Source organism: Seriola dumerili, unplaced genomic scaffold (genome assembly GCF_002260705.1).
Source record: "Seriola dumerili isolate Sdu_G_001 unplaced genomic scaffold, Sdu_1.0 BDQW01000291.1, whole genome shotgun sequence".
In the NCBI taxonomy this organism is placed as follows: domain Eukaryota; kingdom Metazoa; phylum Chordata; class Actinopteri; order Carangiformes; family Carangidae; genus Seriola; species Seriola dumerili.
Window position 1 is genome coordinate 4236632 of NW_019174546.1, and position 72089 is coordinate 4308720.

The 72089-nt window shown below is 39.2% G+C and overlaps 4 protein-coding genes across 4 annotated transcripts; 2 read left to right on the plus strand and 2 right to left on the minus strand.

Annotated features, from left to right (window-relative positions):
* The first annotated feature begins 2926 nt into the window (after positions 1 to 2926).
* Positions 2927 to 4550, plus strand: neurod6 (neuronal differentiation 6). Its single transcript, XM_022758193.1, has 2 exons — positions 2927 to 2983; positions 3336 to 4550. Exon 2 carries the CDS (start codon positions 3341 to 3343, stop codon positions 4343 to 4345), a length of 1005 nt encoding a protein of 334 aa, XP_022613914.1. The 5' UTR covers positions 2927 to 2983; positions 3336 to 3340; the 3' UTR covers positions 4346 to 4550.
* An 18505-nt stretch (positions 4551 to 23055) lies between these two features.
* On the minus strand, positions 23056 to 24526 carry LOC111231238 (chemokine XC receptor 1-like). The gene is made up of 2 exons (XM_022758278.1): positions 24487 to 24526; positions 23056 to 24330 (listed from the first exon to the last, which is right to left on the minus strand). Exons 1-2 carry the CDS (start codon positions 24503 to 24505, stop codon positions 23294 to 23296), a joined length of 1056 nt encoding a protein of 351 aa, XP_022613999.1. The 5' UTR covers positions 24506 to 24526; the 3' UTR covers positions 23056 to 23293.
* A 203-nt stretch (positions 24527 to 24729) lies between these two features.
* Positions 24730 to 28215, minus strand: LOC111231070 (chemokine XC receptor 1-like). Its single transcript, XM_022758047.1, has 2 exons — positions 28153 to 28215; positions 24730 to 27176 (listed from the first exon to the last, which is right to left on the minus strand). The coding sequence occupies exons 1-2, from the start codon at positions 28164 to 28166 to the stop codon at positions 26123 to 26125; spliced, it is 1068 nt and encodes a 355-aa protein (XP_022613768.1). The 5' UTR covers positions 28167 to 28215; the 3' UTR covers positions 24730 to 26122.
* Positions 28216 to 28932: 717 nt separating this feature from the next.
* On the plus strand, positions 28933 to 48784 carry LOC111231173 (FYVE and coiled-coil domain-containing protein 1-like). Its single transcript, XM_022758196.1, has 18 exons — positions 28933 to 28996; positions 29698 to 29781; positions 30120 to 30226; positions 30975 to 31100; positions 33374 to 33480; positions 34749 to 34892; positions 36577 to 36673; positions 37022 to 39466; positions 40108 to 40200; positions 40561 to 40679; positions 40937 to 41104; positions 41364 to 41504; positions 42265 to 42473; positions 42635 to 42770; positions 43271 to 43375; positions 44548 to 44758; positions 45943 to 46052; positions 46156 to 48784. Exons 2-18 carry the CDS (start codon positions 29721 to 29723, stop codon positions 46229 to 46231), a joined length of 4455 nt encoding a protein of 1484 aa, XP_022613917.1. The 5' UTR covers positions 28933 to 28996; positions 29698 to 29720; the 3' UTR covers positions 46232 to 48784.
* The last annotated feature ends 23305 nt before the right edge of the window (positions 48785 to 72089 follow it).

Genomic DNA, 72089 nt, shown 5'->3' on the forward strand with positions numbered 1-72089 from the left:
TCTCAAATTACAATGCTTCCACCCTTGAAGTAGAACGCATAAAATATCAGTCGAAATAACTAACTAGGTTAGAATTGTTGTGAAAGAAAAAGAATTAAAGTTATGACATCTCAGTGGACGACCGTGTGATAAAATCTGTCCCGGAAACATCACAGGATCAGATTCAAACCTGAAACAAGGACTTCCAGCAGACAAAAGATCACTGCCATGTCTCTCTCTCTCTCTTTCTCTCTCAACCACACCATGATTTATTACCTGAAAAGACAAGAGAACTAATTAGTGGAGTAATTAATTAATATAAATTTGCATATTTGCATTTGCAATTAGTGCAGTCAACTGATTAGTCTGAGATGGGGAGTTTGACTCATCAGATGCTTGTGTGTGTGTGTGTGTGTGTGTGTGTGTGTGTGTGTGTGTGTGGTTCGTGTGTGTGTGTGTGTGTGAGAGTGTTGGACCAGAACGATCAGCAGACCAGCTGAGGCATTTTCAGGGGGAAGGCTGTGATGAAGGAACTGTGTGTGTGTGTGGTTTTTTTTTTTGGTTTGTTTGTGTGTGTGTATTTTTAGGTGTTCATGTACAGTATGTGTTCGTCCACATGAACACCCACTTACACTCGCCCTGTGTATCTGTGCGAACACGTGCTCGGTGCCCTGTCTCAAACACGTTAGGTTAAGTGTGTACACGCGCTGACCACTGCGTGTACATGCTGTCATCGCCTCTCGTAGAAGCCGCTCCTTTACCTTTGTGTGGTCTCTGACGCTCTGAACTCACACCGAGGTGTAATCAACACGCCGCGGCTCTCTGCAGCCGGGCTCATGCTGCTGATCGATGTCTTGTAATGTCCAATATAGAGAGAATGATAAGTCGCTTTAATTGATTCTCCTTGCAACAAGGTCATTCACAGGCATACGTTTGTGTGTGAGCGCTTGTGTGTGCGTTCCACATAACTGAGGAGTGCATATACCCATATCGAGTGCCAGCTGTGCCCCAGTGTGGATTTGGCAGCGTGCCACTGGGCCTTTTCCATGGGGTGTACTTAATGTCTATGGTCCTGAGGTACCAACACTGTGCACGCCCCTCTGGTATGCCCGTCCTCTGCATGCAAAAGGAGCCTGGTGGAATTTCTTCACCTATTTTATATAGAGCTGAAAGGATGAGTCAATTGATTAATTAGTTGATCAACAGAAAATCAATCAGCAACTATTTGATCATTAAGAAAAAAAAAAAACGCTGAGAGTTCTCAGGCTGCAGCTTCTCCAGTGTGAGGATTCGCTGCTTTTCCATTTTTTTTATCATTGTAAAGTCGGCATGCTGAGTTTCTGACTGTTTGTTGGACAAAATGAGACACTTTTCATTTACTGACATTTTATAGACCAAACGATTAATTGAGGAAATGGTCTGCAGATTAATCAATAATGAGCATAATCATCAGTAATCATAATCATTTTATATCATTTATCACACAATATCTATCAGCACTTGTGTAGTTTGAGGTCCCACAGACCCCACTCGTCTGTGTGGAGAAATAATGATAACTGCAAAATCAACCATCTTTCCCTTTTTAAATAAGGTTCTTTTTTCTTTTTTTCTGCCCTTATTAAAAACCAACAAGTTGCTCTAAAGAAAATGACAAAAGACATGGTTTGTAAATTCCCTCTTAGTCACACATGGAAGTGTTTTCTGATCTGACATCACTGTGGATGAGGTTTAGTTATAGGTTTAAGGAAAGATGCTCATTTGGTTCAAATAAGACACAGATGTGGTTTCTGGGAATTTGCTGAAATAACTCATACTGACATTTGACACTGACTTTCTGTAGTGGACTTCTGAAACTTCTGTCATTAAAATCATTCAAAATCATGTTTCTGAGCCATCCGCAAGAAATGAGTGAAAGTTGAGCTGATGAAATCATGTTAAGTATTATGATGTATGTTGAGCTGTTAAAAAAGGGCCCCAGGTGTGTCCAGGACCTTAAACAGAACATTAGGATTAACAGGATAAACTGCATCTCTGTAGAATTTAACACCCCCCCCCCCCCCCCGCCCGGTCTAGACCTGCCTTTTGTGTTCCTTATCTGCAGCTCCACATTTATAATTTCTTTAATTTAATGTCATTTGTAGAGGGCTTAAGTTCCCCACCCCCCACCCCCCGCGTATTACATCTTTTACATGGGTGTGCAAAGACTTAAATAATGTAGTTCAGAGTTCATTTTTACCACGAAAATTAAACTTGGGGCCAAAATATGAACCGAGTCAAGACCAAATGTGGAGAACCAGCATTCAGTTTTTCACTCTCAAACATCTCTCCTGTTCTTTTTTTTTTTTAACTTAAAACGTTCTCGTTTCCCATTATCTTCCATTAAATTGAACATTTTAATGGAACTATTTGTTCATATCTCGAGCTGCACTGTCATTTTTATTCTCCTCTTTAATTTATTTCTCTTTCATTTTAAATTCTATTTCACCTGTTGAGAGTGCATGCGTACTCTTCCGCGCATCTCTCTTCTTCTTCTTTTTTTCTTTCTCCCAGATAAAAAGACATGAATTCATCTTTCTTACACGGGGAGATGCAGATATTAGTTGTTATCCCTCTCCGGTCTGTGTTTTTGACGGTAAACGCGGGCCTCCCGGTGCCCATTACCGGAGCTGCCAGATGATCGGTACGGAATGGAGGTCCCATGGGACACTGAACACGTGGTCTCGGCTGCCACAAGACGTCAGCGGCAGATGGCATGGGTACCCGCTGTTGGCATGAGTGTCATTCCTCAAAGAGAGAGGGAAGAGGAAGAGACAGAGGGAGAGAGAGAGAGAGAGAGAAGGAGCGAGAGAGGGAGGAAAAGGAAGAGCAGAGCACAGCAAGGCAGAGGAAAGAGGGTGCGCAGGTTTCAGCTTTTTCCCTCTAATTTGTGGTTCGCAAGAGAAGAAGCTGCAGCGCAGATTCACTGGAGATATTTGGGATCATGCGAAGTGCACGCTGACCAGAGGTTAGTCTTATTTGTGTGTATTTATACTGTTTGTGCATTTGTTGACTTTTATTCAGTTAGAATGTGTGTTTTGGTTGAAAAACAAATACTAAACTTGACTATTATAATGTAACATCACAAAATAACGTGTAATAAAAAGCTTAAACCGAGGTTGTTTTTTCACAACAAGTCCAAAGACAATGAAGTTGAGTGTCTTTGAAAAGGCAGCAGGCTGTGACATTGGCCTTGCTTTGCCAGTTTGTTCCTCTTCCTCTTGGGAGGATTCATTCACAAGGTAATTAACTGACAACCTTCAAAAGACGTCGCTGTGTGCTCTCTACTCACGGTTTATGTTTTGGATTTGATCTCACAGGAAATATGTTGACACTGCCATTCGATGAACCTCATATGATGTGTGAACCGCGGCTTGGTGCCAATTATCCTCGTGAAAGCTTACCTGAGAGCCTGAAGCAGGATCGACAGCGCAACCCAGACAGGTCCAACTCAGACATGAGGGAGGCCGAGGACGACATGTCCGACAGGGAGGAGGACGAGAGGGAGGACGACCAGGACGAGGACGGGCTTCCTAAAAAGCGAGGCCCACGGAAAAAGAAGCCCGGCAAAGAGCAGATGGACAGGTCCAAACTACGGCGCCAGGAAGCCAACGCCCGAGAGCGCAGCAGGATGCACGGCTTAAACGCCGCGCTGGAGAGCCTGCGCAAAGTTGTTCCGTGCTACTCCAAAACTCAAAAACTCTCCAAGATTGAGACCCTCAGACTGGCTAAAAATTACATCTGGGCCCTGTCAGAGACTCTGAGCGCGGGGAAGAGACCGGACCTCCTCGCCTTCGTACAGACTTTGTGCAAAGGATTATCTCAGCCCACGACCAACTTGGTGGCCGGTTGTTTGCAGCTGAACGCGAGAAATTTCCTCACAGACCACAACGGGGAGGTCATGTTCTCTGGCAGATCGCCCTACGATGCCATGTACTCGTACCCCGGCTCAGACATGAACACGCCCCCCGGCCACAGCGGCAGCAGCTTGGACAGCAGCGCCAAACCGTTCCGACACTACAGCTACAGCGGCGCGTACGAGCCCTACTACGAGAACCCGTCCCCAGAGGGCGGGAGCCCGCATTTCGACGGCCAGCTGAGCCCCCCGATGAACTTTAACGGGATTTTCTCCCTAAAACACGACGACCCACCAGACTACGGCAAAAGCAGCCACTATGGCATGCGCTACTGCAGTGCGCCAGGGCGCACGGCTCTTGCGCACAACTCCATGTACCGAGTCTCCCCAGAGGCCCGTTTCCCTTACGACCTGCACGTCCGCAGCCAGTCCTTCCAAGCACAAGGGGAAGTTAATGGCTCTTTCCACAATTAATCAATTAGCTGGACAAAGTTCAAGTTTCAGAAGCGATGCAATTTCCCCCGCAGATGTCCAGAGTGGAAGGAAAAGGACTCCAGACACGCTGCGAAAATGCCCATTTTAACAAGTCACTTTGTTTCAAATGTTGAGTCTCATTTTTCTTTGAAACGCGGTAAAAGCCCGAACATTAGATCTGATGATTTCACTTGTTCTCAATTCTTGTTTCACTAAATGTGTGTCGATATGAGGCAGAAAAAAAAGACAACAAGAATCTCATCTCAGTCTGAAGGCAGATCTGTTTCGTTTAAAAGAAAATTCAGATTTAATGGCTCATTGCCACAGATTTGATTTCACTGGGAAAAAACACCCCCACAACGACTCAGATGTAGAATAATTTGTTAAAGAAGCAGGTTTTGAGCGAACTGTCTCCAGCCACAGTGCTTTAACATATTTATATTTGTTTGTTAATGCAGATGACGGTAACGATGTGGTTTAACTGATATATTGGAGAATTAATTTTCATTCATTAAATAGATTTCCGTCCGTTAAATAAAACAACCGGGGAAGAAGAATCTAAAGAGGCTTCACTTCATCGCTGAAGTTTGCTGAGACACGATTGGACTTCAGAGATTCAGTCTGTTAGCAATAAAGGTCAATTGAGCTATGCAAGGCAGCCAAATGCAATCTTTGCTTATGAAAAATGATATATGTCTATTTCCTCTCACAGGGCGTTTCTCATAATCTAATATCTAATTAAAATGATGACAAATTACACAAAATTAATTATAAGGAAGCAGCCAGTGTGGAGACGTGCATGTGTTTAGGAGACCTGATGATGATGTCACCTGAATTGATCCTGTTCATACAGGAAATGATGGGGAGAAAAAAAAAACCTTAAAAAATTAAATGCATTTGTATTTGGAGTAAATAGTGTGGTAACGAGGTGAATGTAAAATTATTATTGTATTTATTTATTTAAGCTTATTTATTATAAGTCCGTCAATTTGAATGTGGATAATATATTATAAAAAAAAAAGATATTGTAAAATTCAACAGTGTTACCTTTTTATGTGAATTTCCATACATTTAAAGTTTGTTTATGTTTCATTGTTGTATATTTCACTACAGCTGAAAGTCGAGAACTGGAAAAAGGAGGAAAAAAATCATTTTTGTGTGAGGTGCACAAAATGTTTCCCAAACCATATGAATCCGATGAACATGCCTTAAAAAAGAGAGAGAGACGAGGACCATCAATATGCAACGAAATGAAAGTTTTGGATAGTTTGACGTGAACTTTTTACACTTCCTTGTTCCTGCTGAGGAGCAGCTGTGATGCACTTCATGTATTTCTGCACAATGTTGGTGACTGTCCGCCCATAAATCCTGTTGATTTTGTAACTTTACCCGAATGATGAATGGTTATTGGATGATGTTTCTAATTTATTTCTGCAGTTACTGATCTGACATACACACACACACACGCACACACACACTTCATTTCACACACGCACTCCTGGAAAACCCGTTATGGATCGAAATATTCGTGAAGTAATGTGTTTATGTTTTGTGATGTGTTTGTCGCAATAAAATGAAGAGGCTGCTTCTCAGCTTTCTGTGGAAATGATCGACAGCAGACGGCAATTAAAAAAATAAATTGTTAGAAAAATAAATCACAGTAAAAAAAAAAAAAAAAAACGCCCCGGGCGTAATTTTATTCATTCATTTATTTATTTATTTATCGGGAAATTGAATCGTGTATAAAATCTTGCATCACCTCTGAGGTTGTGGTGACACAGTGACTCTGAGGCCTGCAGGAAACTAACACAATCTTTTACCACAGTATGTTCAGGTGCGAACCATAGAAATACATTTTAATCAAACCTAATTATTTTCTTAAAGTAAACAATCGTCTTAACTTCGCTTTAATTTGGGTTTTTTTTTTTATTCAACAGTTAGTGTTCAAATAGAAAGCTGTAAAAAGGTCGCGCGGCTCTTACGCAGAGCTTTGATATGCTTGATCTGAAAGCGGACTGTCGATGTAATTTGATTTCATTTCAGCTGATCAGGTGGCTGATTTGTGTCAGAAATGGCCACGAGCTGTTGGATGTCAGCCAGAGAGCTCAGACAGTTGATCCCAGTCCTCCCAGTTAGGAGAGAAGTGGTTGCTTGGTAATCCCAGGAGGTTCGCTGTTACTTGGAAGGAAAAGCTGATCACAGTGGAATCAGTTTCTTCTCTCTGTATTTTTAGTTACTGTTTACAAGGCTCGAGGTGGAGATTTAATGAAGGGTAAAACCACTTCTTCCTTTTTATTTCAGGAATGTTTTATTCGGTTTAGTAAAACTGAGAAGCAGTTTCAGAGGAGCAGTAAAAAAAAAAAATAAATAAAAAAAAAGGGACTATGAAATCATCTCATGTCATCAGTGCAGGCAGGAAACTGTGGGAAAAAAAGTTTTTTATTTGTGTTTAGATCGTAGTTTGTCCAATAATGATCAGTGGTTCAGATATACAGCTAATGCTGTGGTCATTTTTCATCCACTGTTAAAAATACACACACACACACACACACACACACTCATACTCACACTCACTCACTCACACTCACTTGTTCGTGCTCATGTTAGACTGATGCTGGTCATTTAAGCATCAGACTAAAATACCCACACTCCTCTAAGTCATAGATGAATCTCCAGTTCATCACTTCTTTTTTGTAAAAGCTGAAGTGCTGCAGTGACTTGTGACAGTAAGCTACAGCCACTTGTGTCCGGATACAACAGCAGCAACACACTCATCTGCAACACTTCTAACAGCATGAAAAAGTACTAATGCTCAGCAGCCGCCTGTAGTGACACTGACACTACAGGCCGTTTGTAATTTACACCGTTTGTAATTTTATAAAGATGAAGATGGATCCTGACCAGGCGGTAATTTGTTTAGAAAAGCAAGTTCACCTTTACAACAGTAACAAACGTGCTAATGAAATGACACTTGACACCTCGCAAACTTAAAAAAAACAACAAAAAAAAAAAGATTTTGCATGTGGGCAACAATCACTGTCTTGTCTCTGCTGCATCCAGAACAAACTCCTTTACTCAGCAAGAGACTAGTTCATTTCAAGTATTGATTAATATTGTTTTGTAATCAGTTAATGAGACAAAAATCACAACAGATTTGTTGTAAACCATCATCATCAGATTCTAAGGCTCTGTTTAGTTTATTGAGAAAGTGAATCAGGGCTCTCACACAGTAATTTAATGTTCCATTATCATCATCATATAAATGAAATCGAGATCAAACCCTGGCAAACGTATGGAATCAGACCAAATTTAATTTTGTAGCATCAAAAGAGTGACAAAGAATGAAAACCGGAGGCATCAGAGTCGACCGGATGGAAGCTTCTGGAAGGAAACACGGATCCGTATTTAACCGGTTATTCAGTGGAGATCAAACGAGCCAGAATACAACATCAATTACATGACATCTTGTTTTGTTTTTCTTTTGTTTTTGTTTTTTTTTCAATTCCAGACTGTGTTGGGCCTCATGTTGATTTAGATGATGAAATAAATTTAGGTGATTTGTCTTTCTAGCAGTCAAGACAGGAATATCTGGGATATTCAGCTGATTTGGATAATCATAATTCAACTCCTTCTTCTTTTGAGAAAACTGCAAACACTGGGATTTTTTCTTTTTCTTTTTTTAGACAAGGCTTGTTTTACTGTCTTCATTCCCTCAGTCATCCTTCTCGTCCTCTAATCATAAAACTGGAGGACCAGGTTGCGAGAGGTCCCTCTGGGGCCCTTAAAGCATCTCTTTACCCCCCCAAGCTTTATTTGTCCCATTCACTAAGATTCTCACCTTGTCAGTCTTACTGCTTCTTCTTCCAGGCTGTGTGCATGTGAATATATGTATGCATATGTGTGTGTTTTTTGGGTTCAAATCTCTCTCAGGGCCTCACGTGGAGGCTGACAAGGGTGAGGAGGAGGAGGAGGAGGAGGAGAGGAGGAGAGGAGGAGGGAGGGGGTTGCTTCACACCCACAAGGGTCCACAGGGCGGCGTGCGGCAGTTTAGCACAGGGTCAAACGTGTACACGCACCCCTACATTCATGCAGCTCATTAAACTGGGTGAAGAGAGAGCGTGCGAGAGAGAGGGGGAGAAAGAAGTATAGGGAGAGAGAGAGCTGGAGAGAGTGGGAGCATATGGCCCAGCTCTGTGTGGGAGGTGAAGGACAGGAATGGGGGGATATATATTGTATAGAGGTGCATTTGCAATCTGAGACGTGGTGTCATAATTAGTGCAAAACAGACACTGTGTTTCTGTGGGGATAAGTTTGCGGATGACAATAATCATCTCAGAAGTTGAGCAAAGTTTTTGTGCAATCACCTAACATAGACAAACAAACACAAATTCATCATTATATGTGTTTTATTTTGTAATATATTATGGTAATTTATTGTAATCAGGAGCCTTTTTCCTGCAATGTCTGAAAATCTGAGCACCAGTCAAGAAAAATGAAAATAATGTTCCCCGCCATGTCGGCAAGCATCCTCAAATTTTGTGCCATTCCCAAGCCCCAGATGGTGTGGGATGGGAAACGTTCCCCCATTAAATTCCTAATAATCATTTCTCCTGCGGAATCGGGGGTGGTGGCAGTGGGGATGGAGGAGGGAGGGTGGGGGTGCGAGTGTGTGTGTGTGTGTGTGTGTGTGTGTGTGTGTGTGTGTGTGGCTGGGAAGTGAGGATTGGGTTGGTGGGTGAGGGGAGTAGAGGGATTTGGTGTTTTAATTAGACAGATTTAAGGAGCTGAACCCCCCTCTCAAAGTGTGTGTGTGTGTGTGTGTGTGTGTGTGTGTGTGTGTGTGTGTGTGAGAGTGTGGAGACACTCAGCTTCATTTGTGCTTATATTTCTGTGGGTGCACGTGTGTAAAGAATTACACATATGAGTAGAGACGTGTACGTGCGTGTATGAGTGTGTACGCGTGTGTGTGTGTGTGTGTGTGTGTGTGTTGCAGGTCACGGCAGGGCTGATGCTGCAGTGGAGGAGGCCTGACACTCCAGTACTATGGGCCAGGATCTCATTAACGTGTCAGATTGGTGGATCAGTCTCTCTGGCAGCCGGCCCGGCCTCTCACAGGAAGTACTTTCTCTCTATCTGTGAACTTGGCACTGAAAGGTTAGAGAGGGTGGGAGGGAGGGATAGATGTGGGGAATATATTGGCCTGGAGGAGAGAGGAGAGGAGAGGAGAGACAGAGGCATTAATTATAATATTTGGTCAGATTAGATAAATATTGGGTGAAGGATTGTGGTGTAAGAGCTGCTTTTATCCGTCACATAAAGTGGAAATGAATGAGTTATGAATAGTAGCACGGATGGTCTCCGTGGAGCGAGAGAGGCAGAGCAACTCCTGCACTTGCACTATTTTGGAGGTGGAGATATGCTAAGTATGCGACAGGAGCATCTGTCACTACATCACCTTTGTGCTTTGTGCTCTTTGTCTATAGGGGTGCTCTGATGGAGTGTATGCGTGTGTGTGTGTGTGTGTGTGTGTGTGTGTGTGTGTGTGTGTGTGAGAGAGAGAGAAAGTATGTGTGGCTACAACATGTATAGGGTGGGTTTTGGAGCAGGTGGGAAGCATAAAAGGGTGTGATCCTCTGACACCCCAGCAACACCCTATTTCAGGGCAGACTGTGCTACTGGGTAAGGTGGTTTGAAATCCCTCGACTGTGAATGCGAGCATCTGGTAGTCATGACTCCACTGTGGCATGTGATAGATAGATAGATAGATAGATAGATAGATAGATAGATAGATAGATAGATAGATAGATAGATAGAAGTCCAGAGCTCCCTTTATATGAAATATTTTTAGATAATCCAGTGACGTGGTGTTTGTGGCTCTGTGGTCAAAATGGATTCAATTATACCTTTCCATTGAACTGTATTATTCTCAGATGTGTTCATCAGCATGTTAAATGTGCAAATCCTCATATGTAAAGATATTAAAGCCACCTGAACTGGTTCAGTACAGTCATCTGCTATTGACTAAAAAAAACACAATGTTATTCCTTCATGTTTGAATCCACTTGATGGGTTTTTGTTTTTTTTCTGCGCTTTTGACAATGTTTACTGACGTGTGCTGATTTTATTACCTGGGTATTTATTGAATTTATTCTGTACAGCACTTTGGTCATTTTACACCATTTTTAAATGTGCCCTGTAAATAAATGTGACTTGACTTGACAAAAAAAACAAAACCTCTGATGATTAATGATGTGTCAGTAAATTCAAGTCACGAGTCACATGTTCATGATCAAATCTTAGTGCAACTTACAGTAAAACTATTTCAAGCACATTCACAGGACATCTGATTGTTTCGACCTGAGCAATAACAAAGGGACGTTTCAGTAGTGATGGCCGTGATGTTGCTGTGTTGTGTTGATAAACATTTAGATGTAAGTCACAGGTTAAATGTTCTGAAACAATAAAAATAGTTAAATTAAATTAAATATTGTGCTGCACAGTGTAAAATTGTCATTCCACAATTTCATAGAACACACTTAATTAAAAAAGCTTGTTATGTCTATAGATAGATAGATAGATAGATAGATAGACATCAGTACCTTTCTGTAGCCCCACAGAGACTAATGGTATACCACCATCACCCCCATTCCCATTTGGAAATGAGAAATCACCAACATTAAACATGTAAGAACAAGTAGGAACTTTCTCGGCTCATCTAGACTAATTATATAGCGCTTTGTGAGGAGTCATTAGGTACATAATTAACTATCTATTAGTATGAAGAAAGAATCCATTCATAATATCGATACTAAAAGGTCTTACTGCTCTTTCTTAACTTGTTTCATAATTACTCCTCCTTATGATTAATAAGAATCTTGATCGACCATCAAATATCACTTGTGTGGATCAATTCAGATGAGGTAATCTCTACGGTGGCACCTTTCACTGTATGCAATGCATGCAAAATTTGATAAAAAAATCTCATTCTGAACTAGTTCTCCTCCCCGAGCAGGAGCTGTTTGGAAAATAAAATTTGGTACACAAGCATCAGCTGGCAAAGACCATCAACAAACAACAATGTGCATCAGCAAGATCCAATTAAATTTTTCTATGAAAGCGAATACTTCTGTGCACTTGTAAGACATGCAGAATGCACAATGGAAGATTTTTTTTTTTTTTTTTTTGGAGGTTAGGACTGTAACAAATGTCCAGACCTGGCAGGAGGCTTATCTTTATCGATGTATGATCTGTCTGCTGTAGAATATCTTTGCGTTTTCTTTTTAGTATTCTAGTCCATTCTGCGCCATCACCAATCTGGCCCATACTGCCTTTCAAGCATTTCCTGTGGGACACATACTGTGTTCGCAAGGCCTCTCTCTCTCACACACTCTCCCTCTGTCTCTCTCTCTCCCTCTCTCTCTCTCTCACTCACTCACTCACTCACACACATACACACACATACACACACACACACACACACACACACACACACATTACACACATGCACATGCTGTGGTGACTGCAGAGGGAAGTGAGCTGTCTGCGGAGGGTTGGATTCTTGGTGCCGGTCCAAAAATGTGTCACTCGGGACACGCATGGCCTGCTGGAGGCAGGAATTCTGTCGCTAATGGGCCCCGCAGCCGTCGACACCACCTGGGGATATGGGAGACGGGATGGATGGATGGGGGAGGATCGAGGAGGGGGTGGGGGGGTGAGGGGAAGGAGGGAGAGAAGAGGGAGTGTATGCAGCATAATGTGTTGGTAACAAACAGGAGGATGTGGTGTGATATGGAAATTCAGTGAACTATCTATCTATCTATCTATCTATCTATCTATCTATCTATCTATCTGTAAGATGTCACACTTTTATTGCTCACTAAACTGTGAAAGCAGATTCTATCTTCTTTTTTTTTCTTTCTCTTTTTTTAATCTTTAGTTATAAAAAGAGAGTTTCCAGATTCTATTAGACATAAACCAAGTTGTTTGTGTTCAATATGTTCTTTGAACTTGTGGAATTAATGTATTTAGAAGGAAAAGTCAACATTTTTCCCTACCATGAAAGGCAGCTTATAAAAAATGTGAAGGCATAAACAGGCAGGGCAGGTGTTGACGATGCAAATGAAACGGATGACAGATGGTGAGCCTTGCGATTGCTCACTGTGCAGATAATGGATGGAGGTAATCAAATTCCTCTGAGGCTTTGGGACTTTCTTCAGAACTTTCCCATCAATTGCACCATCAAACGGTGCCATCGTCAAATACAGCCCCCCACCCTCTGTACCTCAAAAGAAGAGATACAAAGAAGTTACAAGATTTTATTTTCTGATAGACTTGGCCAAGTTGTGTAGCTAATGTGCAAAATACACTTTTCTGAGTCCACAGAGAGAGAGAGAGACACAGGATCTGCCTGGAAGGCACGATACGCATCCCTTCATGGCAAATCCAGGGGTTGTTAAAACAGGAGAGTGTGTGTGTGTGTGTGTGTGTGTGTGTGTGTGTGTGTGTGTGTGTGTGTGTATGTGTGTGTGTGTGTTTGTGTAGCTTAGCCAGGGATCAGACAACAAGTTTTAACTATAATGCGCCACAGCTATTATAGAGAGACAACAATCACATCAGCATGCCACCAAAACAAGTCTGCAGGGGAGAGAGTGCTGTTTCCATCCGTGCTGCAAACCCTCCTTTCATGTTCTATGATCGAAGCTTTTATAGATTTATTCACTTGAGCTGCGAGAGTTGCTGTTACTTCAAAAAGGAGGATCATGAAAACGAGCATCTGATGTGTATTTTTTCACTGGGGGGGTGGGAGTGTGGGGGGGGTGGTTGTGAAAATTTACCCATCAGTGTGGTGACAGCCATTTGATTTTCATAGGGCCCAGTTTGAAGGTCAGTTTAATGGTCCGTTTGTGTTTTGTATTCGTCTTGCTTCAGTGGAAGCTTCAAAACAAAAGACGGTCAGACAACACGATAAATGAGATTTTTTTTTTTTTTTTATGAGTAAAACATGCAATTAAAAGTGCAATAAGTCTCCCAGTAAACATGGGATTTATTTTATCGCACGACTTATTCTCTGAAGAATCTATCTATCTAAAGCATTTCTGGAGTAAATAATGTGCAAACTTGGCTTCAGTGTTATCTGTATGGAAGACAAACACTGTTGTGTCAGACAAGACTTAAAAATGCCAATTCTATGTTTGAAAAGCATTTTCCTGTCACAACACTCAAGAGTGGCATATTACTGCAACAATTCTCTTTCACACTTCCAGCTATGATAACAGCTTCAAGTGTCACACATATGTCTGCATAAAAAGCGTAGGAGAAAGTATCACAGAAGCAAAGGGAAGAAAGTATGCTGAATATCACAAGTTTTTATGTCAGGTGATGCTTTTTTTTTCAGTTTTTTTTTCCCTTGAATAAATGTGATAATTGCTCCTGCAAATTCTCAGGACAGTGCAACATATTGCTTATGTTAAGGGTGCAAAAGCATTTGCTTTGCATTCCTTTTTATGCTGGTAGGATAATATTACTGGTGCAGCAGTTTTTCTGACAGGTTGGTAAGTAACCTGCTGGGAAGTGTCTGTTTCTAACAGTGTTCAGTGGCGCCTAAAATGAAGGAAAAAAATCCATGACAAGAATGAGAAACACATTGTCAGAGAAATATCCTGCACAAGCTTCCATAAAATAAGTTTTCCCGCCGTTCCCTGCCCAACCAGATCAAGGGCACAGACAGCCAAGTGAGTGCAATTAACTTTTCCGAACTCATTTGGATAATCTCTCCCTCAGTTACCTCAGCTTGTGTGAAATTCCCAATTAACTATATCCCAGAAAAATCTCAAAACAACACCATGTGAAATTTCTTAATGAATTCCTTTGTCTCTGAATGCACAGATGAGGCATGAGAGAGGCACATGTACGGCGAGTGTATTAGTTAGGCGAGCCCATGTGATGGTGCCCGTTCACGGCTGACGGAGTGTTGGTATCCTCGGGCATGGCTGCCAAGCTGCCAGTCTGTGCCGTCACACCTTGCTGCCTTTAAAGATTGCCCTGCAGAGACGGGGAGGGGGTATGGAGGGCCTCACGTTTTTTAACAACGCACAGTCTGGCAACCCAGGAGGGTTTACGACTCAGGATCGGTGCCAAGAACTGCCCACCAGAGAGATGGGGGAAGAGGGGAGAGGGGGATGCGAGGAGATATGGGTGTAGATCACAACACACACACACACACACACACACACACACACACACACACACACACACACACACACAAACACACTAAGTCAGGTCTCTATCAGTCACATTCACACACGGTATGTGTGTATGAATATGTGCATTATGAATGTTTCCTGTATATTAGTGTGTGTGTGTGTGTGTGTGTGTGTGTGTGTGTGTGTGTGTGTGTGTGTGTGTGTGTGTTTGTGTGTGTGTGTAAGGAGAGGTAGCTGGGTCTAATATTGGAGTGTATATGCAACAAAACAGTATGTCAGATCAATTCATCAAGCTTTCTCTGTGACATGTTAAGGGAAAGAGGATAGTGTGTGCACATACGATGTACCCCGAGCATCATCCACACACACACACACACATTGCCTTTTCTCAGTAATCCACACAAATGGCAGTGGATGGCAGAATGTAAATGAGCTGGTTATTACACAGCAACGTTCATCAAGCTGAGCTGGAAAGACTTCAATGGCCCTGATGAATATGCATGCAAATTTGTTAATTAAGTTAATTATTCTGCTGAAAATTCATTTGTCTTCCCAAGGACATTTCTGCGATGATTTTAACATGTTTCCACCATTAGTCATGCACGGTGCTATTGAAAATCACTTCTGTTCACCTTTTGGAAAGTTGCGGCCAAAAAGGGGGATAGAACACCTACAAATGAGGAGGAGGAGGAGGAGGGTCGAGGCAGGTAGAGGACCACATATCAGGGGCGTGGAGTGTGGTCGGAGGTAGACGGCAGCTGGTGCAGCCCGAGGATAAGGAAGGGTAAGCCAAAAAGCACGGTCTGTAGGATATTAGCTCAGTGGGTAGAGCATTGACGAGTTAGTGCCAGGTCTGGAGGTCCAGTTCTCACTGGGATGATCCAAGCTAAAACTGCTTTCATTCATAGTAATGCAAAGCACTTTGGACTAAAGCTTATGTTATGTTATGTTATGTTACTTTATGTCTTATGTTATGCCTTTACTTATGTCTTATGTCTTATATCTTCTCTTATTCACAACATTATGTCCTGTAATGTACTTTAATGTGCTTTTATGATATGTTATGTTATCCTAATCAGATGTGGACAGTATAACATCTGGGTCCTGTTCTTTGGCTCAACAAATTCAAGCTAAAATGTTGTTACCAGGCTAAAATGATCCTATTGATTCTCACCCAACTCATTTGGGTCCTCAAACAAATTGAAAGGATTGATTTGTTTATCATCTCCCAATTTCAGATTTCAGTGATATGAAGTAGGCATGAAGCTAAGACTCCAAACATGGGGCGATACATTCATGGACATAAGTCTGATGTCATCATTATTTCAGCATTTTCATTGGCTGCTATTATAGTTTATATTCCGCAGTGTTTCAACTCTTTCTATATTTGCTGTTACATAAACAGTTTTTTTTCCAAGTGAATGTTATCAGACCATGCCTGATGATGATGCTGTGTGTTCAATTAACCAAATTATACAATACAACAGGCAAAAGTTAAGTAAATGTTCATATGGTACAAGTGAATTATATTGCTCATCAGTCGTTTACAAGTCTATTCCAATCTTGATTTATTGTTTCAGTCCAGATACAGTAAGTCTGTGCAAGTACATTTGTACTTGCACAGACTTAGTGCTCAAAGTGCTCAAATGTCAAATTTCCATTTTAATAACATAGTTAAATGCTGAGTTTTCTTCAATTTTTAACAGTAATAAAGTTTATTTTATTTTGTTGTGTATCTTATCGTGTACAGGTAGGTATTTTTGTGATAATTTAATTATACAATTTACATGATTTCTAAATCTATCTAAAATCATAATTATATGAACATTTTTTATTATACCTTGAAGAAATAATTTATATTTACACATCTGCATTTTTCCCCACATAAATTTCAGGTATGTTCCCGCTCTTTTTGCTTTGTTATGTTATGTTGCCTCCAGGTCTTTGTCCATAGTCCTTCTCCAATCAAGTGCCACAAAGTAACCAAAGAAATATCCATGAAATACTTGTACGTGAGCAACTTTAAAAAAAAAGTGAAAAATCGCAAAGTAAGAGAAGCTGAAAAAAGTTAAGATACAAACAAGCCAGATGGGGAAAAATTGAGAGAGAAACATCAGGACGCACTGTTTGATATATCAAATGGCCAGTCTTACAAGAGGCAGCTAAGCCTTTGCAGTAGGCCTAGTCTGAATATCCAGATGTTTGATTTGTTAATTAAGTCTCCATGGTAGTTAATCACTGTGTTTTTCTATCAGACAACAGCAGGTAAGTAGAGGAGGGTGACCCCGAAATATAGAGATGTGATGGTGTGGGATATGAGGAGACAAGTTGCATTTGTTCTTTGTGTATCGTTTGTCTTTAAAAACATAATAGCAGCCAAAAAAAAGTTGTTCAGTGAACAGCAGAAAAGATGAAACCGCATTAAAGAGAGACAGAGTCAAGTTCTTTTGAAGGGACTAATAATCTTTTCGTCACTTCATTAGATTGTACATTTCTGTCTTAATTCTTTCTATTGAAAGTGCATCAGATTGTAATCAATAATGTGGCCCAGTAATCATGAAACAAGCATCATTATGCCAATACCCATCTCCCCTCTAGTGGAGAAATTGAGCATTGCAGTGGCAAAATAGAGGCCAAGGTGCAGCATGAGAGATGGGTTATCCATTTAAGTCCATCAAATGTTCATTTTTTAAGAATGGATCCTAAAACATGTCACCCTCCTGGATGTGTGATTGAGCAAAACAAAGATGTGTGTGTGCGCGCGCATTAATGTGTATAGTAAGTGTGTGTCAAGCAGTGGATCTAATCCTTTTTTAAAACATTTTATTCCCGTGACAAATTCGATCAGGATGAGGTGCATTAGTGAAATGTCATACATGCCAGTGTATGACATACAAGGATTAAGTCATCTATATTTGTTCACTACAGCAGTTGTTTGTAATGATAAGGCTGACAGACTTAATCGATTTGCCTGCATTTCCCTGACAGTCCAGATTAACAAGCAATAAGACACACACATTTACACATTTGCAAGGCATCAATTAAATTCACATATGGTTGGAGTAATTATCGTTATAGATAACTGGAATTGAAGGAGAGATATCAATGTGAAAGAGGATGGTGAGTTGCCCTGGAGAAAAGAAGAGCAGGGAGTGAATGTTGGGGCCAGGGAGGGCTAGTAGCAGAGACTACATAAGAAAACAACAACAGCTGTTTAGCTTGTGGCTAAAAACAGGATTGAACAACAACATCATTTGCTAAGAAAATGATCTGGGAAAAGAGATTGTACTGACTCGAAGAAATGGGATGCCTTAGATTGTCTTTTCTGCTGGGGCTCTGTAGACTGGATTTTTTTTTTTCTAATTTGGTCTTCTCTCTATGGTCTTTGATGTTATTAATTCATATAATAAACTTACTGCATTTTGTTTTCCAGGCATACTGAAAACCCAGAATCAAAAGCGGATTTTTCCCTTCAGTTGATGTTCCACAACAAAGAAATTATGGGATCTCACAGAGGTTTGACCACTTCCCTATGTGAGAGAGCTGATACGTCTTAAGCTATGCTGTACAATGAGGAACCTTATGCAGGATTGTGGCATTAACCACATCTCATACATGCAATGCATGTTTGAATCTTTTCTGGGATTTTGTGTTTAGTGTCCACATGAAGACACATTACAAGACTAAATAAGGGTCATTCCTATTGCTGACTTGTACACACAATGTTATAGCTACAGCACCTTCTCTTTTTTTTTTTTGCCGCTATTGCACACACACACTGATAATATTCGGCACAAAACACTTTTCCCGGTGCCTGCCAGAGAATGTGTGAGCACACCCGTGACTGCTCTGCCCTTGACTTGTATCCATTCATCCAAGCATGCTGGATGGTTTAGTTAATTAAGTTTTTTTTTTTTGCCGCTATTGCACACACACACTGATAATATTCGGCACAAAACACTTTTCCCGGTGCCTGCCAGAGAATGTGTGAGCACACCCGTGACTGCTCTGCCCTTGACTTGTATCCATTCATCCAAGCATGCTGGATGGTTTAGTTAATTAAGCTTAATCTACCCCCAGAGACAGATATGAGTGCTGTTACAGTGGCCCACTGAGCTGTCCCTGTACACTCTTCCCTGGACCCCCCATGGAGCCATCAGGGCCGCACTATTCAACCATGTTCAAGTCTATCGACAGGGCTCTGGAGAAACACATTACATGTAATAGAGTTCACAGATTTTGGACCAGAGAAAAATGGGAAATGGTTCTTGCAATATTTTAATTACTGAAATAATGCAGCATAGTGTTGGAATTTCTGGCGTACAAGAAAAGCATCCAAAAGTACTTCAGTGTTGAGTTAGACATATTTGAATCATACTTGGCTGATTTTAATCATAAACACACAGGCTGTTCTGTTATATTTTATTGATCCTGCAGCTGAGAGCCAATTTGTTTATTCAGTGTCACAGGCAAGGTCAGCCTAACATATTGCCAAGGCTGATATGTAAAAGAAAGAAGAGGAAGAAATAAATTAACAAGATTCAGAATTGCTTTATTTGCAGTTACAGTGGGTCCATGTGGGAACATTGCCTGGCTAATTGGTGCTTGCACATATGAAGATAGAGACTAAACAGATGTGGACAGAAATATAACATCTGATGTGCAGGTAATAATGTTTGACATACAGCTTGTAAGTGGAAAAAAATTCCGGAGAATAGAGCTATTTCCCTTTATGAAAGGCCTAATCTGAAATTTTTGCCTAAAATTTGAGATATATTCGCACAAATCACTGAATGGTTTTAGTTTCAGATGAACAATAAGAAATTTGTTTGCAATTCATGATTCAAAATCATAGCATGAAACATTAATAATAAGTATGTCTAATATGTTTGTGTATAAAATAAAACCTCAATCATTTTGGGGTTTTAACTAATTTTGACTTGGATTACAGATTGTGCCTTTAAAATATCTCATTTTTATTACATGCGTGACAAAAAAAGGGCAGAGCTGTCTTTCTTACAATACACTTTCACTTTTCATTTTTCAAGTTAAAATGTCACTATTGTAAAGGGCTACCATGGCCTTTAGTGCACATTACATCAAAGCTATTGCATCAGAAATTATAATATTGACATCAAAGCACAAGAGTAAAATAAACATTAAGCAATATAACCATAAATCACATAATTTCATTATTAGGATTGTTTTAAAATTGACATGAAGTGACACATATTTGTTGCCATCTTGTGGGTTGATTTGTTAAGTACAGTTAAATCATAATAACAATGTGTTGATCGAGTAGAGTTGAGAATTTCAACTGAGAACATACTGTACATTTGTTTCCATACAAATGGAGCTATGCTGATGGTTTTCTTCATCATTTGAAACAATGTTAGATAACATTTTCCTAAATACCTTATTTGTCTTCTTCTTTCTTACAAACCTATTATCTACTGCAATAACCATTAAATATCACCTTTGCTAATTCCTGTTTTTCACAATGTGTCTGTTGGAACATGAGAAACCTGGTTATTCCTGTTTATCCTTACATAAAATCTAGGTTTCTGATCATCTGATTTCACACCATGTTCTGTAGCCTTCTAATTCAATACTCCAGGTAGCATATCCAGGTTTCTGAAACCAGGACATGTGCAACAGAAACATTAGTGCGCATGTAAACACACTAGTTTATGTAGACTTCAAGCTTTTTTAAGACCCCCTCTTCTCCTTTTAAAATGATTCAGTTGAAATATTGAAAGTCAGCCAATGACAGTGTTTTCAACAAACACATTATCTAGGTTAGCCAGTCAGCTAATCTATAACAATCTTCCATTAAATGATGGTTTAGAGACAGTAAATCTATCTAGGAGAGAGAGTACCTATAATAACTTGAACGAGCCCATGGGTCGTTTGTGCAGCCGGTTATCATGAACAGTTATGTTTTGTGTTTAGGCGACATCTAGCGGCCGTGTTAATTATGACAAGAGCAAAGGGAAAACTGCAGTGACGTAATATATGCAGCAATAAAGTCCGTGTTAAGAGATGGGTGGATGGATGAGTCAACAAAACTGAAGAATATGAGTTTATATTGTTTCTATTATCCATGACCATTCGACGTTGTTATTAATGTAACCATGACAACAAATATCGCCTCTAATGTTGAGAAAGTAGCTATTTTATCCAAAATCACGATCTTTCCCTTACTTCTTCTTGTGCCTAAATCTAACCAAGCCACGCCCGTTATCATAGTAAAAGTTGGTACGCCGCTGTAGGTACATTCCCTTATTTCCCGTTTACTATAACCATGACAACCAATTGTTGCAGTATGCTTGTCGCCGTAGAGTCGCTCTTATGGGTTTTATCAGAGGGTGGAAAAAAACGACCTATATGTTTTTTCGGGTTGGAGGACTTGTTGAAGAAATTCAAGTGTAAAATCTGGTACAGATATGATTGCAAAATGCCATGTGCGAACAGAAAGCTTGACAGCCAGGGCTTAGCAAACGGACATGATTGAGGTTTGTGAGAAATTACACCCTATAAAATGCAGTTATGATTAAGTATGGTTTATTAAAATTGCCACATTGTAAAATGTATGTAGAGAAATAGAAATGGCTGTTGCTCACACAGAGGTGTCATTTAGAGGCATGACGTCCTGACCCCTATCTCTTCTTTGGGGTGAAGTGTCACATGCATGCATGCAGAGATACCTCCTAAACCTTTGTCCATATATATGGAATAGGTTCAAACAGCAGTGAAAATCAGGCAGTGTGATAATGATGTACACCAGATAGTGTGGTATCAGTGAAACTGGGTTTCCCGAATGCACCAAGAAATGCAGGTGCTCTATAATGAGTACAATATTGTATGGTGCCAAACAAAGGAATAAACCAGCAGTAATCCCTAGAATCAATCTTGAAGCCTGGTGTTGTCTGTTTATCCTACACTGTTTGGTAGCTCTGTAGGCGTAGCAGAATGTAATGATAATGAAGGGTATTAGAAAGAAAAGGCCAGAATGCACAGAGATGTAAAAGATCACCAGAGAATGTGAGTGAGGATAATATGAACACCATATAGGATCAGATCCGCTATGTTCTACCACAAAATTCATTGATAACCCAATGCTTACAGCAGCACATATCAGCCATATCATAATACTAGCCACGAGCAGGAACTTTTTGGAGGCTTGTGCAGTCAGACATGAAGCATGGTCCACAGCAACATAATGATACAACGTCATGACAGTGATGATCACCACGCAGCTGTGCTTCCCCAGAAAAGTAACCCCTCCAATGATTTCACAGGCCAAGTTCCCAAAGACCCAGCCATGGAGTAGACTGTAGGCCCAAAAAGGCAGAGTCACAGTGAAGCAAAGGGCAGAAACTGTGAGTTACAGAAGCAAGATGTCAGGTGTGGTCTTCCAGCATCGTTCCCTCAGAAGGACCCCCAGGAGAAAGCTGTTTCCAGGCATGCTGATGCAGAAGATGAGGATGTAGCACACAGCGCAGAAGAGGGTCATGTGCATCTCAGCCTGTTCCTCTGCCAAGCTGTCGTCACTTAACGTGTAGTAGTCGTAGTGGACACTGTCTTTGGAGTCATTGCTGAAGTCCATTTTTTCCTTGTTGGTGACTTGTGATAAACTGACAATAGATCTGATGAAGAAATGATTCATTACTGCAGAACTTTTAACCAGTTGTCAAAAAATTGGGAACACCTCTACTGTAACAGTCCAATAATAAACCCCACCATCATGAGGATTATGTGTTATGTTGTGTTCTTGTTGAAACAGCTTTAGAGAGGTGTTGATTCAAGTATATTGTCATTTTGGAATCTGTAACTGCTGTGATATTATTGAATTGTATTGATTGATTTATATCATGGAGGGTAAGCTAAATAACAGCTTCGTATATAGCAATGCAGTTCAGCACCACCACAAACTACATCCTCGATTATGATCATACAGTTGAATCAACACTTCTTTAAAACAGTTTCAACAAAACCTGAACATTATATCAGCTGTTGTATAAAACATTTATTGAATTCAGAGGATATTAACTGAAACTTGAAATATTGAATTAACAAGTGAAAATGGTTCAGATCAGCAAATAAAATGCATGCCAGTGTATTCTTTTTCAGCTTGGATGACAATGTCCCTCCCTAATGTTTGTCAATGAAGGTTAAATACATGCACACATACAAGGTTTGTCTATTTAGCATATTCAATTTCATCTCATAATTCTCAAGACAAGCATGAACATGAATAAATATGCAGTAGAATAATTCAAAGAGATAAAATGCCAAATAACCTTTACCTTTAGTGTGCACTCAGTGTCACTCCAGGAAGTGGCTCAGTAAGTGTAAAATCTATGTCTGAGCAATGTGATACCGCAAGACAGTTTCACTTATGTTCTCAGACTTGGCACTGAGAAAAGTACTTGCCCAGCATAACTTACTTACTGTGACAATGTCACAACATTTAGTTGTTAAAAACAGAAGTGAAAACAGCTAAGCTGGATTCCAACTAAATTTTATTTAGATATATTACAGTAAAAGCAGAGCAATGTTCATTCAAAAAGGCTGGGAAAGTGCAGAAGTGAAAATATTTCCCACACATTATCATACATAATTACATGATATTTTTTTAAGGAAAAAACTTTTATATATTAAATAGATACAAACTTATTAAAATTGATACAAACTAAGTTCCACAAAAGCATTTGGACCAATGATTCATTTTAAAAGCGAATGTCTATTTGGAGTGCAGTTCCAATATAACAGCAGAGTTCTGTAACATAGTAGTTGTATTCTGAATAGTGCTCTGGCCGATGCCTCTCTCCCTGTTCTTCCTCCAGTCTTTCTCACAGGGTAAAAGATGCAACAGATGTTTTCGTAGCTTTTGTGAGAGCATGTACAGCAGAGGATTCATACAGCAGTGACAATAAGCGAGTATCTGACAAATATGATCGACGATGGACAAGCGTTCAATTGCATCGCAGCCTTTGGGTTCATACAAAGACTTGATGAAAAGGACAACATTGTAAGGTCCCCAGCAGATGAAGAAGGCTGCAACAATACACAATACCACCACTACAGTCCTGTGCCTTTTCCTGTTTGAAGACTTCAGAACTGTCTTGAGGATGGCAGTGTAGCAGAAAACAATGATGAGCAATGGGGCGAAGAAAAGCAGTGACACTTGGAGATAATGTCCCACATTGGCATCATAGTGAGAGGGGTGCTCACATGTGGTAAAATTATCCCAGTCGGTTTCTGCCTTTACATTAACAGCATCACTCAGGGATGCAGCAATGCTGATGATCCAGGCAGCTGCACAGACACCCTTTGCCCACCTTTGCCTCTTCGCAGAGTTGCATGGCCAGTTTTGCAGCACCACCGTTATGAAACGATCCACAGTCATGGCAGTCAGTAGAATGACACTGCTGTACAAACCAACAAAGTACGCCGCTATCATGAATTTGCAGCAAAGGTCCCCAAAGACCCAGTGGTGCAGGAAATATGTTGCCCAGAATGGAAGTGTGAAGGTGAAGACCAGATCAGAGCAAGCCAGGTTCAGGACGAATATATTAGTCACATTTTTCAGGTTCTCGTAAGCAACAAGAACACATAAGAGGACACCGTTGCCTGCAATGCTGAAGATGAAGACCAAAATGAAGAAAGCACCGCTGATGGTCGCAAAGTCAAATATCTCATCACAAAAATATACCACATCAGCACTGTTGCTCATCCCTGTGTTGTTCATTGCAGAGTTGTTCACCATTGTAGATTTTTCTAGAAAAACATGAGCACAAAACTGAAATTGGCAAAATGTAACTAACACTGAGTAGATTTCTATGACCCCTTCAGTAGTTTGTGATTTCAAAAAAAGTAATTCCTTGTAGAATATCTCAAATATGGAGTGTATTCATTAGGCACCGAGCAACTTACCGTGAGCGTCAGCTGGCATGTCTTGTGTCAAACTGTCAAGGAAACGTAATAACAGCAGACTTGCAATTCCTCTTTTTGTTTCACATTAAGTCAGAGATGCTACTTCAGTATTTCATTCTGAGTAAGAATATTCTCTGAATTCATGCACAGTGGACGTCATGGAACCAGCAGTGAGGGTTGTTGAGGTTTCAAAACGGAATTGAATTTAAAGTGAGTGATTTTTATTTTATTGCAAAGCGTTAACATAATGTTGATGATGATGACATGTGAAAATAAACACTTTAACAAATAAATGACAAATAATCACATATGACTCCAGAAAATGAAGGTGAAAATTTTAAATAGTCTAAGTGATCCAAATGTTTGATATGAACACAGAAAGTAAAATGCAAATGTTACGCAAAGGGAATCACATACAGTCACACACAGTTATATTATCTCTTATGCCATGTACAATCAGTTTATCAGCATGCATCTGAAATCACAGGTACAGAGTACAAAGTACAAAGTAGAAAATGACACAAAAGGAAAATTAAAGATGAAAAACTGTACATTACACAGTATATCACAGCTGTCAAATAAAAAGCTTTACCTCTCTTACTTTTTATAGACACAGCACTTTATTGGGTACACATTTCTAATACAGCCTAGCCCCCTCCCCCAGACACCCAGCACTGGCCTGAAGCATGAGCAAACCAAGTGCCTTGGTTAGGACCCACATGGCCACCAGAGGGCCTTCCAGAGCTCTTGAAATGCCCTACAAGAGAGCTTGATTTTATATGAATCATAATTATTACAAAAATGCAATATTATGCTAAGATGCTGGCTAGCTAATACTACTGGTTTAATAATTTCCTGCTGCCTTTAACAGAGCAACACAGCTACACCCAAGTTACAGTAGGTGTGCGAATGATTAAGCATGGATATTAGTAAATATTATTGGCAGCGCTGAGGCATTGGTGGCCCCCCCAAATCAAATTCTGCTGAGGGGCCCCATTAAAAGCTTAGATCGGCCCTGAGTGTCTGGTTAGGTCATTGACGTACATTGAAGTCACTGTCATGTTCATGAAACTAGTGTGAGATGACGTATGCTCTGTGACGTATCTTGTTATCCAGGTGGAAGAAGCCATGTGAAGAAGGTAGTCATGAAGGGATCCATGTGGTCGGCAACAATAATCAGGTGGGCTGTGGCATTTAAACCATGCTCAGTGGGTATTAAAGGGTCTTGTGTGTGCTAGGAAAAAAAACACTCCCCACACAATTACACCACCACCAACACCACAAGCAGCAGCAGCCTGGACTGGTGACACAAGGCAGGTTGAGTTCATGGATTCATGCTGTTGACGCCTAATTCGGACCCTACCATCTGCGTGTCTCAGCAGAAATCAAGAGATGTGTTGCGTGTTCAGAGATGCATTGCACTGTGTGGTTATTTGAGTTTATCCCCTTCCTCTCTCCACTCTATGTAAATTCTACCAACAGACACATTGAATAAACAATTATATTCACTAATTTATTTATTTTTTAAAAGTAACCATCCTTATCTAGACCTATATGAACCACACAAGATGCTGTTACAAGCCTGGATTTTTAATTATATGCGTTTGAATGAGGTCTACACCGAGAACTGCATCAACTACATCGAGAACTCTTCCCCACTTGTTAGTGATGTGATTGTTAGTCGGTTTTGTCTCCTGCGGAGGCTGTTTCTGTCGTTGCCCCAGCTCTTCAGCATTTTCTTCAAGTGGTTTTTGAATTTAACCCCGGCAAATACATAAAACACAGGGTTGAGGCAGCAGTGTGAAAAGGCAAATATTCGGCTCACATAAAAAGCGTATTCCAGTTGTTTGCGTGTCTCACATTCTGAGGCCACAACTTCTGACTTAGCAGGTTCTTTGTGCCAGAGATACATTGACTGTAAAAATATAACTATATTGTAGGGTACCCATCCCACAAAGAAAATAACCATGAGAGTAAAAATGAGTTTTAAAGTTTTGTTCTTTCTTCTTTGGGCAGTAGGACGCAGCAACCTGCATATGATCTGAGAGTAGCAAAAAATGAATACCACTGAACTCATGACAAAGAGAATATTTTGCAGGTAGGTTCCCCATAAGCTCTCGTAAGAACTCCCATATACACAGTATTTCTCTTCCAGGATGCCAGTGAAGACGAAGGCTGGAACGGCAATCAAGATACTTGCTGCCCAAATGATCACAGATGCCAGGACACTGTAGCAGCCTGTGGTAGACACAATATTAGACAGAGGTTTCATGACAGCTATATAACGATGAGTGGTCATCAGGATGAGGAGGATACCACTGCTGTAGAAGCCAACAGAGAAGACAAAGGTGACTATTTTGCATGCAGGCTCCCCTAAAGTCCATCCGTACATGTGGTAGTAGGCCCAGAAGGGCAGGCCTGCCGTGAAGAGGAGATCAGATATAGCCAGGTTCAGGATGAATGTGTTGGTCAGGGATTTGAGATTCTCATACTTGACCAGGATCACAATGACCAGGATGTTGCCGAACAGACTCAGGATCACCACAATGAAGAAGAAAACTGGAGTGAAAATTGCTCCAAACTCTGTGGCGCCTGTACTGTCACACGCTTCATTTTCATAGTATTCGTCATAAATGGTCATAGGAGCAGTAGTATCTCTGAGCATTGAATCTGCAGTTGTAGCCATTTTCCTTCAGAAGTAGGAGAAAATGTAAAAAAAAAGAAAAGAAAAAAAGGGGTAAATATTACAAAGACTGAGTAGCAGATAAGATGATTGAATTGTCAAAACTGGTTTTACAGCCATATATAGCGACAAAGGAGGAGGTCAGGTGATGTGAGGTGGACAGATGGTTCCTTAGCTTTATGTTAATTATTGTAACCATGATGTCGAAGGTTCTCTCACCTTAATACAGTTTCTATTTTAGTGCAAACCATGGTCTTTTTTTGTGTCAAAAACCCAACCATTACATTAACAATAGCTTTGTCACATAATAAAACAGTTTAAAATCAGCTTGATGTGTCAATTGCACAAAAAGCCACTATTTGTAATGAAAGAAAATATGAACCAGCAAAGATTCTAAACAATACTTATATTCTTCATGTTAATAATCTTAAAATATGCCCAGTTCAATATTAAATTGAATAATTTTGATATAATAATATTTATACAGACATGTTTGTATGTTATAGCCTACATGGTTCAAAAACAGGGCCTGCCAGGGACTGTGGGGATATACTTTAGAGCCAAGTGAAATAATAAATAATAATAAGTGTTACAACTTTGAAGAAAAGTTGTGTATTCATATTGGATGCACAACTTTCTCCAATGCACAATTTAAAGAGTGGTTTTCAGGGCCTTTGAACATTTGAATAACAATAATCACTTTCCATAAAAAGTGTTCCATTACAAAATCAACTGTTTTTAAAACCAAAACTATTTGAATGGCTACCTTTGACTGACTGGGCAAAATGAACAAACATGTCTCTACCTGTTTGGTCACTATATTCACATTGCTAATTTATAGTCGAAAAAAACTGACAAAACGCATCTGCAAATTATTTACACAGAGTACAAAACAATGTATTACTGCATTAAGTTCAGTATTGTCAAATTCAACCTCCTGAGACCTCCACTACAACAATGAGAAATGTGGAAACATACTGTACCTCCACAAAGTCATGCACACACCTGAGTCCCTGATGCAAATACCAGTGAAAACTAGGTGGACAAGGAATTGTTCCTTAAGTTTTGACCACAAAGATGAACAGAAATCTCCCACCTACATTTCAACCTTGCATGTGACATGAAATGTTCCCCTTAACCATTTATTCTTGTTTTTGGAGCCCATTAGGCTTTGGAAGTAATAGGAATTTCATTTTCACAATTACAAAAACATACACATTTCCAGTTGACTCAAACAACAACAGTGCAGTTTTTGTCACTATAAGAAAACAAACAACTTAACTTGAGGATAATTTTGCTGTCTGCTCAGGCTGGACTATCTCACAATATTTATAAAAAAAATGTATTGCTTGAACAACATAATCCAGTATTTTTCATAAATAATTGATCTCTTTTGTATATCTCTTTTGTATATATACCAGCTCGTCAATATATATATATATATATATATATATATATATATAGAGAGAGAGAGAGAGAGAGAGAGAGAGAGACAGGGGGAGAGAGAGAGAGAGAGAGAGAGAGAGAGAGAGAGAGAGAGAGAGACTCGTCAGACATGACACGGGCCTTTTTTTTTGGTTTTTGTTCTTATACTTTATATATATTTCATAAATCATTAGGTACATGACGCAGGACACACGGCTCAGCTTTCTGTTTATTTACTTTATTTACCGTTTTCTCTCTCAACCAAACTAGAACGGATCCCAGCAGGAGCTGGTCCCTATTTATCCATTAGACCTGTCAATCATTCAGAGTGCCCGCCCCCAACAGTAGCAAGTTTCTGCTGTATCACCTACAAACTGGACACTGGACAATTTTACACATCAAGTACGTTTATTATTTCAATCTTTATTTATTGTTAAGCTGTTTGGCTTTATTTACAACCAAACTGCGAAGGCTTGTGACAGAAATGTACATGAAATAAGAGCAGGAAATGAAGAGCCGAGAGCAGGTGCATGTCACATAGCACTCGCAAGCTTTGACAAATCCATGTTTACGTCGCGGTTGATTGCATTTTGAAGCGGTTTGAAAGTGATACGAGTCAACTTTTCTGGTTCGTGTTGGCGACCGTTGATAACAGGAGATAAATCATGTGTCAACGATCTGATAAAGAGAGTGTCGCTGTAAACAGTGTAACGCTTCCACCTGTCGTCGTGATGTAAAGGTTGTACCTCCTCTGTAGGCAAATATTGCTAACTTGGCTACTTAATGTGGTTTCCTTAGTGTGTCATCTTAACATGTTCATGCACCCTCTTAGTGGCACAATTCAGTTGTCTCATCAGCTTTAGGTTTCCAGGATCCACTGTTGTTTTAATGGAAGAGACTTAGATTTTTACAGGAAGGGGGAAACTAATTTAGGGCAGTACTATTTTTATGTCTACCTCCCACTGGTAGCAGCTTTGGCATATATTTACGGTCACATGCGTTTTTGGGTATATTCTGGACAATTCAGGGATATGAGAAACAGTGTTTGTATCATGAAACATGGGAAATAACAAAAAAAATTTCTGTTTTAATCCCACATGCAGAATTTCCTGACATTTTCCCCACAATGGCCTCCTGCTCATCGGTTGGTGATAATCAACTGCAGAGGATAATCAGAGATTTGCATGGTGATTAAGCTATCTGCACAAACAATAAACAACATATGTGTACAGTATACAGTGTTGCTCTATGTGAGCCATGTGACATGTTTTTTGCAGTAGGCTTACAATTAAAGAAAGTTAAAAAATAAAAAATAATATATCAAACAGGACATAACAATGCAAAAAAAAACTGCATACAGTATCTTGCCCACAGAATAATTGCAACATTTAGAGTCACACATCTTTGACAGGAAATGTTTTGTGACTAATAATCATCTGTGACGGATAAAAATGTTGCAAACGTTATTGTGGGAACAGATTTTTTTGTGTGTGTGAGGTAATAATGCTGTAACTGTTTTGTTTAGATGCTGTGTTGGAGTTGAGTAAAGAACACAGGGAGTGTGGTGAACCCATAACAGATGACAGTGCCAACCTGCACAAGTTCTTCTATAAACTAGAATACCTGCTACAGGTAGGGTACCTAAATCTACCAGGGCCGCAATTAACAATTATTTTTATTGTTGATTAATCTGCCACATACCTTTTTGATCAGTCATTTAATTATTTGGTATATAAAATGTCGGGACATACAGAAAATTGACCATCATAAGTTTTCAGAGCAGAAGGTAATGTGTTCAGATTGCTTCGATATTCAGATGACTACCATGTAAGTCAAAGAATAGAAGAGGAAATGTCCAAATTTAAGAGGCTGGAACCAGCAACTTTTTGGCATTTTTGCTTGAAAAATTAGTTACAAGATATATTGATTGTCCCACATAATTTTTCTGGCACTTGACTAATCACATAATTGACTAAATGTTTCAGCTGTAATTTCATCTCCAGTTTACAAAATGACTATTAATCTGATATCAAACCACCTAACAGTGATTACAACAAAACTTAAATCAGTAAAGTATTACTTTGATTTGTTTGGATGATCCAGTGGGAATTTTAAAGTGTGCTAACACTGCTCATCACAGTCTTTGGTCCAGTGGTTTCCTACTTGGGAGTTTGGACAGTCAAATGCATGATATAAATCGAAAGGGTCTTGAGATGGAAGTTAGGAAAGAAGACATTTATTTAACACATTTATTCTTTATGTTCTTAACATTTTCTCAAACCTTTTCTTTTTATATGAATTATAAACTGAAGCAAATGCACAATTATACACATTAGTGTCAGACAGACATTGTTGTAACATGGTGGTGTGTGTTTCTTAGTTTGACCAGAAGGAGAAGACAACCTTTCTTGGCCAGAGGAAAGACTACTGGGATTACTTCTGCGACTGCCTGATTAAGATCAAGGGAGCTAACGATGGCATCCGTTTTGTTAAGTCCATCCCTGAGGTAATCCTCCTGTGCAGCACACACACAGTCCCACTCTTCTTGTCTTCAGCCCTGCCATAACATGCAACACATGCGCATACACTGAAATACACAATGACTGTGCAACCATGTAAGTAATCCTCTGGTCGGTCAGGTACAGTAAGTCTCAGTGCCGCTAATTCACTTGCTGCCTCACACCTGTACTGTTTCTTCTTCACCTTCTGTCCTGGGAATTCACAGTGGTGAGCTTCATATTGGAATAACTGTAGTTCAATTAATTTTAGTTTTTACTATATTTAATTCTGTGTGTCTGATAGTTAGGCTTCTGTGTGCTTAAAAACAGAAAGTATAATAATGATTTAGAAATGAAATGTTTTAATTTTGCCTCATGAGAGATTTTTATCTCTATTGGGGCTACAATGTTTTCATTATCAGAATTTGATGATTATTTACTCAATTGTTCAGTTGATAAAAGAAAAACATCGCAAACTCATCTTTAAATAGGTTGTTTTGTACAACAAACCTGAATATATTGAGTTTATTATCATTTATGATAAAGAAAAGCGGCAAATCCTCTCATTTGAGGAACTGCAACCAGCAAACCTTTGGATCTTTTGCTTGAAAAAAGTCTCAACATTGAATCAGTTATCTAAATATTTGCTGTTCACTCTTCTATCAATCAACTAAGCATTTAATTGACAAACCGTTTCAGCTTTTCTTTCTAAGACCCACTGTTAATCTGATGCAGATCTATTCACTGCAGTTGTGTGTGAATACGTATATATGAGTACATACATAGGCCACAGTGGGATATTGTGGTGTATTGAAGAGCTGCAACTGGTTGTTATTTACATTTCATCTACCAATTATTTTCTCAATAAAACGATTGGTTTATAGTTTCTCAGGATCCGAGGTTTCCAACAGTCCAAAACAGAACAATAGTCAGTTTACTATTATAGATGTTAAAGAAATGCAAATGAGTTGTTCCACCTTTGAGAAGCCTGAACCAGAACATTTTTCTCAGTTTTGCTTGAAAAAATGACCTCAAAGTTCAACCAACCAATCGTTTTTGCCCTTCTTTCTAAAAGTGCAATAATCTGATGTGCATCCATTCAGTGATCCTCTCAAAATGGAAATATGAAGTGTCAATGCTAAAGTGACTTTTCTTGGGTGTCTGCCAGCTCACTGTGTTGCTATAGATTCTTTTTTATATTGTAGTACAGTAGTCTATCATGTCGTATGCGTTTTAAGGGTTTGTTTTGTTTGCTTGTTTTGTCCAACCAACAGTACAAGGCCGACTGGTATTAAATTTACTGTCAAATATTACAAAAAAAAATATTTTAGAAGCAGGAACCAACATATGTTTGAGACTTTTGCTCAAAAAGTGACAAAAACAATAAATGTATTATCACAGTAGTTGTTGATTATTTTCCGTCGGTCCATTCTTTAGGGCTTTTAGCATGGAGGCTTCTTCAAAACATATCTGTGGTCCTCAGTTTCTTTAGAGATTTACATGTGTCAGTTTCACTTTTTTCAAAGGTGACATGGTTCAGTCGATAACAGCTGACGGCCAGTTCCTTGTTGGAAAACTCTCACTTAAAATATTACTTTTACTCTGGGTTTGCTCTTCTTGCTTCTTGTTGTTCAGTCACAAACATAAGGGAGTCTCCAGCTGGTGTCCTTATGGTAGGTCTGTGAGTCTGTTGTCTTACCTAAATCCCTCCATCTGCCAATGTATTTGAGAGTCTGTGCTAGACAGTGTCTACGCAGTGATGACCTTTAAATGTAGAGATCCTGAAATGTTCTCTACTGGGACACATGTTAACAAAACACAGTTTCACATCGGGGTTATTTAAAACTAGAAGGGAAATCAGTCAAATAATCGATCAGCTGAACAACGGAAAAATAAACACAAACTATTTAGATTTAATTTAAGTTATTTCTCAAGCAAAACAAACCTAATTATTCCCTGGTTTGAGCTTCTCCTGTGTGGGTAGACTTTCTGCTTTTATCTCTTCTAAATCAACGTAGGCTGAATATCTTTTGGTTTTCAACTGTTTGTCAGACAAATCAAGACATCTTGGTCTGTAATGGACATTTTTTTCTATTTTCTGCCTAAGAATGACCATAATGGGCTAAGTAATCATTAGCTGCAGCCTTACTTAACGGCTGGTCCTTAATGTCCTGCAACTGAAAACGGAGGAACCAGTTTAAATAGTATGAGCTGTATGACACTGTAGATATAAAAGGAGGTAATGTGAATGTACACTAATATGTATGTTTTTGTGCCTCAGTTGAAGACGTCACTGGGGAAAGGAAGGGCTTTCATCCGCTACTCACTCGTTCACCAGCGTCTTGCAGACACACTTCAGCAGTGTCTTATAAACCAGAAAGTCACAAGGTCAGAGGAAACACACATACACCCGCACATTCACTGTACACATTTCTCCATATTAGTTCTCTAGAAGTTGGCTTGATTTGCCATGTTTTTAGAACACTGATGACAGTAAGATCGCATCATTTCACAGGAAGTGTGTTTCTCCGTTCCTGATTTATGTCTTATTTCTGTTTTTACAGGAAAAAAACAAACCAAAAAAAAAACAGGCACATAGCTGCGCCATAGAGACCCACAGATGGCTCTCACTTCCTGTCTTTTAAAAGAGCACCAAATGTTACTTTTGTTTTTTGCTTTATTTGACATTTGTGTTACCAGGATGGTTTTTTATAATTTACATTTTATATTTCAAGAGCGTGTTGGGTAAAACGGGAGAGTAGGTGAAGTTAAAAGGCATTCAGTCGCATATTGTTGTTTCTCAGTAGCATTGTGTGTGTGTGTGTGTGTGTGTGTGTGTGTGTGTGTGTGTGTGTGTGTGTGTGTGTGTGTGTGTGTGTGTGTTGGTCAGGTAAGGCAACACTTGCTGTACAGGCTAATCCAGTTACACGCAATCCACAGAAACGATCTTTTTCATCTGCAATTTTTGTATTTAGACGAATAGTTTGACATTTTAGTAAATGTGCTTATTTACTGTCTTGCCAAAAATTGGACAAGAAACTTGTTGGTTAGCTTAGCTTAGCATAAAGGCTGGAAACAGGGAGAAACAGCTAGCCTGGCATTTTAACTGAGTTCTTGTCTCATTTTTGTCATGTATTTTTAATTTTTTGTCTTCTAATCTATTTGTGGCTACAACGGCTGCCATTTTTGTTTTATCCAATTACCATGGATGCGGTGATACTCTTCTGTACTGCAAGGCAGATAACAATACTGGTAGAGATATAATGTTTCAGAATGAAAGAAGCTTCTTATTAACTGAAATTCAACAGTTCAAGCACCTGAATCAGTTATGCTAATTCGTGTGTGATATTGTGTTGTTTGATAAGACTTTGCATTACATCATTAAGTAGTTCCTTGTCTGTTCGTTCATCTTTCACAATTTAGTTTTGACCTGACAAAAATTGTTTTTGTCATAGTTCTCGTTTTCAAAGTTTGCTTCTCATTTAGTTTTAGTCTCGTTTTTGTTGTGAAAAAATTAATTTGTCTTAATCTCCATTTATCTAATCTAAACATAAACAGCACAAAATATCAAAACACATTGCTTAATAGACCCTATAAACATTGTTTTGTATCCAATAAAATGTTTATGTTTTGCTGTTTGTATTCTTCCCATGCAGTGACTGGTATTATGCCCGGAGTCCATTCCTCAAGTCTCACCTCACTGCTGACATAATCAACCATCTTTATGAGCTCAACCAGATCCAATTTGATGTTGCGGCCAGAGGTTATGACCTCGATGCAGATTGGCCAGCCTTTGCAAGGTAACAGATCATGTGTTTACACTTTTACAATCAGCAGTTTTCTTCGTTGGGCTGAAAGGAAAACATGTCAGTGTTTCTGGGTGTTGGATTTATTGTTGATGTTGTATTGGGACAAAGACATTTAATAAAGAAATGAAAGGTTACAGATCCTCCAGAGGTTCAGAAATAATTAGCAAACGATCTGAGAAAGGTCTAAAGTAATTTCAGCTAACACAGCAGCTTAGTCCATCTAATGTAAAATTCTGGTAGAATATTAGGTATTTCAAAACGTGAAGAAACACTTCATTATCTGATCACTCAGCACATTCACAGCTCTTTCTTTTTCTTTGGCTTGTGTGTGTTTGAATTTGTGTGTAAGAGGATGTGGGTGCCGAAAGTGTGGGTGGTGACAGCATGTGAGCGTTGATCGCTGTTCTTCGTGTCAACACCTTTGCCAAAACTTTTCACTTCCTTGTCATCAATTTGCAGTCACTCTACAGGCGATTGCCACAATTTTTTAAAGCATATTTTGTGTTGTTTTACTGAATCACATTATCGTGATTATTATTTAAATCCTGTTGTATGATACAGTGCAGCAACACCACAACAACACAAACTGTAGCCTGAAAAAGGGTTGAATCGACATCTCTCACACTAAACAAAAATAAAGATGATATTCAGAAATGCAGAATTGCTTTTGAGGGCTATTTTATTGGATTATGTCGGTCTGTACAGTATTTATGTTCACTGTCAGAAATTGCTTAAAAACAAATAATTGCTGTGCGTATTATTTCCCACAAGTAGCCTCATATGATGTGATGCAATACCCAAACAAACACACATACTTTGGTTTTCCATTTAATTGTGTCTGGCTAAACAATTTCATCACTGTACTAGTGATGAAATATTTGACATATACTGTATGACAGCATATTAGCTTAGCTGAATCAGAATCAAAAATAGTAAGATTCACTGAACTGGCCGTCAGGATGGTCTTTTATAATTTACTTTTTATATTTTAAGAGTGTTAGGTAAAATGGGAGAGTAGATGAAGTTAAAAGGCATTCAGCCACATATGGTCTTTTTCTCAGTAGCATTTCTCCTTTTAACTGTTACTTTAGAAAATGAATGAATATTTGTGTCCAGGGTGTGAAAACATTGCAATATAATACGTGACAACATCGGTAACACTTTATTTTAGGTTTTTTAGTGTGGTAATATTTTCTTAGAAGAGACTGAGAAGTAGTTCTGTAGTTGCAAATTCGTGAGAAAGTTCTTGCCGTGTAATTTGGTGTATTTAAAGGTAAAATGGAGACAGTGCTGTTTGGGTGGAATTAAAATTCATTTCAGGTAATTGGTAACATAACCATCCTCTTGCAAAGAAATTGTAAGTTCACAGGAACTCAGCTGAATATCCAGAAATGTAAAAACAAGTTTTTCTGTGCATTTGTAAATTACAAGCTTATTTTTCCAACAAGTAAATGGTATTTGTATTTTGTCAGAACATTGTCTCTGTTTATATATATATAATTAGTACCAAATTGCATAGTCCTTTCCAGGATAATTCCCTTGGAAAATATTAAGAATTTTGTTTGTTTGAAAATGTTTTTTTTTTTCAATAATTTGGATGTCATGTTTGTCTTACTCCTATTATTTATCTGGTGTTAAGCTAATTTAATATTTGGTATCTGATTATGTCTGAAAGGCGAACATTAGGAACAGCCTCATCAGCTTTCTTGTGGAAGGCTCCCAGTCGCTGCTCCAGCATCAACAGTCTGGTCAGCAGCTACTCACAGTCACAGGTATATTCACATTCCGATTTATAGTTGGATGTAAAAGTTTGGGCACTCCTGGGCAAATGACATAATTTGTTTATTTGTGAATGGGAAAGAAGAGAATACACTCTTCTATATATATACACACATCCATGAAATATAAAAGTAACAGTGCATTAATATTTGAAAAAGGCTCATTTTAATGTCTGTTTGCCGCAGGGCTTGTATTTACTTATTTTCACTTCAACAAAATATGTATTTTGCCAAACCTTGTAACTGTACATACTTTTACACAAAACTTTTTTTTTTTTTTTTTATAAAATGTGACCGTTTGAAGTATCTGACCAGAGCTCTCTTATTCCATCATTTGGCCAGGTGCAGGCGGAGTTTCTTCCAATCCCTGACTTGAGTCACAGTCTCCTTGGTGAACTGGGAGAACTGGGGGAACCCTCTCCTTGCAGCATCGCGGAGAATCTCCGCATTGAGCTCGACCAGTCCGAGCTCAGACAGCAGGAGCTTCTGGTACAGGTTCAGGCGTTAGGCAAAGAGGCTGCTGAGTTGAAAGGTGTAGTTAAAGACCTCCGGGGAGAGCTTGCAGCTCAGAAGTCCTCTGGCCTCTCGGTATCAACAGAAGCCCAAAGTAAACAAGAAGCAGGTAATCAGGAGAGAGTAAATCACCTTCATAACTGTAGGGAAGTTCTAAGCAGTGAACTTCAAGACAGACTCACAGCTGCTGAGAACAAAAATATGGAGCTTCTCTCTAAGTTGGATGAAACTCTCAAAGAAAAGGGTCAACAAGCAGCAAGCTACTGTGACTCAGCCTGGAAAATCCAGGAACTCCTGGATAAACTGAAGACAGCAGAGGAGGAGAAGCTGGAGGCAAAGAGAGAGGCTGAAGACAGGGCCAGGCACTCAGAGCGTCTATCACAGGAACTCAAACTCAGGGAAGAAGAGTTGAGAAACAGTGAGGCGAAGCTATCTGAAGTAAAAGCTGGAGCACATGATGAACAGGAGGAGGCCCTCAAGCGGTTGGAGGAGCTCCAAGGGGTCGTGGGTCGAATTCAGGGGGCGTTGAGTTTGAAAGAGAAGGAGACTGGGAACCTGAGAGCCCAGCTTCAGGATCTACAAGCATCACTGGAGTGCAGAGAACGACAGGCAGAGGAACTAAGGAAAAGACTGCAGGAAGAGAGGGAGGAGGTAGAGCAGAGATGTAGCATGAGTAGTAGCCAGAATGAGGAAGTCGAGAGCCTGATCCTGGATTTAAGAAAAACTCTTAAAGCCAGAGAGAAAGAGCTAGCTGTTAGTTCAGAAAGAATAAAACACTTAGAGGAGCAGGTGGAGAAGCTAAATGTTGAGAAAGAAAGTCTGAGCTCTAAACTTACAGATAATGAAGTCACTTCCTTTGATCAAACCGAAAACGTTGAGGACTACAAAACTCAATGCAGCAATCTCATGGAAATGAACACTAAGCTACTTCAAACAGTAAAGAAGAGAGAGGAGAGCATTACAGAGCTGACAGAGAGCAGGACAGCCTTGCTAGATCAGCTGGCTGCTTTGAGGGCTTCTGAGAAGCACTTAAAAGGTAGAGTAGAGGCTGCAAATATGAGTGTGGAGGCCCGAGAGAAGAAGCTTCTAGATGAAAACCTGCATTTGGAGGAGATCGTTCAGAAGGCACTTGTACAGAAGGAGGTATCAGATGCTCAATTAAAGAAGCTAGAGCCTGAGAACAGGGAGCTTCTTGAGGTTCAGTCATTGCTGAAGAAGCAGTTAGCAAGAACGCAACAGGAGTTGGACTCTCTCAGTACCAAAGCTGCAAAGTTGGGCAAGAACCTCACAGTGTCCCAAAGAAGCCAAGCAGAGTTACTTGAAAAACTCCAGGTAACTGAGGCGAAACTCAGAGACCAGACTGTAAAATGTGGGCTTCTGCAGGCTCGAGCAGAGGAACTGGAGAGCAGGGCCGGAGAGCAGCACGATGAAAAGGGAGCTGCAGAGAGCAATGAAAAAATGCAGAAGCTTCATGATGAGCATCAGAGTGCCTCAATGGAAACCAAAGAGGCCCCGTTCAGGCTGGTGATAGCTGAGGCTCAACTGGAGCTCAACCTGAGGGAGGTGCACCGGCTGCGAGAAGAGGTGGTGGAGCTCAGGGCTCAGCTTCTAGCAGGAACTGAGGAGAGGATGAAAGTTCAGGCCCTGCAGGAGGTGACGGAGGCGTCCAGAGAGGACCTTCGTGTTTTAGCGGAACAACTCAAGGGCCAGGTGGAGGAGCTAAACCGCCGGCATGTGGACGAGATTCTTCGTTCCCGGGAGCGAGAGGAGGCTCTCGTCCGCGAGCGAGACGGTGAGGCTCAGGCTCGCGCAGGTCTGGCTGCAGAGGTGACAGCCTCCAGAGAGGAGCTAAATAAACTGAAGCTGCGATATGAATCCTTGTGCCTGGAGAACAGTGAATCCAGGGAGGCGCTCCATAGAGCCAACACAGAAACAGCTGAGCTCGGTGTGCATGTTTGTATGCTAACCGCTGAGAACGAAGAGGCCCGTCTGCGCTGGGAGGGCCTGTCAACAAAGCTGCAAGAGCTTGAGGACGAGGCGTCTCAGGAAGCTGAGAGACTGAGTAGTTGCATGGAGGAGTTACGTCAAGAGAACCAGCAGCTCCTCAATCAGCTCCAAAAGGAGGAGGATCTGTTGGCATCCAAGCAGGAGCTGCAGAAGCTGAGCAAGGCCCAACAGGATGCTGAAACGGTGCAGGAGACGAACCAGGAGGAGATCCAGGCTCTCCGCTTCCAGCTGAGCAGCCAAGCCATGAGCTACGACAGCCAGATCCAGGTCAGACACAAACAAGTCAACTATATAGATGTTGTATGTTTCAGTGTGTTCACATGCAGTTAGGTAACCATGTTTTGGCTTCTTGATGTAAGCTGATTTTTTTTTTTTAAATGCCATGTAGACGACGCACCAGTTTTTTTGATGTTGGGGTAGAGGATCAGAGAAACCAGATTTTCTCCAGGGAGATTTCTCCTGGAGAATGTCGATTCCTTGGCATTGTACACAGGAACAAACTACACGCCATGAGTCCAACTAAAACTGAAGGTTATATAAATAGCTGCTTGAAGTCTAAAGAAGACAGTTTTCCCCCCATAATCATATGACTGCTTATGAAATTCAGACACATATGTGCTGTGAAACGCTATGCTGTGAGGGGAGAAATCTGATTGCTGATTTGCTGCATGTATACGCAGATTTACAGCAAACAGGTTACTACAGTGCCGGTAAACGCATTCTCCGATAAGCTGTGTAGCCTGATTTCTCTGTGTAACCTGGTGACTTAGCTGCATGTAAACACAGTGCTGGATTGTTTCATGACAGGTAATAACAGAAAACTACTGAAGATGTTTATCAGCATATCTCTATATCGAACCACAATGTATGAATTTCTGAAAGTCATTGTGATTTATATATTCATCCAGAATGTGAACCAAGAGCTACAGGAAATGAAACTACAGCTGACGACTGAGCATGAGAAAGTGGTCGATCTGGAGAACAAACTCAAGGGGCTAAAGGTGAAATGACAACGTGCTACTTACAGTGTGTGGTGCTACAGTATATGATAGGCCGATGAGCCCCATTCTACAATGCTTATACAGACCGCAAGGAGACTTTGAAGACATCTGGAAGAAGGTTCTTTCTGATGAGACCAAAATTGAGCCAGACACTAGACTTGTTTTCTAGCAAGGAAGCCTTCAACAAAGTGCATGTACATTTATCTTGATGTGTATTTGTATGTCTGGGATTGATAAATGAAAATGCAAATTGCAGTTACATTGTGTATTTGGGCAACTGAAGTAATCATAATGTTATGGTCACAAGCATAATTCACAAAGAACCAGAAATAATGTCTTGCTTTGCTGTGCTGATTGCAGGCTGAGAATCAGAGATATTGCCAACAGATTGAGGAGAAAAACATCCAGATGGCCAAGTCTGAAAATCTCATCCAGCAGAAAGAAGACGAGATAATCCATCTGAAAGGGAATTTATCAAGGTGAGATACTGTATTCATAATCACACATTCTGGACCAAATTATAGCTCTGTGAAAAAAAAAATGTTTCTAATCTTGTGTGTTTAGATCTGAATGTTTGTTTTTCATTCATTATGCCGTTTTGAGGATTTTGGCATTCTTCTTCTTGCTGTTTTTAAATTTCAGGCCTAAAAATAATAACAGCATGGAGAGAATCAAAGTCACCTGGGAAGCTTCACATATTTTATAATAAAATGATAATGTATATGTATGCGTGCAGGTCTGAGGAGGGTCTGGCAGCAGCTCAGCGGACCTGTCAGGAAATGAATGAAAATCTACGGAGAGTCAAACAGGACAAACAGAGCTTTGATCTTAAGACGGCTGCTGAACTCGATGACCTTTACCGCACCAAAATTAATTTGGAGGAAAGACTTGTAGAACTCATCAGGTATAAACATACTTCATATAACCTCAGATTTACCTATGGTGTATTTTTGTTGTTTTTACTGTTTTTCCTTTTTTGTTCGTCTGGTCGATATGAGTGGAATATGCACAAAGAAGGGTTGAGCCACGATGCTGAGATTTGTTGCCTAATGTTTTTGAGTTTGTTTTGCAAATGGCTACAACCAAACACCCAGCTTGTGTAATCTAGTAATAATGTGCGATTGTAGCGCTTATGCAAATATGCTTGATTTTGCTCTTTGCAGGGAGAAAGATGCACTTTGGCAAAAGACAGATGCCCTGGAGTTTGAGCAGAAACTGCGGGATGAGGAGACGGAGAGAGACGTGAACTATTGTCTGGGCTGTCACAGTCAGTTTAGCTGGTGGATCCGCAAGTACAGCTGCAGGTCCGATTGTCCTCCGTAGTGCTCAGTTGTGTCCTCTGTAAACTAGTAGTTTAATGACTGTTAAACAGCACATTTTCTGAAACACTGCAGCAAAACACTGAATGCAATCACCACATCAGTTTATACTGTGTGACACAACACATAGTATTTGCTGCAAAAGACTTAGTCACATATGCAAAACATTTAACCAGAAACATGGTGCATGGTGCCACCAAAAATAACATTCCCTAATAAATAAACATCCCGTTGTTATTGCTTAGGTCAAAACAGTCAACTGGTAATCCTAACTGAAGTCCGGTGAAATTTTGTTTCCCCATTTCACTTCTCATTTAAGACTTACCAACTGTAACTGTGAACCACAGCCAAATGAATGGTCCATCAACGCTCCATATTCAGGAACTGTGGTGTTCATGTAAAACTCATACTGCATGTAGTGACAAGTGTTTGAGTAAAGATAGTACACATCTCAGAGGTCAAACTATTGAAAAGCTTTTAAATGCATTTTTATCATTGGTTATTAATATTATTTGGAATTATCTTTAAAATGTAGCATTTTTTATTTCCTGATGCACACATGTTTGTCTTTTACATATTGTATTTTTGTATCTGTGTTAAAAGACAAAAAGGTCTTTGCAGGAACTGGTTTGAAACATGTTCTAAATACTAATTAATCCTCTGTACACCATAATACATTTCAAAATAATGAGCCATTTTTCTGAGTCTATCCATCTCCATCACGTTGTATCTGCTGTTTTCTTAGACTGTGTGGGCGTCCCTTCTGCTACTACTGCTGCAGCAACACAGTGAGCACCCAACAGGGGGGCAACAGGGAGCGCTGCTGCATGGACTGTTATAACCAGCACAGTGCAGTAGTAGAGCGCCACCCACAGGAGGAAGTGACTAACAGCACCCCGGGGACACCTTTCAGCCGTTTGCTACAGGCTGGGAGAGCTGTGACCGGTGTCTCAGGTAACACAACACACAAAACCATAAACACACATGCAGGACTAACCTGTCAAGTGATAAGGTTTTTTTCATATTTGATCTATCTGTTGATGATGGGATGTACGGTGCAGTAAGCGTTCAATGAAAATGCATTAGTAAACATCAAGATATTGTTTATTTTCTAGGAGCAGAAGAAGAAGACAAACAGGACGATGGTGTTTTTGACATCATCACAGAGGAGGAAGTGAGCGGGGTCAGTGACTCCCTCTCTTTTGCTACTGCCTGCTCTCCTGGACATGGACAGCAGGGGGCAGCACAACTGTAAGTATCATGCAGTCACTGACAAGGGAATTGAGACTGTAGCACATGGAGTCAGTGATAAAAATCATAAACCACAACATGAGAGATTAATACAACAGTTTATCAGATACATAAACAGATCAGATTTTACACAGGCCTCCTTCACGTTCAAAACGATCTATTTAGTCTGTTCCAGTTTAATTCTGCAGGCGGGAAACCAGAAATATTTGCATCAGTGAGAAGAAAGAAGAAGCATTGTCTTTAAAAATGAATTATAATGAATTGAACTTATTTTTATAGCACTTTCTTTTCAGCTTTAACAGTTTTCTGTATACAGTGTCTGTAAAAAAGAACTTGGTACTCTAACACATGCGCATCTTTGCACTTTGGCATGTCCTGCACAACCATACAGTGCATATGTTTTTCACATTTTTAAAATTTTTATTAACAATCCTCCACAAACTGATATACAGTAAATTACATATAAATGAAAATTCTTTTTTTTTTTTTTCTTTTTCTAGAAACAGCAGTGCCAGTGCAGGAGACCTTACATCAGAGGATACTGAGGACCTCAGTGCTGCGGTGCAGGATGCAGAGATTTGCCTGCTGAAGTCTGGAGAACTCACGTGAGTTTATCACATGTGGTGAACGTTACACTCTAGATGCAGCACTGTTGTGTTTACACATGGATGCAGTCTCAAGGTTACACTTTCAGAGGAAGTTTATTAGTAATTCCTCTGAAGGAAACTTATTGCTGAATCCAAAATGAGAAGTGAAACATGAAACAAATCTATGTGTTACATCAACAACTTCCCCAAATGTTGCTTGGTTTGTATTCTGGGACCTTTGTTCCTATAGAAAGTTTTGTTTACAGAGTAAGGAGAAAACTTTAAAGCTTCATGTCAGCAGATACCGGTAAAGTGCCGTTGAGCAAAGCACTAAATCCAAGCCCCAAAATTAACATATTGTGAATTTTTAAAGGGATACACATTAAAGTCTGCTTACAGGTTTTGGGGAGTACTACTGCATTATAATCAGGTTTCTTATTTATCCTGGTGTCGTTTGTAGCAGTTGTAGAGTTTGCTCATTAGTAAGCAAAACATGACGAGACATATTAAATAGTCCTGTTTTTTGTATTTTCTGTGTGTTGTGCTCATGTGGTTATTTTCCATGTGACTGATAAACTGATTTTATGTTATTGTTTTTATTTTTATTTCTAATTTTTTTTTTTTTTTTGTAAAATCACTTTATAATCCAATGTGAGTGTTTTTTAATCTAACCAGCATAATCCTTTTTTATTCCTGTTAAGTATTATGTCTTTTTTATTATTTGTGCAAATAGACTAAACTAAACTCAGGCCTTGGAAATAAAGCTGCCATCAATGATTTTTTTTAACCCACGGTGACGTATTCAAATGTCTTGTTTTATCCGACCAATAGTCCAAAACCCAAAGATATTCAGTTTATGTCAAAGTACTGAGTCTACTTATATAGACTAAATAAATAAGTAAACATGAACAAGTAAATTTGAGGTAAAGTCAGAAGTCTTGAAGCCAGATGTGAATATTTGTTGGTTTTCTTAGACTTCTGTGATAGTTAACTGAATACTTCTGAATGTTTTATTGTTGTTTGGATAAACCAAGCAATTTGAAAATGTCAATTTGATTTCTGGGAAACTGTGACGGACATTTTTCTGACCAAACAATTAATTGAGAAAATAACTAAAATAATTGTCGTCAATTGCCGTCCTCCATCATTGTGAACTTCTCTTGTGTCCTGGTTTTTGCCTTGTGCTGCAGTCTTTCTGTCCACTTCACAATCGATGACATCTCAGGGTTTGGGGACAGCTCCAGAGAGCTCTTCATCAAGTCCAGTTGTTACAGCACCATCCCCATCACCATGAGCAGTCCTGGTCCCACTGTTACCTGGACTTTCACCTCTGAACCCAAGAGCATCTCCTTCAGTGTGCTCTACAGGGAGAATACAGAGACGCCACTGGAGCAGGCCAAGGTGAGACGCTGGGATGTGTATAAAGGGAACATGTATACACAATACTTTCTTTTAATGACGGACTCTGATTGGTGCTTCCATTTTGGATCTGGTTCTAAATTGGTAGCTGGAAAATAGCTGGATTTGTTAAGCTGGACAGCCAGTGAATCCCTTCTCAAATCTTTCGCTTTCGCTCTCTTACAAAACAGGCACATGCGAAGAAGAATAAAATACACAAATATGTGCTAACTGAGCGACAGTGTTGTTAACAAGACTGACGGAAAATGGCAGATATTGTGGCCGTGTGAAAGGGGTTGCCCAAAGTGATGAGCCTACAGAGAATGTAGGTTAAAACAGTGGAGCATTAGCAGCTAAAGAGCAGATGTTTCGCTCAGGAGTTGGTAGAGACCAAAAACCGAGCTCAAAGAGAGTGAAAGGACACAAACACGATTCCAAATAAATGTTAATTTTGCCCTGTAACTGCTGGATGTGTAAATTACCAAATGTTTTCTCACAAGTTCAGCCCTATTAACTTAAAAGCTTATGATGTGTCAGTGTTGTGTTCACAGCTTGTTTCTCCTGGTCCCAAGTGGCCCATAAAAAGGAGTAATTGCAAGTTTAAACATTCCAAAGTGTGTATACATTTCACTGAAGTCAATGATAACATTTGCAAATACAGTATTTATGGGAGGATTTAAGGATTTAAGACCCTTGCTTAAATATTTATCAACCATCCATCGTGTTGAAGGAAGAACTTGTGGTTCAGCCTCATCCTACTGCTAGTGTTGTGTATTCTGTGACCTGCAGCAGTGCAACAACGATTTCATCTTCAGGTAACATTTTCTGCATCTGGCATGCAGAAAAATTTATTTATTTATTTTAGTTGATATTTGCTGAATGATAAAGTAGGATTAATATTATTTCAGCACAGCAGAATCTCTGTGGTTAAAGTTTGATACTGAGTGAAATTAAAAAAAAAAAATTTTAACTAAGAGGTGTCTTCATTCCCCACTAAACAGACTGCCAGAAGAGATTTGTTCAGGGATTCAAAACCAGATATAGATGCAATAAAGTGATATTGACCTCCATCCCTACCTCCTCTTTTCATTCTCTCACCTTTTCAGATCTGACCTAATAGATTCAGAAATAATCCTCTACCGTAACTATAAATGTCAACCAGGATTTCTGTCCTTTGCTCTCTGCAGGTTTTGATTCCACTGACTCGCTGTAACTCTCACAAAGAGACAATCCAGGGGGAACTGAAAGTCAGGAACCCAGGAGAATACACACTAGTCTTTGACAACTCCTTCTCCAGGTCAGTCACCCAGTCCCGTAATTCAGTAACCTCCTTGTCTCATGTGAGGTCTTTGCATGTTTGTTAAAGCATAAAGTTTCTCATGTCTTTCCCTTTTCATCAGGTTCATCTCAAAGAAAGTGCTGTATCATCTGAGTCTCGACAAGCCTGTGGTCTACGATGGGACTGACCTCCTCTAAGCGTGACAGGAAGGCATGTAAGCAGGTGTAAAACTGACTTTTGAAACAGTCTTTCAGGGTGTTTAAGCTCGTGCACAGGATTTCAAGGCAACTGGGACAGAGTCTACTGATGTTCATCAACCTCACTGAAAGGTTCTGGCATTTTAAAAACGTCTCTGAGCTTGCTGCTTGCTCATGAAGTGTTACACATCAGATGAATTCTGATAATGGGAAAGCTGAACAAAGGCTAAAAACAATGTAAAGTAAAACAATGTTACACCAGTGAATGTGAGCATGCACTACCTTTTATAAAAGCTTGACATTGTAGGTCAAATGTAGCATTAAGGGTGTTGAACTTCACTCCATAAATAGAGGTTTGTCACATATTTGAATGTGAAGAACTTGCGCAGATGTAGGTCGTGTGGCAACTTTTTACTGCATCCTTACAGAAGTAAATCCGCAGTTTGTTTTCACCCTGAGGTCAAATTTTTTTGATAAATGAAGTTTTGTTCCCATTATTCGCCTCTCATGAAGACTGCTGTTGTTAAGATGGGAATAATGTGCTCCCTGCACGCTGACAAATGTCCTATTAGGAGTGGCTGAAATTGTTAAAATGCTCTATCATGGGATTTGTAAATTGATACTGTGATATCAGTATTTATCTTGATGTAATACATTTCCTGGAAAATCAATAGAGAAATTTTTTATGGATAAAAGAACCAGACACGTTTGTCTGTTTTTGACCTATCCTGAGAATTAAACACGTGTCAAATCAAGATGCTTTATCACATTGATGCAAAATAATATAAAACTCCAGTACTGATATAAGTCAGTACTGCTCAATGATTTGCAGCATTTTTCACTATGGTCTAAAACACAGAGATGTTTAAGGGAGAGGTATAAATGGTGTAGCAAAATCTCTGACGGCTGACAGATATATATATATATATAGTGAATGAGACGTGACTACAAACAAAGTCAATTGATGTTTAAGTGTTGTTGAAAGTAAAGTTGAGGAGTTTGTGGTTGTCTGTATTGACAACCTGAGATTAAATCCCAGCTCATACATCGCAGGCAAGATTTTACTGAGTAAAGTTTGTTTTAGTTTCCTCAACTATTGTAGGTAGTCGAATATCAGTAAAACCCTAATTTAACTTTGAACTTAACTGAATTTGTTTTACTCTCTTAAATGTATCATTAACAAACCATTTCGTGTAGCTGCCTCTTTAAATGGGTGTTTATGTTATGTTATTGGTTGAGAAATGTAGTCCTCACACTATCTGTGTCCAAAACATGCGCTTTAAGTAGTTTTTAAAGTTCATGCTCATTTCACATATTTTCATGATTGTTGCCTTCTCAGCTGTCAGACATTACAAGACTGGGTTTTTTTGTGTTGCAATCATGATAATGCATAACTGGAAGAAGCAGGACTTCTGCAAAAGCTGCAGTACCAACACATCTTTCAGTTTTGATTATCGTCACTAAAACAGGCTTTAATTCAGTGCGGGGGAAGAAAAGCGGTTACTATTCATGTAAAACACTAAGAATGTGCACATCTCCCCAACCTAATCCTCAAAGGGTCAAAAGAGGGAGTACATACAAAACGAAAGTTTGAGTGCTTTAAATATTTAGCTTTTACTTTGAGCTTACTATGAATCATCACGAATGTTTAAACAAGGATATGGTCATTTCATGAGATACATGATGCCTTTAGACGAAGAAATAACGTGTTTAGGAGAAACAAACGGAACTATAATTCTTTTTATGTAAAGAGTGCTTTTCTAGACAGAAAGAGATGTTTGTTTTCAGTACAGTTGTTACTGTTGCTGTGTAATGTTCTGGATAAGTTTTGAAGTTTTGCAGTGTGTCAAACAGAAAGAGTTTGAATCTCAGCATATAGCCTTCAAATAATACAAATCCAAAAAACAGTTTTATACTTGAAGTTGTCCAATATGGACTCATTTGAAGAGTTAAATGTTGAAATTTCAGTTTTCAATCAATACTCCTCTTTTGAGTGTCATAGATTATAGTGTCCTTTGATTTTACTGACTTAAATATACTAAAACACCTCTTTATTATTTAACAGAGAATTTCCAAAGTGTCTTCCAAAATTTTAAAAGCATTTTCTAACTTATATTTTGAACATAACTGACATGAGGAAAAAATTTACTTTCTATAAGAAATTCACTTTTTATACATATCTAGAAGAGTGATACATTGCCAAATATATTGGAGAAACATATTTGTCTATTTTATTGTTCTCAAATGGGAGTTTTCTGTTTAAAGACATTGCAACACGACTGCGGTATAATGCACTTTCGAAAGGGCTTTTTGTCAGTCTGCATCCCATGAGCCTTTGTGCCAGTTGATGAATGGTTTTCTTTTCCTTTGTATCTAGTGAGTGTGTGATTGTAGACATTTACAGCTGGATTTGCCAGAGGGAACGCTCTGTAACTCTCTGTAACCTGTAAATGATTGTTGACGGTGTTTTATTGAAATGTTATTTACATACTAAAGATTTATAATAGGATGGATTTAAGATTATGGACAAATAAATAAGGATTGTGTGATAAATGCTTGTGGGTGCTGGTCAGTTATTGCATATGTGTACTGTTGTCCTCTAGTGCATGTTGATACAAAAGGACACACTGATACCGTAATGATCTCTTCTCACTGTCTTTTCTGTGTCTTTTTAGTTCACAAGTACACAAATAAAAATCACAATGTTTTTTCCAAAGATGTAATAGTTGCTTTTAGTTTTCTGAGAATGCTTTACCACCATTTTCTGTGCTACATACTAATTATAAGCATGTTTTGTCGTGTGTTTTGTAGAAAAAGTGACAAAATTTAATATTTGCAGCAGAAAACAGCACATTTTCTATGCAGACATATAGTAGAGTGATGGCGTCCTGGGCCTTGTGTAATGTAATCTGAGTTTCTCTGGTTTTGGTAGCCGGTCTGGCAGCGTGTGTACGTTAGTGCATGTGAGTCCTTCCTTGTTGGCCCTTCCACTGTTGGCCCTCCTCAAATATACATGGGACCGCCCACAGGTGAGATGGTGGTATGCAGAACCAGGTGAAAGCGATCCTCCAGAATTTCCATCACTGAAGACACCAAAAGTCTCTGGCGAAGCAAGACATAAAACCAGAGCACAGGCGGGCTGGCCATGGGGAGTATCAACTGAAATCCCGGTTGGCCGGTGGCCCTTCATCCATAAAGTTTTAAAAAATTTTACCCGCTCTTTCAGAGTCATTCATGCGACCTGGTTTTGAGATGGAGAGCCCCACAACCTGCTAAAGAGCTCCAGCTTGAGCCGGAACTGGGTTTTTCTACTCCTCAATGCCTGAGTAAGTTGATAGCTACACAATGTTACATGTCTGTTTTCATCAGTAACCGGCTACAGATGGCATGCTAACGTTAGCTTACTTGCCTTTACTGTATGAATTTGTTAGGCAGATGTTGCTGTTGCTAGCTGGCTTACTGCCAGCTTTTCTGTGGAGCATATCACGGGGTTTAAGGTTGTGGCTAGATTGTTTTTTGTCTGCTCTCCTGTACACAGGGTGACTTTATTCAGATGTGCTTCTTGTTGTGTGTTTAGTGGCCTTAGTGGCCGGGCTTCATAATAATTTGCTGGCTTAGGATGTAAAGAGAGAGAGGAGGGGGGCTCGAACCTACTTAGCATTTGTTTTGCTGGAGGTCTGTAGCAGTGGTTCCCAAAGGTCCGGGGGCCCCTTGAGGAGGTTCCTGGGGGTGCCCAGCAAAAAGGGGAATCCTTTATTTTCACTATATATCCATTCATAAGTAACACAATGTAACACATAAGTAACAGTCTATGTGGGACACAGGGATACATGTTGTAAAAGGGACAAGGTTATGTTAGCATGCTGGTGCTAGCATTTAGCTCAGAGTACTGTTGTGTTGAAGTATAGACTCACAGAGCTGCTAGCATGGTTGTAATCTCTTACAATATGTCCCATTTCCATACTTCATAGTAACTGTATAAAGTATATACAGTATACTAATTGTCATGCACTGTCTTTGTAGTTAGTGTAAAATGCTGAAGTATATTTGAATATTTTTAATACTAAGGAAATTATGCAGTAAATGCCCAGATGCATGTTTCATGAATAATTAGTTAAATGTTTCACAGCTGTGAGTCCTTGCTTTGCATTTTGGGACAATATTGTCCAACAACAACACGCTCAGTAAGTAAATTTTTTTTGTCACTTTACAATGTGAACACATTACATACTCAAAAGTGTGTAGCTACTATTTGGGACACAGCTACTGTCTTCTAAGGATCAAATAAGGTTTGAACATTTTGAGTGTGTACATTTGCGCGCTTGCTTTTACGTGCACACCTGTTTGCATTTGTTTTTGAAAGCATTCACAAGCGTATTGTGAGTGTGCACAATGTATTTTTCTTGCAAGGTGTCAGTCTCAGAGATTGCGTTTATGTCGCAGAGGCCATTCTGTTTCTCAAGGTTAATGATCTCATTGTAAATCATGTCACATCCACCTTCCCTCCTTTCAACTCGCCTCCTTCCTGCTTTTCTTTCCTCCTGCCTGCCGCCTTCACTGAATCTGTGATATGCACTGTGGCTGTGCACATGTGTGAACTTGTGCATGCGTGTATGTGTTGGGAGTGGTTGTTTATAGGAGCATGTGTACTGCATGTGCGTATGTGCATGCTGAATGTTAATGCAGCACCGAATACACACAGATGGGGGTAATTCCCACACATAAGTATGCAGAAGTAACTGCCTTCTTGCACAAGTATGCATAAAATATGCATCAATTTCAACATAATTTCCCACTCACATGCCTCTCTTTATATGTGGGAAAAATCCTTCACATGTGTACACACACACATACACCTATAATGCGATGAAGAACATGCCTTAACCTTCCTCTCCTCAGTTCTGGATATTGTTTATCTGACAGTTGTGCAGAAAATTTGCAGTCCTTCTTACTTGGAGTACAGCTTGTGCCAATGTTCGACTTCCTTTTTCTGTAAAAAAAAAAAAAAAAAAAAAAAAAAAAAGGGAAACACTTATTAGAATCGATGTGCACACAGTGTCAGCCGTGTCACATTAGTCTGTTACCTGAAATGTGTCATAAATCATTTGTCTAAAGTGCTCTTGTGTGAAGCCATGTGCTCTTCACAGCTCTTCACAGTTTAACCCCCACTAGCAGATAAGAATGTGTCAGCATTTGAAGGAGACATAATTAAATAATTACAACCAGTAGAAGACAGATTATCAAGAAAAACACATCAACAATAGAAGCAGGTTCCCTTTTTAGACTCTCATTAACCAAAACTAACAAATATTAAAAACCCTTGCAGAAACAACTTTATACAACTTTTATTTTGTATAAACTCATTTGTAGTTTGTATAAATGTTTATTTGCCTTGTGTCTTTACCTTATTTCTGATTCACTGCTGTGCCCTTCCCTTTGGGATAAATTAAGTAATTGAGTGAATATGTTTCACAAACAGCAAAGGACTAATGGTTAAGCAGTTATTTCAAAATTGTCTAAATTAACAGAAAATTTTTTATTTTATTTTTTTTTTCATGTTGACTTTTTTGAGTACATTATTTGGGGTCACTTTTTAACGTGAACACATATATACTCAAAAGTATAAATTATTGTTTAATTTAACCGTATGGAAGCAAACCTCTGCTGCGTGTTGTTCACTCTTGAAAATATGTTAAAAATGAAAGCAGGTTTTGTGTCAGAATATCCAGTGATTGACTTGGTTTATGGCTTTGTCCTGATGCGGAGAGGTTTTGGGAGGATGTAAGTGATTACCTGCAATCAGAGTTAAATGTACAATTTGAAAATTTGAAAGTGTAAAAGCAAATGCAGTGCCTCATTACTTTTCAGGCAGAAAAATGAGAGATGTTAAGGAACTTGAAAATACAGAATATAGATCTAATCCACATCTAACTTCACGTGGCACATTAACTTGCTTCGCTTCAATGCTAATCTTTACACTGCACAAATCTTCAATTTAAACTCTAAGGAGTTCTTTTCACTTTGGAATATTTATATCTTACATATCTTTGTTGTAAATGATGATAATAATGATGATAATTATTCTTGACTTCTGTCATTCTTGTTTTTCTTCTTTTTGACCGTTATGCACAACACTGAGGCACATTCCTTGAATGTGAAAATACTTGGCAATAAACCTGTTTCTGATTCTAGGTAACTTGTCAAAGAATATGTGGTCTTAGTTACAACAGAGCCATCATATAAAGACATATGCTTTGATGCAGTTCTGTGCGACTCCTCTGTTTAACCTTTAATACCATAGACTTAAGCATCTCTGAATCACAGCAGATGAAGTCTCAGGCAGCCTGTTGTCTACAGTAACTCTCCCAGTTGGAGCGCTCTGATCCTCTATTTAAGCTTTCCCCTCAGACACCTTAACATAATCTGTACCTGCGTGACACTGCATTATCATAACTGAATAAAGATGGGTCGGAGTGAGTTGCCAGCCTCTCTGTGTGCAGAGGGCGCAGCACTGATATGAACTCACCTCTGTGTCCCTGCAGTGTATGCATGTCTGTTCTTGAGTTTGTGAGTTTACCCACACAGGCACGTTGGTGTGTGGTTGTGAGTGTGAGCCTCCATCTGTCCTGTCACTGTGCGTATATGTGTGTATGTGTTTCCTCTTTCAACAATTTCTCTCCTTCGGCTTTGTGGCCCCCGGAGCGGTAATGGCAGGTCGTGTTGGCCCCTCTCAGACAGTTTGCTCCTGTCAAACATTGTTTCACCCTGACGGTTACAGCTCCTGCTGCACTGGGACCCTCCATCACACGATGCAGGCCTGTCAGGCTTTCCCCACACAGCAGCAGATCTTGTTTCCACCACTGGACTCCCCTTTTTTTTAATTTTTTTTTTTTAATGCTCTCTGCATTTTCACTTGATTCCTGAGTTCTTATAGTTTCATTCTTTAACAGCTTGTACTGTGCGTGACACATAAGCACATACATGCAAACAAACATTATCTTGTTCTGCTTTCAAAATCTGATGCATATAAAGATACAGAAGTATTATCAGCAAAATGTGGTAAAAGGAAAAGCTTACTGGTTTCCTTGCTGACAGATGAGAAGATTGATACCACCATGATGCCTCTGCACTAAGTATGAAGCCAGAGCTAGCAGCCTGTTAGCTTAGCTAGACTGAAATTCTTAGCTAGACAAATTCTCTGGCACGTAACTCCCAGCAAAATTACAATTTACACCTTCAGGGAGTGGTATCAATCTTCTCATCTAACATTCGGTATAAATGTATTCCCCAAAACGCTGAACGTTTCCTTTTATGTATCAAATTAAGTAAAAGTACTCGTTCTGCAGAAAAATAGCCACTGTGACCGATAATACTGACCGATTAATACTGATGCATCAATGTGTATGTAGCATTTCACTGCTGTAGCTGCTCCAAGTGGACTGAGTTTGAACTACTTTATATTCAGTAAGGGAGTTTAGTCCAGTGGTTCCTAACTTAAAGGTTGGCACTCCTCCAGCAGGTCACAAGTGAAATCTGGGGGGTTTCGAAATTATTAATGGTCTTGGAAAGAAGACAAAAGAAACTCTGCTTCACAAATCCAATTTTACTTCTTGAACATCCCTCTAATCTTTTGCATTTTTTGAAAACTATTGCATACTTTTACCTATTTGAACCTGGCTTAGTTAATTAAATGAAACCGTTTAATAAGTATGCAGGGAAATGTCTCTCTGGTGGAACTGGTAACAACTCAGACATATGAAACTAGACACAAGACCAACTACACACAGTTTATTTGTAATGGGCCACAACCCAAAAATTTTGTGTATGATATGTTTTTGACGTAAAATCTTAACTTGCAGAGTAACTACAGCTGTCAAATAAACGTAGTAGAGTAAAAAGAACAATATTTCTCTCTGAAACGTGATGGTGATAGTGTAAAATTCTCAAATAATTTAAAAGTAACTCAAAATTGCAAATGTATGTAGTTATTTTTCCATCATTGACGAGAAATATGAGTCACGATGATGGTGACCTCATCTCTCTGCATTTATCTGCAGTGGTCCCCTGCTGAAGCATCATTGCTGCAATTTTTTTCAGAGCTGTGCGACTGTACTGTACTACCTTATCTAAAAGTGTATTTCTTTGTCACAGGTATCAGATGAATCAGCGATGTTTTTATTCCCCTCTTTACGATCCATCACTTCTGGAGTTTTGTTTCTCTAGTTAATACCCTGCAGCATCTCAGCCAGCACTGTCAGAGTTGTTATGACGAATGCGTAAGAGTAACAGATATAGATCTAGCAGGGTGTTCATTAACTGAAACACATTCATGAAGAGCAGCTGGAGAGAGGAAATATGTCACATATGTACTGTATGTTTGTGTCTGAATATACTGTATGAGTGATGTACTGCATGTGCAGCTGAGCCATATTTGTTTCTTTTTCCAATCATACATCGATCCACCCACAAATCCCTATGATCTTCAATCACATATAGATGGGAAAGGGCAAGAGATGGGGGGGGGGCTGTTTGGGGGCATAGATGTTCATTACAGCCTTTCTTATATCTGGAGGTAGATAGTGAAATGGTAGCTTGATGGCCACTGTTTCCATGGCAACTCTTTTAGAGCAACCTCTGCCCACAACATTTCAAAAAGATCAGAGATGTTATTTTTAAAGTAACATAAGACAAGATGGTGTCTGAAGCTAGAGTAGGGGGAATCACAAATTCTCATAAAAACAGCCTCTGTAGGAACAAACCAGTCATTTTTTTGTTTGTATGATGTAGTAATAATAACAATAATAATGATGATGATAATAATAATAATATACTTTATTTGTATAGCACCTTTAACACAAGCTATTAAATTCAAAGAAATTACATGCACCAAGTGCTTCACATGAAAGATAAAATGGACATAAAAACATGATGGAAAATGGAAGGAGTAATAATAAAATAATAACATAGAATTAAGAAATATAAATAATTGAAAATAAGTTTAAAATATATCACCTAAAATCAAGTAAGTAAATTAACTGGCGCCTCGCCTCTGAAGCAAACAGCTGAATGTAACCTCTTTTCCCGACAGATGCAAATGCACCACAGATTTTTATTACACCAGGTCAGCCTCTTTCAGCTGCCAAAGAACATTTTCCCACCACCCTCTTCAACAGTCCTTTTGGGACACACACACACACACACACACACACACACACACACACACACACACACACACACACACACACACACACACACACCAGTCTTTTTCTTTCAAATTTATTGACCAACCAATGGCATCAATACTTATAAGAGCATTTAAAAGAAGTGATGCTGTGCATAAATGCGGAACAAAGTGTAAAATTTCAGAGCTAGTTAAAGGCTAAAGTGAAGAAATAAGTTTTTAGCTTTCTTTTAAAAATGCGTATCGAGCTTGCTTCTACAGGTAGAGTGTTCCATAGCTTCAGACTGTAATTGACAAAGGCTGTTTCCCCGATTTTCCTGCGGCTGTTGCTGGGAACCCTCAATAAACCGGCAGAAGATGATTGCAATGTTCTTGGAGGTATATAGTTAATCAGGCAGTTAGTAATGTAGGTTTGTCCTTAAGGAGGATGTTAAAATCAATTCTAAATGCAACAGGAAGCCAGTGCAGGGCAGCTAAAACTAGACTAATGTGTTCTTACCTCTTGGTTCTGTTTAATAGCGGAGCTGAGTTTTGAATGAGCTGAAGTATCTCAATGTTTTTTTGTTCAGGAGGCCAGTAAAAAGTGCATCACAGTGATGAAGTCTGCTTGAAATGAAGGCGTGAATCAATCTTTCAGTATCTTTTTGATTTATATCTATATCTTATTGACTTTTATCTATTTCTGAGGTGGGAAAAAACATTTTTTTTATCACCTTGTTGATGTGGGACTTGAAGATAACACCAACTTGTGACCCATATAATTGAACAGTGTTTTTTCTTTTTGTTTAAGGGCCGACTAGTAGGATTTCAGTTTTGTCCTCATTTAGCTTCAAGAAATTGATCATCCATTTATTTATTGTTAGGAGACAAGTGGAAATTGAGTTTGTAGCCGCAGCATCATTTGGAAGTGCAATGCAGAGTCCACTGCTTGTGGGACTTTAATAGGAGAAGTGTCACTGCAGAACAGGCAGTGGAGAAGCTTATAAAGTCGATGAAGAAAGGGACAATACTGTATAGGACTTCTCAGTCTTTTGATCCCTCTTTCTTTGTAGCATTTCTTGAGATTGCTTTACTGGCTTGATATCAAATATACTGGAAGACTTTACACTAGGTGGCCTCAGGTGGCACAAAGTGATAAGTCATTAGAGCTAAATTTGTCTTTATGGCTGTCAAGGTGAAGACATGGAAAAGTGGGAAAATATTGGTGTCGGGGCAGCATTTTCAGCCATGAGTAGTTACGCCAGCTTTTATCTTGATGGAGAAATTGTTTGTTGCTGTTTAGCAGACAGATCTGTATTTTACTGTACAGATCTGATTTATCACCAGCTGCAGGTGGAGACTTCTTGCACGCTGAACACCAGGAGTTATTTTTCAGACGGGACAAAATCTATGTAGTCTCAAACTGTGCTGTATTTTTATTTTAACATAACCTTGAATTGATAATCCATACCAAATTCTGTTATTATAAACACATCAACCATCATTCTGAATGCTCGAAAATACTGCTTAAGTTCAATGGAGCCTTTTTCACCAGCCCATCGCTCTCATCATTATCAGTTGAATGTGAAGCAAAACATTATACTAATGTAAAAATAAAGCATTACTGAGATTTCCATATGTTGGTCCTGGATACCAAAGTGACAACAAGGATTTTGTATGACATTTTTATAGAGTGATTACCAATATTTTAAAAAACTCTCTTTCTGAGAAAATAAGTGATTTTTGACAGGATATTAAACATGTATTTGTATCAGCCATGCTGTTAAGAAACATGCACACTATGTCTCGCATGTATGCAGATATTTACGTTAATACTGTTACTTACTGAATCTCCAAATTCAGTTGCTGTTCTGGAGCTTTTGATCACATCTCACAATTTTCCTCAGCAGATGGAAGCCCAGCTGTCATGCAATTGCAGATGCTCAAATTTACATTTTTTTTCTTGCTCACTAGAAGTTGAGGTTAAGTTCATTCTTGAAATAGGAAACCGAGTCTAGGATGACGAACTGAATCAAAATGATGCACTTTTTGTTGTTGTCTCCTACTGTTAGTTTGTGCAATACATGACCTGCCATTCATTTGGTGCTGGTGTTTCCCTTCTGTTTACAGTATGTCCAGGGATTTTACTTTTCCTGTATGTCTCCTCTTTGCCTTATCGTCTGCAGTTTCTGCTGCTAATGGGCTAAAGAAAATTGCCATTCTGTCAGTTTTTTTGGTTTGTTACTCATTGTACAGTATTTCTTTGTTCCACTACATCTACCAGACATGGCTCATTTGACATTGATCATGAAGGCATCACATAATTTGTGTTTGATCTCATTTCCAGGAGGGATGTGTTGTACCACATACACTGAGCCTGAGTCTCCATCTCATACACTGAACCTGAGTGTCCCCCCCCCCCTTTGGTGTATACACCAATTCCAATGTAACACTGCAGGCTTCTCAATGGACACACTTGCCAGCATGTGTTTCCATGGAGATGCAATTTGTTCACGCGCCCCTGCAGCTTGTGTCATTGACTTCAATTAGTGCAGGAGGCCGTCTTGCCTAAGCACATACTTACACAGAGAGCCAGCCTCAAAGGGTTGGAGAAAACTGGCATAGGAGATCTGAGGGATATGTTGGAGAAGACTTGATTGAGGGCTACAGGAAGGCTTTATGCTGTAATGGCATTCTTTTAAATGCCGGGAGATTGTCCATACAAAACGTATGACACTTAAATTTCAACTGAGACCTTTTTGAGACATCAGTTATACAGACTGCAAACATTTAACAATAAAGTGTAACTGTGTAGGCAATCACATTTCCCTTAGATCATGAATTATAACAAAAGCACTGTATCCTCTTGCTGCAGCTGATAATATCAAGTGATCCTTTGTCTGCAGCCAAGTAAACATACAAGGTTTCCTCTTAAGATGAGGTTACAAAAATTAGACTTAAATTCATTTTTTAATTTTTTTTTCTAATTTGCCCTGGGAGAAAAGTTTACTTCAGCTTGGAACTGGCACACGTGTTCTCAATTTTTGACTAGGTCTCGTTTAGATTATTAGATCTTTATAGCTTTGTTAAGTGTGTCTAATTAAAATAATTCTTTCCTAAAAGCCACAATAACCACACAGTAAACATGGGGTTTCCAGGAGGCTGAGTGGTTACAATATAACTGCAATATACTTTTTTTTCAGTTTCCAGGTTTGTTGCATGTAATAGTCTCTCTCTCTTTCTCGTCCCCCTTATTTCTTGTTTGTTTTTAAATTATCAGCTGTCTAATAAAGATAAAAAATGTTCAAAAAAATTTAAAAGAAAAAAAAAAAAGTAGAACGATGATGAACTTTGTGCTTGAATCCCTTAAAACTCACCAAACCTTGAGAACATGTATTATTGAACATAAGAGAGGCATTAAAAGGACACACTGTAATAGCCACTGGTGAACCTCTGCTTTGAGCTTGCACAACTGGCATGTGCATGGATAGACTTCAAAGGGGGAGTGAGCACCTGCCGTTTTGCCTCCTAGAGAGGAAGTGCCCTTTTTTCTGAGGTGTGTTTTCTTTTATTATTATTATTTTATTATTTTTTTTATATATTGATAAATAAATGACTGTTTATGCACAGCCTGCCCTGGCAGCCAATAAATATAAAATCAAAAATATCAAGCAGGTCTGCTTTAACTATTTAGCAGCTCAAATCTGCTAACTAGCTATTATTAGCATTGATATCTTGCTAGTAATGTAGGGATCAGTGGAATATGGCCAGCTCTCCCTCCCTCCCCCTTTCTCAAAATGCTCTCTCATATCATAATTGATCATGTTGATGTGATGATACCATTTGTTGTGGTGATACACAGAGTAATGAAATGCTAGCTTGCAGGTAGCATAAAGTGGTGAACAACAGTAGGCTAATTAAACAATAATGAATATTATATAATATATATAATATTCATTATTATTATTATTATTATATGATATACACACAGTATACAATGAATTAATAATGTAGTAAGTCATTTCAGCATTGTCATGTATAGATACAAGCTGGAAAATGGCCTTTTATGAATTTGGAAACTTTGCACGTCTCTGTTGGACATTCATCAGTCAGAGATATAAAGCTCTGGGCTATACAGAGTATTAAACCCCCCACTAGAGTTTGAAACCACATCTTGGTTTTGCTCCAAGCATAAGTTGAATGGATTCTTCCCGTGGAAAATACTGTATTTTCAACAGGACTTAATGAAGAACTCCATCTATTCTTTTTTCTGGCAACTTTTTTGTTTGTTTGTTTTGTGTATTTCCTTTTTCCTTATGGTGTCTTGAGGCAAGGCTACTGACATTCTGTATATATTTTTGTATTTTTCAAGTATAGCCTCTCATATCATGTGGTCTCATTTCCTCAACACTTTTCTTATTTCAAGGGTACTCGTCCATCTCCTGTTGCCAAAGAAACAGCACTGAGTTTGAAACATGTTGCCTTATAGCCACTTACAGTATGTCAGTGAGTAGCCATGTGTGCTTTTTTGTTGTTAAAGGTTTGGCCCTAATTGTAAACAAGAATAGAAGTCCTGAAGTGCCCTGTGAGTCTGGATTTAGGCAAAGTGTTGCTTTGAGCTAAATGCTAACATGCTCATTATGTTATCATTATTATATATCAAAAGATTTTGACCTTATTATGGCACTAGATAAAATGTCAGACGATTGCCATGATATTTCACCAAAAACCGAAAAGGAAACTAGAGGAAAAAGTCAGAGGATCACCAAAGTCATCAAGATACATCATCTGGGGACCACATTTGTCCATCCATCCAATAACTGTTGAAACATTTAACGTAAAAGCATAAGTATGAACCTCTTGGTGGTGCTAGAGGAAAAGTAGGGAAATCACCAGTCTTAAGAATGCATTCTTTCGGGACCAAATTTCATGACATCCAACCAAAAAATCGTCATTCTGCAGCGTTAGGATTATTAAAAGCTAGCTTTTCATAAGAAAAAAAAAAAAAGAAAAAAAAGAAATCCAGAGCCACCAGTGGATCTGTTCCAGCCTTCATTTCTCAGAAGTTGACTTCAATTTTCATGTAGACAGACAAAAACATTAGTGGCAAAGTGGTGGGATGTGCCTTTAAAGTGATTCAACCTTGACTATCCCAACTCATTACAAGTACACTCCCAGGCTGCATCTGTAATTACTGTGAACAGGTGCATCACTCAGCCGCATCGCTCTGGAGTTAGAGATTTAATTTAGTGATGCTGCTCGGGATATTAACCCCGCTAATTACAACAGTGAGCTCTACGCTCAACCACGGGGATGAAACGTTGTGGACCTCAGGGCGAGGAAAAGCACACAATTACTTTCGCTTTTATTCTGAGGGGAGTACAGGCGGGGAGGCCGTGTTGTTTACACAGAGGAGGCTTCCAAATTGAGCTCTTGTGTGCAAATTGTGTGATCACCGGGGATGACGGGTATTTTGTGAGGATGGTTGCATGTGAACGGGAGGTTTTTGGAGTTTAAATGGAAAATTCAACCACATGTAACATATGATTAGCCAGCTGGAGTTTTGTAAGGCCACACTTTTGCAACATAAGATACTGGTATTTGGATTCACCAGTTTGTGCATGTACTATATAGGCCTATGGACACTGCATCAAAACATACAAAAAATGCAAATTTGGTTTTGTACAATAGCTGAACATGTCATTTTGCTGTCACCCACAAAACCAGAGAATTGTGTTGTATGTAATTCATCCAAGAAGCAAATATCTTCATGTGCCAAGTTGAGAGCTGTTATTTTACCCCTCACTGTTGACACTGGACAGTTTGTCTGAAGGATGAAGAAAGTGGATTTGTACAGTTTGCCACCATAACTGATTTTTTTGGCCACTTGGGGGCAGCAGAGCAACATTGACATATCATCACCTTATTAAGTTGATATAGTGTTTATTTACACGTCCAGCTGTTGAGCAGCAACATGATCATTCATTTCATGTCATGTTTCTGGTCACATGGTGAAAGTCCAATATTCACTCTCTTTTAGCTCTGGTTTTGGTCTCTACCAGCTCCTGAGTGAAATATCTGGCTCTGTAGCTGCTAAAATGCTCCTCTGTGTTCAAAAGCTAGTTGCTATCTGCCTGTCTGATGTTTGATGCTCAGTAGGAAGGGTACAGTGGGTTTTTAGAGCAGGCCAAAGTAACTTTGATCTATTAGTATATATAGTTGATAATAAGCTTTATTGTCCCTAAGCGGATATTTCTCCAGTGCTGCAAAGTGCTGCACACAACTGCATACCAAGGTACATACAAAACACAGTACCAGTACAGTACCGTATAAACATGATACAGGAGAAAAACAATTTAAAAAATGGAAACCACATGTGCAGAAGAGGCAAAGCACGGGTAATTTGAAGCTTTGTTAGAAATGAAATGAAGAACTGAGAGCACTGTGGCCTGTATTATTCTTTATTGGACTGAACTGAATGGGAAAGACTTGTATTTATTCGTTTTAAGCTAACCACTGAGCACCAAAGACATCAAAATTCAACAAAAAAGTCATTACAATTTTTATGATTTCCTACCCATAGAGCCTTTGAAGAATCCTTTGAAGTATATTTGTGTTGTTTGAAACCGAATATATTCTATTTCTTACTCTGGCTTTTCTTCCTTCTCTCACACACCGTCTTGGAACACGGTGGCATTTTTCATTTTATGTGCATCTGCGTCAGAATTTTTTTTTTATTTTTTTTCATTTTTTTCATTGGAAAACAGAATAGGGTGATAGCTAGCCTGTGATCTTTTATTCATCCATTCGTCCTCTTCTCCTCACTCCTCGCCTCCGCACCAGGGAGCTCAGCATCTGACAGCCCTCACCGAAAACCACCAGCTGGAGTGACGATGAGAGGATGGGAGAGGAGAGGAGGAGGAGGTAAGAAAGAAAAGGAGAGGAGAAGAAGTGTGTGTGTGTGTGTGTGTGTGTGTGTGTGTGTGTGTGTGTGTGTGTGTGTGTGTGTGTGTGTGTGTGGGTGTGGTGTTGTGTGTGTGTGTGTGTGTGTGTGTGTGTGTGTGTGTGTGTGTGTGTGTGTGTGTGTGGTGTGTGTGTGTGTGTGTGTGGTGTGTGTGTGTGTGTGTGTGTGTGTGTGTGTGTTGTTTTGGTGTGTGTGTGTGTGTGAGAGAAAGATATGGACAGGAGGGCAGTCAGGGGCACAATGTGCTGACAGCAGCCCGGCCCTCAGAGTGGAGCAGATGGTTGGGACAGGACTGGCTGTGGCTCCAGATCAAAACCTCACCACTTAAAAGTCACAAGCTCTGAATAAAATCAACTCCCAGGTTTCAGTTAACTTTGCCCTATTTTATTTTTGACACCATCTGAATCATAAGCTTACAAGGCTTAGCTGTATTGTTATTTAATCGACAAAACTACAGAGTCGACCTCACGAGCAGCTTTGTGGCACTTTTTTCATAAATATTGAAAAAATAAAAGATTTGGCCTGATGATGGAGCTAAATCACCAAAGTTATTACAATTCATCCTGAGGGGAACATGAATGTCTACCACAGCTGTACATCCATATATTAACATACTGGTGCTGCTATGGTGAAGAGAGTAGGTTTCCTCCTATGAGGTACATTAATTTCTGTATAAAATTTCATCTATCCAGTTGCTGAGATTTTTCAATCCGGACCAAACTGGTCAAGTGACAGTGCCATGCTTAAAAAAAATATTAACAGGTTTTCACATAACCTACTACTTTATGACAGAACACATGGTGAACTGTTCATTCAATACTGCCTGTACACAATGAACCCTTTCATGATACGTTGAAGGAGCAATAGCTAAAGTTGATGTTGGTTCCGTCAGATACTGTAACTTAAGGAAAAATAATTAACTCAATGCTCAAGATGCATGTGGGCATATACTGGCTCTCCTCAAACTAACCATCATCTTTGGCAGTAACTACACCTAAACTGTTGTGAAGCAACAAGTATGTTGTATGGTTATGAAGCCCCTTTTTCACTTGAGGAAGAAGCTCAGTAAGCAGCCTTCAGTGTATATGCAGCAGGATACCGTGGGTAGTATCTTGATAGAAGAAGAATAGATTTGGTGTAAATGAACATAATTAAACACCCAGGCTTCAGGATGAAAGCCCTGTGCTTTGTGCATTAACTTGCTATGCTTCTTAGCTTGGCATGGCTCTGGCAATGTCTGTCCAACACCACACTAGTCCAGACTGAAATATCTTAACAATTATCAGATGGATGACCATCAGAGCTGATCTCGGTTTTGAAAGAAATGTCTTGGTTGTGAAATTCGGATCAGATTCATGTTACCCTCATGATGAATTTTAATCACTCTGGTGATCGTCTGTTTTGTAATTTGTCTGATTCTCATGATCAAATAGCTGCAAAATGAACGGCATTCCCATCAACCTGCACTTTGTATTTGGTTAGCGATAGAGTCCAAGGTTTGGGAGCAGGTGCTGTTGTGTTGAAGTCTGTTTCCCCATCGATATCGGTTTCCCCTTACCTTTAACTGAAGCTGACTTTATCCCTGACACTATGATGCTTAACCTGGCCCCGACATCACCCTAAACTTGACCAGCTCTACCTACCTATACCTACCCTTTGTATTCAGTGCTAATTAGCAAATGTTAGCATGGTGAGTATGTCACTGGGCTGGCTTGTTTATACGGTAAACAAATGACACAGAGTTAGATGCTGCTCTTTACTGAGTAATGACCAAATGTAAAATTATGAGCTTTTTATATATTCCAAATGTAGCTACATGCATTTTGGCTTTATTTGCACAACTGTATCTTGATGTGTCTCTGGAACAACAACAAAATTAACATATGCTAACAGCAAGTCAGTGCCAAACAGAGTTAATAGCCCTAAGAGCTGTTTTTACTGTATCTCAGTATTAATTTAGTGACAAGTCATTTGTGTTCATGAGAAAACCTTACCTTCTTTTTTTTAAAAAGATTCATAACAAAAACATATCGCTGTGCTGTAACAACACAAGTGCCATTACTGTTTGTCAGTGTTTACATCCTGAAATATGATCTGAAACACGGGTACAGGCTGTCAAGTCAGCCACAGACCTCCTTGTTGTGAACTGAGAACATTACGTCCATGTCAATTTACCACCACACACCTTTAACTTCCCACAAAACTGAAACTACCCATCAGCCACAGACTTTTCACTCTCGTCAGCCACTTCCTGTGATTTTTGTATCTGTCCGTCCATCGGTTTTCATGTTTCTGACTTTGTATGCATCTCTTCTCCTCTCTTTCTTTCCCATCATCCCTGTATCCGTCGTTCCTTTTCCTGAACTTCACAGTCTAGTCGGTACGAGTCTTGTCAGGTGAGAACTTTTCCAGTTTTTTTTCAGGTACTCTGTGTCATCTGACATCTGTGTCGCTGAAATGATCCAGTCACCTCCAATATTTCTGGCCTTTTACTGTCTCTCAAAGTGCACACACACAGAAACACATCCACACAGATCCACATACACACACACGCGCACGCTTGGAGCTCCAAGTTGCCATGGTAATGTGATGATAAGGACTTAAGATTGAATGGCTGGGGTTTGATTGCCACAGTGTGCTGCATAACCATGATTTTGACATTCACGTCACAGACAGTTATTATTTCTTGTGAGCACTGAGTCTGTTAAAATTTACAGCACCGTGGTGTCATTCAGGATGAGCTTTCTCTGTTTCTGTGAGTGTTGTTGAAAGTATCAGTCTACACTTTCAAAGAATGTGGGTTGTTCCTTTTTTTAAGAAACGTCTTGCATTTGTAAGATGTGTACAATGTCGGTCAATTTACACAGTTCAGCTTGTGAGAAATATTTTAAAGTGCGAGTGAGTAAGTGTTTGTGAATAAAAGGCTTTGTGCAGGGGTATTGTGTGGAGCCCCGGATATCACACACTGAACATATAATTGAAAATTTCGCTGTTGAAGTAGAGCTGAATAAATAGATGAAGGTTTACACTTGATTACTGACACAACCAACATGGAACAGAGCCGGTGTTAAAGTAATTAATCACACTTGTACTTTTCCTGCTATTACAAGCTGGGCTTCAGTTTCATACATACTAATTCAATGCTGGGATAAAATTAAGGTTACTAAAATATGACACTTTTTCTTCTTTTTCTTTTTTTTTTGTTCGAGTGTGTTGTTGAGGTACATTGTCTCACAAAGGATAATCAGATCTGTAGCAAGAAATGTCACTACTGCAAGCGAGGAAGCTTGTCATTGTCTCATAATGGGCAAATGCTAATTTTAGAAAAACTGAAATTGAGTTAAATTAATTAACTATTTTACATAAAAACCTTTCCTTGTTATTTGAAAGTAGAGAAAAGTAGAACATTGGGGGAAAAAAAAGAGCATCTCTCCTAAGTATAATATCAACATGTGCAAAAAAAGAAATTTCATGTCCGCTCGGTCAGGTTGAACTAATTTCATTAATAATATCATTTAAAAGTTATTGGTGTATATATATATGTGGTGAAACAGGTCTTGCATTACATTCTATGTGGTATTAACATTCTCTATATATACTGGTTTGTAGAATGCAAAATATGCAGTATGTATGTGTGAGGAAATAGGAAAAGTGAAAAGGTTGCCAATAAGAACTCACTAAGTAAAAGCAAACATATAATGCTGTCTTTATAAACTCGTAAGTATTTAACTCACTGTACAGTGTCATAAACCCGTTGAGATGTACACGGCTATACTGTTTGTGAGGTCACAGCTCTGTACCTTTAACACTCTATAACCGCAGTCAGCTAAGCCAGCATCCATTTACCAAGTGTGTATCCTCACACACACATGAAAAAGCTGCACTCCTATACAAAAGCCCTCATTCACAGTGTTTACCGACTAAATATTGGCAGCTTTACCAAAGATCAACCCAAAACACTCAATATTTAGGATTGACACTGTGTAAAGCTACAGAACATCAATGGGAGTTTTTCATGTTGGTTTACATGTTAAATAACAGAGGTGGAGAGTTGCATAAAATCTATACAGTTAGGTGCCTGTGGGTTTATACTTCTTCTTAACATCAGTCAGGTCTTTCTACTTTTATTTGAGCATTTAAACATTTCCTCACTGTGCTTACAATTTGATTTATGTCTAGGCATGTAACAGGCATGAACTCTTAGAGATCCTTTGTCTAACAGGGAAGTTAGTCACTAAACCAAACCACACTTAGGAAATTGTACAAAACCTTCTGTTATTGTTTCACAGTACTGTGCCTACTAGAGATGCTCTTGTCTTTTCTCTTGCACTCAAGTATAAATATCAACAAGAGTGGAAGAAATGCCCTTTTTCACTGCAAATTGATGAAAATCAATGTCACATGAATAATTTTTCCAGTTACACCCGTATGCACTTTGTTTTACTTACTGCAAAGACACCCTGTGACCCTAAGTGGATTGAATTATATTTTCCCAAGCACTCTGTCTGTTACTGAAATAGATGCATCACAGTGTGAGCACCGCATGGGTTCATTAGACCCAAGTTTAAGATTTAATGAAGTACATATATGCTGTGAAAGTACATGTGACGTAAACGGGGAACATAGAGAGGGTTATAAGGTCTCAGACACCTGCACATTTACACCTCTGTTCAGGTTACACAACGTAAGAGAGTTTGAAATGAAGTACCTGTTGTGTACTGACAATTAGACAAACTAACACACATTTCTGTTAATAAGTAAAACAAATGAAATATTTTTTTTTTCTCATAAATGGCCATATCCTGGGAGCTGCTAAAATATGTATTTAAAGGTGAAAGCACAGTCACTGATAATAAATGTCTGTCTGCATTGTGGCCCTGTGTATACAGGGGTGAAGGAAACATAAGCACCTCCCAGTTTTGTGCATGTTTTGCCTCAGGTGGAGGGAAAACAAACCAACATCCATTAAAGAAGAAAAACAAAATATCAGTGGTGACAAACTGAGGTTCAAGTCCTGTGAAGATACTGATAAAATATGAAAGTGTGCATGTCTTACAATGTGTGAGTACAAGTTCCTTGTGTTTGTTGGTTTTTTTGTGTTTGATTTGACCAATCTGATCACATTCATTAACCTGGATGTGATTTATTATTCACAAGTGTGTGTGTGTGTGTATGTGTGTGTGTGTGTGTGTGTGTGTTGTAAAGCCATTTCATGTGATTCAGTACATCTGTTTTGGAAATGTTAAACATACAATATGTTTCTGTGTAAATGTGATGTGTGTGTGTGTGTATATATAGTACAGGATATGATATAATACACTAGATATAAACTATATATATATATGTGTGTGTGTGTGTGTATAGCATGAGAACTGTCTATTTAAAGTGTTTCGTCTTTTGTATCCTTTATGCTTTAGGAGTACAAAACACTTGAGTATGATCTTGTGTCAGGTGGAAGAATGTTTGGGCCAATTGCAGATATGTCTATTTACACCTGCATGTTCTTTCATTCTGTTTCCCATGTGTGCCTGAAGAAAGCCTGTGACTGAAAGCTTCAATCAAATGAGCAAATGAGCAAAGCCTTTCAGCCACATGAGCAGTGGATACTTCAAGGTATGATTCATTCAAAGTAGACATCTTGTGCTATTTGTACATGAATTAATACATTTTCAACACAGCTGCTAGGCAACGGCAACATGGACGCCAAAAAACTCCTCGTTGTTCTCTCGTCTTTCTTCAGTTCTCTCCAAGAAATGTTGATGTTACTTTGTATTCCAACACCATGATGAGGAACAAGATATGAGATGACAATGGTGACCAATTTTATAAAGAACTGCTGCTCAGTGTAGCTCCTGTTACTGTCCACTCAGACGCTGTAATAAGTAGCTGATCAAACATAACTGGGCTTGGAGCAGTGATGTGCGGTATTTAGTTCAGTATTTAACAAACACATTTTTACACCTTCCTTACAGCAGGCGTGTGTACCGTACGGAAAAACTCTATATGACCAAAATTATAGATTATCTTACCATCCAACAAAATATGAACTTCCATGGCCCACGCCATTCCTGAAAACGTCAGCAAACACTTCATATCGTGTGAACTCAAAGCTTTCAGAAAATTCAGTGGTTTTGAATTCCACAAGAGGGGATTGTTCATTTATGCACTCTTCTCATGAACATGGTAAACACAACCCCATTTTAAAGGCAGCATCTGACACACCTGCGTTGGACAGGTCAGACACTCCCTTCATTTGAATCTGTGCTCATTCTCAAATTTCAGTTAGGCCCATGCAGCGTAGCATGCAGCTGTGTATTATACCCCTGCTAGTTCTGTGTAGCTGGACCTGCTCTAAACCACAGACAAGCCAACTCCACCCAACTACAACTCATTATAGATCTAATCTGGAGCCAGAGTGAAAACACCTGTGTGAATAAGCAGGGCCTTTGTGCAGGTGCCAGTGCAATGCCAAACTTTCCTCCAGGAAGTGAGTGGTGGAATGATTTGTGTGTACATGTAAACACACTGTGATCGTATGCTGTGTGGAACAGTGTGGAAACGATTAAGTGACTTTCTGATATTTAGTTGTTTTTTTTTTGTTTGTTTTTTTACACTACTTCCTGATATTTTTCATGACTTCTTCTGGTGACACTGTGTGGTATGTGAAAATTACGTTTTCTTCAGGCAACGTTTTCTCTCAGATCTTGAACTTCACACTGTACTGTATATTTTTCAGACAGTACATAAATGTACTGTATAGGCCAGAGCCTCTTTGATCGATTTACTTGTTCTCCGCTTTGTGTCAACTCACCAGACTCTGCACCCATCTCAGCCTGCCAACATTTCATGCTCATTCGCATCACTAAGCTTTAGAGTCGCACGGCATGTCTTTTCTTCAGCTATACAAACCAAACATCTGTGTGTGTGTGTGTGTGTGTGTGTGTGTGTGTGTGTGTGTGTGTGTGTGTGTTTTCTCTTCTATGCTTTCTTATACTCTGATGACTTCTTTATACATTTCTTCGTAGGAAGAAAAATCTGGGCATGCTTAGTCTCTTCACACGCAGGCTAATGTCAAATCTGAAGAGCATAGATCCTTTCACATACTGTGCACTGCTTAGAAATTATTATTGTTATTATTGTCCTTATTTGTTGTAGTGTGTGTGGAACAAACACGGTGAGATATTTTCAGGAGCATCAACTTAGAAAATTGTTGTCTGCTTGGTAAAAATTTGAATATGTGTTTATTTACAGTTATGCAAACTTGCCAACATTTATGAACACACAATATATTATGTATGCGCTTGAAAGCATTATATCGTGTGGATGAATGAAAGTCTGCAATTTTCAACCTTAAGTTGATATTTTACAGACACGCACTTGCATGCGATGCTTTGAAGTCTCTGTTTAGTCAGAATCTAACATGCAACAAAAAAAAAAAAAAAATTAAGAAACCATTTCAATGTCAACAACATTCCACTTTTCTTAGTCAGTCTTGATCTAAGAGCTCTAGTGAGACCCGTGCACTTCTTCAGCTCGTGCTGTCTGCAGTTCTTTTAGAAACAGGCTACTCCTTCTGTGACTGACAGGTACGATAATGTGCCTTTGTGTTGAGCCTAAGGTTAGACATGTGAAGTTCAGATTTGGTAATACTACACCACATTTTGTCTGCGTCACATGTGCTGTACTTTCCATGCATTTCTGTGCTTCCTTTTAGTCCAATTAATGAAAATTACAAGATTAAGTAAGGCTTGATTCAAAGCAGTGTCCGAATCACTGTGAATTAAACAAGTACAGGTTATTTTATAAGTGTTTACATGATTCACTGTAACCAGATTTCCCTTAACAACCTGAGTTTATTTAATGTGGTTAATGTCAGTAAGGACATATAGAAGCACCTAGAAAACATAGACATAAAATCAAATAAATTGGATGAAACAGGGATTTTGTGGGTTTGTAGATGTTCATGAAATGAATGAACACATGAATCCAAATATTGTCTGTTTGTAACCCAGGGCAGTTTGGGTCACCAACTCTAACCATTCTGCAAAATTAAAGAAAGCTGGCTAATGTGTGCAGTATAAACTGTATGACAATAATTTTAGATTTATGAGTAATTCAGGTCTGTAAACTGAATTATGCTTACTTCAATTTTCCTTAATCCAGCTAATATAACCCAGTTAAGAGTAGGCGCTTGCAGTAATTTGACTATTGCCTTAATGGTTTTAATCACATTATTAGCATGCATGTAAACACGCTGCCTGAGCAGAGTTCACTTATTAAAGGCACTCCACTGATTTTACACATGACAATCAGTTTGCTCATTATAAGGAGAAATGCTCAGCTTGTGAACAACTGTGTAAAATCCCAAAGAGCTGAACCCCCCCCCCCCCAACTGTCCTCTGAATACGGCGCCTCCGAGTTCCCATAACTCCTGTGCAAACAGACCTCCTGTGCTAAAATTATACTTGATGTCAGTTTGTAGTAATTTAATTTAACACAATTTTATTTAGGAATATGCTCCACATGAGAACAGTATAAACTAAAATAATAAAGGTCTTAAAACTTTCACTGTACATAACAAGAGGCCCACTACAAGGGCATTGGAGTAGTCGAGGCAATGGCCAGGACCAAGAGTTGGGTGACGTACGGCGTGTAACTAATTTGATCTCTAGTTTATACTTTGACAAGGCTAGTTTTATAATACCTTTGGTCTAACTCTTGTTTATTATATGCCATTTTTCCCTGACTTTCACAGTTGCTTCCAGTGAAATCGTAAACTCTTCAACCTTTACTGGCAGTGTGTTCAGCTCACTGCATAGCTCGGCACCTCCACACTCGGGGAGGGCAGAGAAATACTATTGAGTTGCATTATGTGAAATTTAGGATCCACTGTTTTTGGGGCTTGAGCTTGTTTTTGGAGTTCCCCTTCCAGACCACAGGGCAGGACTAAGCACAGGCGAGTAAGCTTTTAGGCTGCTTGAGGTGGGTAAGGTCGTTGAAATCCTCCAGCCTGTTAACAGAGTCAGCAGGACTGACTCCAGGTAAAGCAGAAGCTGTGTCCGCCCGCATGTCAGGCTATCTATAGAGCTGGTTATTTCTGCAGCCCTCTCTGCATGCCTGTTGTTTTGAGTATATCAACTAGAGGTCACCTGTATATATAGTCATTCTCTTTACTGATTTCGTGACTTCATGGGACCTTGTAATGAATTATTGTACTTAAAACTCCCTGTTTGTTGTACCTCTAAAGTGAAAGGCTTTGACTGTGCAACCAGATAATACTGTAAGTAGTTTACTCTGCACCTTAATAGTCCTTTGATACTATCAGATACAGTATCTCTCTCATCTTCTTGCATATCGTAAAAACCAGGACTTTTGTTTTACCTCTGAAAATTATAAAGCAGCAGAATCCTGGTCCGTGATTAGTATAAAACTGCAAAGTGTTTGTCATGTTTGTGAACATCATGCTCCTCTTGATTGTCCAAATAATGGGAATTTTCTCTAATCTAAAAGGAGAACACTGACATCTCAATCCTGCACATAACCAACAAATACCATATATGTAAAGCACTGGTCTCTATGACAACAGGAACATTTTGTTCCTTGATTTTCCTGATGCTGTGGGAGACACAGTCATACTGTATGTGACTTGACGGAATCTGTGCTATTTAAAACTACTTAGTGACTATTTGTTCGACTGCATGTCTTTGTTTCTTTCCCCTTCTATTAAATATTTT

Bases quoted from the DNA above. Each gene is read 5' to 3' on its own strand.
- LOC111231173 (XM_022758196.1), top strand. From the start codon at position 29,721: ATGGCCTCCTGCTCATCGGTTGGTGATAATCAACTGCAGAGGATAATC. The intron at 29,782-30,119 runs GTGATTAAGCTA...TGTTTTGTTTAG, and splicing joins GATAATCAGAGATTTGCATG to ATGCTGTGTTGGAGTTGAGT. The intron at 44,759-45,942 runs GTGAGACGCTGG...TGCTCTCTGCAG, and splicing joins CGCCACTGGAGCAGGCCAAG to GTTTTGATTCCACTGACTCG.
- neurod6 (XM_022758193.1), top strand. From the start codon at position 3,341: ATGTTGACACTGCCATTCGATGAACCTCATATGATGTGTGAACCGCGG.